This window comes from Dama dama, chromosome 21, assembly GCF_033118175.1.
Source record: "Dama dama isolate Ldn47 chromosome 21, ASM3311817v1, whole genome shotgun sequence".
Taxonomy (NCBI): Eukaryota; Metazoa; Chordata; class Mammalia; order Artiodactyla; family Cervidae; genus Dama; species Dama dama.
This window is the reverse complement of record NC_083701.1, coordinates 8,573,621-8,645,709: the sequence shown is the minus strand read 5'-3', so window position 1 is coordinate 8,645,709 and position 72,089 is coordinate 8,573,621. Positions and strand designations below refer to the sequence as shown.

General features: G+C 45.2%; 1 long non-coding RNA gene across 1 annotated transcript; it reads left to right on the top strand.

The window, feature by feature from the left end:
- Positions 1 to 35,011: 35,011 nt before the first annotated feature.
- Positions 35,012 to 51,127, top strand: LOC133042256 (uncharacterized). The gene is made up of 4 exons (XR_009689456.1): positions 35,012 to 35,311; positions 38,753 to 39,027; positions 46,057 to 46,229; positions 50,743 to 51,127. It is a non-coding gene; the product is annotated as an uncharacterized LOC133042256 (long non-coding RNA).
- Positions 51,128 to 72,089: the final 20,962 nt, after the last annotated feature.

Below are 72,089 nucleotides of genomic sequence, written 5' to 3'. Positions count from 1 at the left end.
CTGAGTTTGTGCTGACATGGAAGGGCAGGTCCAGGCCTCCTGGTTCCCAGATCAAATTTTTTTTTTTTTTCAAATGCCGCACTCATTGTGAGTTTAAATAAATGGTTATTGGAGTGGAAATCTTCCAGGGTATAAAATGACAAAACAGATTCTCAGCAGGGAGAAAGGCTTTCTTCCAATTTCTAAAGCAAATAGTTATTTTTCAAGTTTTGAAAGAGAGTTGATTTTCTTTCCTCTTTTTAGTTTTGAAAAAGAACAAGTTAAAAGGTAGCACTTTATTTTCTTTTTTAAATTTTTTTAATTGAAGGATAATTGCTTTACAAAATTTTGTTACTTTCTGTCAAACCTCAACATGAAACAGCTATCGGTATACATATATCCCCACCCTTTTGAACCTCCCTCCCATCTTTCTCCCCATCCCACCCCTCCAGGTTGATACAGAACCCCTGTTTGAGTTTCCTGAACCATACAGCAAATTCCCATTGGCTATCTGTTTTACATATGGTAATATAATTCTTTCTCAATGTGGTTCTTTCCATACATCTCACCCTCTCCTCCCCTCTCCCCATGTCCATATGTCTGTTCTCTTTGTTTCTCCATTGCTGCCCTGTAAATGAATTCTTCAGTTGATTTTCTGAGTTTAAAAACATTGATGACAAATTAAGCCAGTAAACCATCAGAGCTTTTAGGGAGTTTAGCAAACAGCCTGTTAGCCAGAGGGATTGATTTGGTTCCTGGGATGGGTCTGCTGTCCTGCTACACCAGGCACCGTGGAGGAGGTGGGAAAGCAAACTCCTAAGAGCCTGCATCCAGCACACACAAAGAAGAGTGTCAGGAAGAGAGGGGCTCCATGGGGGTGGCGCAAGATGACAGGGATTGGAAGTGAAGGGAGCAGGACAAGCTCCATGTGTTCCGGGAGGCTTCCAGCTGGTGAGAGCCAGGCCTAGAAAGGCCTAACTGAATTAGCAAATCAGACAACATACATACAGGTTGAGCAAGGCAGCTTCTGGGGTGGTACCAACACAGAACAAGTACATAAAGGAACAAGGGTGAACTTCATCAGACGCTGTCTTTTTTTTTTTTTTAATATTTATTTATTTGGCTGTGCCGGGTCTTAGTTACAGCATTTGAACTCTTAGTTGAAGCACGCACATTCTTAGCTGCACCATATGGGATGTGTTTCCCTGACCAGGAATCAAACCCAGGCCCCCTGTATTGAGAGATCACAGTCTTTGCCACTGGACCACCAAGCAAGTCCATGACCTCTTTTCCTGATGTGAATGAATTCCCTTGTTATTGGGAAAATTCCATTTTATAAACACAACCATTAGGTTGGGTAGCTGTGTTGATCAGGGTGACTAATGTCAGTTGTTATAACAAACAACCCCATAATTTCAGTGGCTTAACACAATTAAAATTTGTTTCCTCCAACAGAAAGTTCAATGGGGTTGGATGGCTGAATTTCCTAAGTCCAGATGACTCAGTAATCCAGGTTCCATTCGGTCAAGGCCCCAGATGTCTGCAGAACATCAGAGTCCCTCTGCAGACTCGGAATTCCCTACTAGAACTTCTACCTTCAGCTAGCACATGATCAACAAGGAAAAGTAAAATAGTTCATAGTTCGGAACCAGTCCTAAGATTAGGATCACAGAGTCTGAGAAATACAGTTTGACTGTGTGTTCAGAAAGAGGAAGGTGGGTCTGGTGACCACTTGGCCAGATGCTGCCTTGATGTCAGAGGCAAGAGCAGCAGTTGGATGAACTGGGAGGGTAGGTTCACGTCACCCGTGTGTCCTTTCTTCAATCCAGAGTGCTTTGGTTTCTTCCTTCTTCTTAAATAACTCCAGCTCTTAAGGGAAGTGAATAGAATAGAAAGCTCCAGGTGTGTTTAAGGCTGGCTTCATCCTCTATTTGGTTTTGTGCCAGACCCAGGGGGCAAAGTGGAGAACAACAATGGGGTGCTGACGTCCACAGCTGAGAGGACCCAGGCTCTCGTTTCAGCATATGTGTTGAGTTGTCTCAGTCGTGTCCGACTCTTTGCCATCCTACGGACTGTAGCCCGCCAGGCTCCTCTGTCCATGGGATTCTCCAGGCAGGAACACTGGAATGGATTGCCTTGCCCTCCTGCAGGTGATCTTCCCAACCTAGGGAGCAAACCCTTGTCTCTTACTTCGCCTGCTCTGGCAGGCAGATTCTTTACCACTAGCCCCACCTGGGAATCCAGTTTCAGCAAAATCCAGGAAAGAATCCATCTACATATCAGACACTAAGACTGGTTTCCTTGTCTAGCTACTTGCTGGGTTGGTCCAGGCACAATTAGTCTGTTATTCCTGATAGTGTGAGTGAATCTTCAGGATCTTCAAACTTTTCTGGGGAAAAAAATGTGCCATACAAGACAAACTTTAGGAGGACAAGAGAGATAATTAGGGGTATGTGATGGAGGGTAAAGGTCTCTTATCAGTCAGTGGGAGAGGGAGGTTTGAAACTGAGCTTTATCCTTTTTCAGTTGAGCTCTGTTAGCCTAACTTAATTATTTCCTGTAGTTTATCTTCTCATTCACATGCTTATCTTAAAGTCCAATGGCTGTTTATTCAAATTCATTCTTTTATGCTTATGGGCTGTTTGGCTTTTGCAAAGCCCTTTAACCATTTTAAACTTGTATTTTCTTATTTCTAAGTTGGATTTGATGATTTCCAAAACCACTCTGGACTCTCGTCTTTTATGTCTCTGTGAAGGAAAATCCAAAAGGGAGGAAGTGGAGGTGAATGACTAAGAGTCCTGGTGTCCATCTTCATCGAGATCTCAGATTTCCTCTCTGAGATCCTGGTAGGCATTTCACAAACATTCTCACAACTTACAAGGGAGGTATAATTATTACCATTATGTAGTTGTAATCATTACAATTCTGTCGGGCTCAGTAACTAGACCAAGACTGAACTGTTTGTAAGTGGTGGAGCAGGGATTCAAATTCACTTCTGCTTACACCAAATGCCATGGGCTTGTCACTCTGACTCTCCTGTAGGGAGGAGCTGATTAAATACGAGGACAACAAAGAGGAGACTCAGACAATAGGGTTTGTTTAGATATCCACATTGTTGAACGGATTTACCATTAAAGATAGGATAACCAGGAAAGGGGTTATTGTTAGAGGAAAGTAAAAGATTGAGAGACAACAAACAAATAAAAACAACATGGCAACAAGAAAACAAGTGCAACTTGCAAACAGCACTTTTGCTGGATAGAAAACCTGAGAGTTAACTGGGTTTCCCAGGTAGTCCAGGGGTAAAGAATCTGCCTGCCAATGCAGGAGATGCAAGAGGTCTGTGTTTGATCCCTCACTCAGGAAGATCCCCTGGAGGGCAAAATGCAACCCACTCCAGTGTTCTTGCCTGAAACATTCCTTGGACAGAGGAGCCTGGCCAGCTATAAGCCATGGGTTCACAAAGAGCCAGACTGAGTGACTGAGTACACACACACACGAGTTAGCTAAGGTTTATTTTGTGCTTGGGTTTCTCTAGTGCATGTAATAGAAACAAACTGGAACTAATGTCTAAAGGGTATAGTCTTACAGAGCTCAAGGTCATGGATTTAGCTGAAGTTAAGAGAAGGTTTGGAAGTGGGGATCAGAATGATCTCAGGCTTCTAACTTTTGTCTCTACTTCTCTCTGCTGGTTAATTTAGCCTTTTCTTCCTCCTCACAGACAAGCTTCCCCTGATCTATATAGTCCATGGGGTAGGACCTGTCTGTCCCATGAGTTTCTGGTTGGTGTGCTTCACAGAGACCCAGCCACCCACAGAGGCTGACTTTCTGTCTCAACTCCCATTTACTGCCACATCCAAGTTCCCCCAAAGAGAGTGACTGGCCTGGTGGGTTAAGGAAGCCATCCGCTTGGTCCGGTCAATCCTGGCTCTCCGTTGGGTTGAAGCAGAGAGCAAGCAGTGACAGGCTGCAGAGGTTAGGAGCCTGGGAGGGCCCTGTGCTATCCTGCCCAGGTGTCTGACCAGGAGTTGAAAATCTATCAGTCCTCTTCTGACACTGCCTTGCCTGCCATCATGTCCATTTTATAGGAAGAATATAGGACCTCTCGAGCCGATGTGGTTTTCAAACTTGTCCCAGAGAGAGGGCATGTCCACCTCCCCCCATCTGGGACATGTCTGAAGACTCCTCTCAGCTCCTGAGGTCCTTTTGGGCTGGCGTTGGCCTGTTTGGGGCTTGAATCACAGCTTAACTTCCTCTTCTCTATTCTGTGTCCTTCACTTCTACCCTGCAAAGTTACCCTTCATTAAATTTTCTGTGTCCAAATTTCCATTTGCATCTGCTTCCTGGAGAACAGAACATGGCAGCTGGTTCCCTGAGGTGCCTAGGAAAGAAGATGCTAAGGTGAGATTCTGGAACTACTTATCGGTGATGAGGTCTCCATCCATGGGGTTCAGAGGAGCACAGAGGCTCACAGTACCAGGCAAGAGAAGATTCCCTGCTGGTAAGCTGGAACGGTTATTGCTGGGAGGGGAGGCATTCGTTGGTGTCATGTGTCAGATGTCTTGTAAATATGGAGCAAAGAGTAAATACAAGGGCAATGAAATAGAATGACCATTGCTAAGCTCAACTGATACTCTGGAAAACCTTAGTGAAGAGGAGAGAGTGACTAAATTGGCAAATAAGAGCTAAGTGTGAAAGCGGGGACCTCCTGATCAGCATTGCAAAGAGGCTTTCAAGTCCACAAGCAATAAAGCAGAGAAAGCTGAAGACATGTCAGAATTCTTGAAAGAAAAAGTAACAGATAGAGTATTTCAAAGCACACGTGTGGAATCTAGAAAAATGGTATAGGTGATCCTTTTTAACTTTTTATTTTGTATTGGGGTATAGCCAATTAATAAACAATATTGTGATAGTTTCAGGTGGACATCAAAGGGACTCAGCCACATATAGACATATATCTATTCTTCCCCAAATCCCTCTCCCATCCAGGCTGCCACATAACATTGAGCAGAGTTCCATGTGCTATCCAGTAGGTCCTCGTGATCCATTTTAAGTATAGCAGTGTGTTCATGTCCATCCCAAACTCCCTAAGTATCCCTCCTTCCCCTCGGTAAATCCACTCTCTAACTCTGTGAGTATCTTTCTGTTTTGTAAGTAAGTTCATTTGCATCATTTACTTTTAGATTCCACAGAAAAAAGATGTCATAACGATATTTCTCCTTCTCTGTTTCACTTACCTCACTTGGTAGGACAGTTTCTGGGTTCATCCATGACAAATGGCATGGTTTCATTCTTTTTAATGGCTGAGTAATATTCCATTGAATATATGTACCACATCTTTATCCATTCCTCTGTCGATGGGCATTTAGGTTGCTTTCATGTCCTGGCTATTGTGAACACTGCTGCAATGAACATTGTGGTGCATGGATCCTTTTGGATCATGTTTTTCTCCTGATAACACGCCCAGAAGTGGGGCTGCAGGTTATACGGTAGCTTTATTTTTAAGTTTTCTTTTTTTTTTTTAAAGGAACCTCCATACTGTTCTCAACAGTTGCTGCATTAGTGTACACTGGGTACCTTAATTTTTATTTCAAGGTCTCTTGCTAGGGTAACCGTCATGCTGCAGACCCCATCCTCCAGATGGATAGAAGACCCCAGAATATAGTTACTGGACATCTACTCCCTAGAGTCTCTCTATATATACAGCCTGTAAGAGCAAATGATTTGCCCAAACCATATTAACAGTGCCACCAATTTTCAGATGCAACTTCATCTATCTTCAAAGCCATTGTTCTTCCTTTTATATCCTGCTGTGTTTTCCTATTTAATGCATATTTTTAAATAATCAATCTGTTGGCAAAATGTCTAAATATACAGGCAGAGAAAAACCAAGTTGATAGACAATGACTGCAGCGTGTAGCTGGAAACAGCTGGAACACTGTGTGTAAGACAATGAGCTAAGTGTTTGTGATTTGTTCATTCATTCTTTGATTTATTATCTAACAAGCCTTTATTAAGCCCTTGCACCATGCCAGGCCCTAGGCTAGGTACTGCAGATACAGCAAGGATTAAAGTTTAGATTATGATTCCAAAAGTTTATGATCCAGCAGAACAAAATGGCTTGTAAACAAGTAAGTGCAATAAATCATTTAAAGGCAGATAAAGGAAGGTGAAAGCTTCCATTTATAACCTATGAGAATAACTGAGCACCGTTTTTTGAAGTCAGAAGCCTGCAGGACTACTGTGCCCACCAGAATCAGTTAAATGCTGGCATTATCTGGTATAGAACAGGCAATTAAACTGATAACCCTATCTTTCCCTTGTGCAGCTAATCCCGGTGTGAGCCCAAATACCAGGAGGCATCCTGTGTCCCATGCTATAGACAATCACAACCAGTGCTTTGTGTGGGATAGCTCAAGCAGGTGTGGCTCACTGACAACTTTTGAGCAACGCAGATTGTGTTGGCAACAGCACCACTTTAATGTCTCCATTTGATGATGATTTCCAGTGCCAAGCACCATTTTTTGAAGTCAGAAGCCTGCAGGACTGCTGTGCCCATCAGGATCAGTTAAATGCTGGCATTATCTGGTATCCTTCCACTGAAAGTTGGAAAGAGCGCTGTTGTGTTCGGTGCTAATCAAACACAAGGACATGGGCCACTTTTTTTTCTAGCACCGGTTTCTATATGTCCCGTGTTTCTATATGTCTCTATACATCCCACAAACATATATGTATGTTTCTATAGTCTACAGCCGCTCTCCTACTCGCTGGGCACCTATGAGAGCTTCCAATGGTAAAAGTTCAGGAAGGAAGAGCTCTTGGTTGGCTGGCAGGGTCCTTGTGGTGAAGAGTCAGAGCATCCCTATGCCCTCCCTCCCGTTCCACCTCCCCCACCCGTAGAGGTGGCTGGATGATGAGTTCAGGCTCCACTATGCACGGCTCCAGCACGCACCTCCCCTCCTTCCGCGTGCATCCTCCGTGCAGCCAGAGGTTGACAGACCCAAGCTTAGATTTCAGTCTGTGCAGGGGTCCTCTTGGCCTCGGGAGGCCCATTTATGCTATTACTGTAGCTTTCTGCATTCGTGACAGGGGCTCACTTCTAAGTCAAGTGATACTTGGCCTGTCATTCTGCTAATATGTCTTATGTTTTGAACTTTTTATTTTGTATTGGGGTATAGCTGATTAACTGGAGTAGGAAATGGCAAGCCACCCCAGTGTTCTGGCCTGGAAAATCCCATGGACAGAGGAGCCTGGTGGGCTGCAGTCCATGGGGTCGCAAAGAGTCGGGCATGACTGAGCAACTAACACACACACACACACACACACACACATTGCCGATTAAGAATCTTGTGATAGTTTCAGGTGAGCAGCGAGGAGACTCAGACATACATATACGTGCATCCCTTCTTGCCCGCACCCTGATCCCCCAGGCAGCCACATAATACTAAGCAGAGTTCCGTGTACAGTAGGTCCCCATTGCTTATCCATTTTAAATGTATCTGCTATTATGTGTTCTGTCTACAAATTTTTTAGGATCCAGGGGAGGAAGAGGGGTCATTGGCGGGGCAGAATCAGGTATTGATGCCTGAGTGCTCTTAGTACTACGGAAAGAGCAATTTCATTCTTGCAGCCAAGGCAAGAGCACGTGAGTTGAGGGGGGAAACAGGCATGCTTCATCAAAACTGCTCCACATGCCAAGACAGGCATGCCAAAGGCTCATATCCACCAGCAGGGGCTGGGCTCCATGCCGGCCTGGGCACACTCGTGAGGCTCTAGCCTGGATGGACTTGTCTTTGTTATAGCCAAGACTGCATGGGTCTTACTGCGGTGCTTGGCACAAATTCACTGCCAAATGGAAAAAGGGGGTGATGCTTAATGTGGTTTAAGAATGGATGCTCAGCAGACTGACCCAAGAAGGATGATCACATGTGTGACTCAGTTGGATCCTCTTTGCAAGTGTCTCTTATTCCCTGGGGGCTTCCCTCATAGCTCAGTTGGTAAAGAATCTGCCTGCAATGTAGGAGATCCCAGTTTGATTCCTGGGTCAGGAAGATCCCCTGGAGAAGGGATAGGCTGCCCACTTCAGTATTCTTGGACTTCCCTGGTGGCTCAGCTGGTAAAGAATCTGCCTGCAATGTGGGAGACCTCAGTTCGATCCCTGATTGGGAAGATCTGCTGGAGAAGGGAAAGGCTACCCACTCCAGTATTCTGGCCTGGAGAATTCCATGGACTATACAGTCCATGGGGTCACAAAGAGTCGGACACGACTGAGCGACTTTCACTTTCACTTATTCTCTCTGTGTGTGTTTTCACACTTGTGCATACACACACATGTATCTGAGGTTCCAGGAGGAGGGAATTACTCCTGCAGAGGAGGAGGCTGGCATTGGCATTTCTGTGAGTCCCGGGCTATCAAGAGAAGTACAAACTTGAAAAAAAGGTCTAGAAATATCCTCTAAGAACAAGCTAGAAGAAGTTCCACACAAAGAGGGGAATAAGGGTCCATCACCAGGAAAGCTGACCCCTGCTTCCCCTCCAGCCTCAGCCTCCAGGTACCCGGCCTCACCCACTGCAGCGGCTTTGCCCACGGACCTGTGTTTCTCCCACACCTGACTCCTCCATCTTTCCTTGGCTCCCACTGTCTCCCTTCCTGGAAAGCCATCGCATATCCTCACCTCCATTTGATGAGGGCCCCCTCCCCTGGGCTCCAGAGGCTGTGGGTGCCCCCCCGCCCTGCCTCATCTCAGCTCACTGCAGCAGCAATGAGCAGCCACACCTGCTTCCAGCCACCAGCCCCTACCGCCTGCTGCTTCGCTGCCCCAGGGCTTCCTTTGGCAGAAGCCGGGGCCACAGGGCACAGGGCAGGAGGGGAGACACTTGACACCCCCTTACCCCCACCCCAAGCAAACCCCAGTCAGCACGGGGCCCTTGAGATGACAGTTCTGGGATGAGTTTTACACAGTTGCCACTTGTGGGTCACAAGGTCGCCTGCCCATGAATGCCTCTTGAGTGGCTTTTGTTCCTCTGGAATCACCTTCCCCTGGATCTCACTTCCTGGGATCACAGAGATCATCTCAGGGTCAGCTGGGTTGGAGGAAGTCCTGAGACGCCAGTTAAGATCTTCAAACTCCTCACAGCCTTAGCTGGTGCCAGCACCTGACAACTGGTGAGGGTCCTCTCCTCCAGGTGCTTCTTAGGTGATGCTAGGGGTGAAGAGCTCGCCTGTCAATGCAGGAGGCATAAGGGATGTGAGTTTGAACCCTGGAGGAGGGCATGGCAACCCACTCCAGTATTCTTGCCTGGAGAATCCCATGGACAGAGGAGCCTGGAGGACTACAGTCCACAGGGTCACACAGAGTCAGACACGACTGAAGAGACTTAGCACACAGGTGTCTCAGAACACCGCCCATCACAACAGGTAGCTCCATGCACCACAATGGCCTGTTTCCTGCCCTGCCCTCCCCGCCTTCCCCAGAGCCTGCAATCCTGGAGGGAGGGAGGCAGCTGTGTCTTTGTCCCTTTAGACTCCCAGTGCTTGGCAGACAGGAGATTCTCAGTAAATATTTGTTTTTTAACTGAAGAATTCACCAACCACATGGCTCGGTTACTTCCTTTATAAACACGCCTATAATCCCCCTGACCTTTAAGAGTTCCCAAGAGGACACAGGGTCACATAAAGCTCCAGGGACAAGGGGCTGTCCTGATATATTATGACCACCTGTTACGGCCTGCACTGTGCCCACTCTCCAGATGTGTATGTTGAGGCCTAACTCCCAGCATCTCAGAATGTGACTGAATTTGTGGACAAGGCCTCGAAAGAGATGCATTTAAGGTAAAAGGACGTCATTAAGGTGGGCCCTAACCGAGTCTGACTGCTCTCTTCAGAAGAAAAGGAAATGAGAACACAGAGAGAGTGCCACTGGGCGCGGACACAGAGAGAAGACAGCCGTCTCTGCAAGCTGAGGCGAGCGGCCTCAGAAGAAACAGCCCTGACCGCATCTTAATCCCGGATTTCCAGTGTCCAGAGTGATGAGAAGACAAATCTGTTATTTAGGCCATCCACTCTGTGGTATATTCCTACCGCTGCCCTGGGAGACTAATATACTGTGGTTATCTGTGATTATAATCACAGATGTGGGGAGCGCATATCCCAGAACCAGAAGAGCTGGCTTACATTTCTTATATATTTGTAAGGGCTCTGATCTCATTCAGATTTTTTAATGATCTTTTCTGACCCAACCTTTTTTGGGGGGTATAAATGCTGCTTCTAAGGCAGGATTAAGATGCAATTAAAAACAATCTGGGTCATAATACATAAACACACACATGCTGGGTCTGCCTTCCTGATCCTGAAACCCTTTTCCCAGACTCATGGGCCAAGTAGTATAGCTCCAACCCAGCTGAGCGTTCCCACTGCCACTCAGGGGAGCGGCAACAAGGCCAAGATGCGGCCAGAGCAAAGCTTGAGGACAATCCAGGGCCGACAGGGACAGAGGGTACCTTGCCCAACCCAGCGCCCTCCTGTGATCCATTCAAACTGGGTCAGCAAGGAGCTCACCAGCACTGAGATGAGCCACTGGTCCACTCTGGATAGGCCCCGCCACCCCCAGCATCATAGTTCTCCCAGGAAGGAGCCTGGTTTCTGGCCCCGCGTTTGCCCTCGTCCAGGAGAGAAAGAGCAGTTTGATTCATCAACACCACCTCACAGATCTTTAATGTGTATCCAGGTTCAGGGCTAGTTATATTTTACAAATAGATTTCTTACAGCATTAAGTTGCATGCCACGACACCCATCCATTTTAAGAGCAGAGGTCAATGATTTTTCACAAGTATATTTACAAATCTGTGCAGCCATCACCTCATTATAATTTTTGAACATCTTCATCCCTCCAAGAAGAATCATCATGGTCCTTTATGGTCCCCTTCTATCCCTCTTCCATCCCTCCTTCCACTCGAGGTAAACACGAATTGACTTTCTGTCTCTGTAGATTTTCCTTCCCTGGACATTTCATATCAATGGAATCAAGCAGCATGTGGTCTTTTGCATTTGGCTTCTTTCACTGAGCATCATAGCTCTGAGGTTTATCCATGTTGGAGCGTGCATCAGTACTTTGTTCTTTTTAATTGCTAAACTGTATGTAATTAATTGCATACAGTAATCAGAGCTTACCGCTTTAAGTTATATTGTGTGTGTGTGTAGCGCTAATAGGAGTTGGAGACATGTGGGGTGGGTGGGGTGGCTTGCTCTATCTTAAGCTATTTTAGTGTCTGTCCATTCCTAAGACTTACGTGACCCGTTTATGGGGCTCTGAGCTGGGGCAGGACAGGGAATCTAGCTGGTGGCTACTTCTATTGCCAAGGCAAGGGCTGGCCAGAACAACCTGTTTTTTTCTCCTTCCCAAGCCTTCAGCACATTTCTCTGAAATCAGTAGAGATCCCCGATTGCTCAAGCCATAGGACCTTCTCTGTCCTAACTGAATTCTTTTCGTGCTTGACTTGCCTTATTTCAAAAGTTGATCTCCTCATTTTCTTCAAGACTAAGGTCAAGGTCATAATGAACTCATTATGCTCTGTCCTGTGAGGATAGGTCTGGGATTTGAGTTGATAGGGAGTTTGGCAAAATGCCACCTTGTGAAGCACCTGCCAAAGTTCGCCTGCCCCGTGGTTGGCCTCGTGGAAGGTGTTAAGTGGTACCCAGACCAGGCTCCGTGCCGACCTCAGCCAGAGGACCCAGGCACTGCCCAGAGGGATGCTGACAAGCTGGAGCTTATCCCAATGTTGTTGTTTAGTTGCTAATCCTGTCCAACTTTCTGCGACCCCATGGACTGTGGCCCACCAGGCTCCTCTGTCCATGGGATTTCCCAGGTAAGAATACTGGAGTGGGTTGTCATTTCCTTCTCCAGTGCATCTTCCTGACCCAGGGATCAAACCCAGGTCTCCTACTCTCCTGCACTGGCAGGCAGATTCTTTACTGCTGACCCACCAGGGAGGCCCTTATTCCAAAGAGGCCAGCCTAGTAGGCAGAGTATCTACCATAATCATGCAGCATGTTCATACTTGTGTTCAAGAAGGGCCGCCATACGGGAGAAGGGAGCTGCGAGCGCCTCTCTGAGTGTCCGGAAGGCTAGAAAAATGCGGAGGGTGTGAGTCACGGTGTGCGGACGAAAGGGGGTGACCCTGCAGCAGGGGAGGAGTCCCGGGGGCAAGGGGCTTGAGGTCCAGCCAGAACACCAGTCCCAATAGATGATGTGGATCCCCATTTGGAGTTTAGACAGATTTCTGCTTGTGTCAGCTGGGAAACTCAGCTTGGGCTGGGAGGAGAAAGCTGCCCTTTGTGCCTCCGACTCACTTCTGCTGAAGGCATGGGGATGCCAGCATCCTGCCTGCCCCTGGCCAGGACTGTTGAGTTTCTGGGCATGGCTGACCCTTCTCAAGAAGAGCCTCTGGGTATTGCCGAGCAAGCCGAGGGCGAGGGGCAGGAGTAATTTCTTTTTTGTCGCCGTAGGCATTTTCCTGTTTTCTTGAGCTCTGGGCTTTGGGGTTAAACTGCTGGGGTTAAGTAATGAGAAAGAAGAAAATCCATGAGGGATTCCCATGTCTCCTGATGTCCACAACTTGATCGTCCCCAGTAAGTCCTTCTTAATATTCCCAGAGTTACTGAAGCAGTTTAATGGCTCCTGTATTTAAGAGGGACAGCGAACTCTCCCAGCAGACATTTTTATAAAATCCTTTATGAATCGTAGCAATGTCCACATTACCATTTTACATTCAGCTTTAATAAGGATCGAATTGCCATGGGCGATTTTGAATGAGATGGTCTTGTCTTCTAACTGCAGTAGTTCTTCTGGCAACAGGCCTGATTTACTACCTGGCTCTGCACCAGATTAAATTAACTTTCTCCACAGTTCATCTCTGAACCCTCTTTGGGCAGCAACCTACATGGACAGATCAAATTTTACAGAATTTCTGGCTCTCAGGGGGTCTTAGAAGCTTCTCAATGAAGTGTAGGCATCCTGGAAACAGCAGGACAGATTTGTGGAGGGTCCAATCTCTGCAGGATAATGTCAAGGCTGGGCTTTCCTGTTATAGCATCGGGCAGTTCTTGTGCTCAGTGATTCCACAGAAATTCCTGCTGAGCCCAGACGCGTACACCAGGCAAAGTGGTCTTCGAGGCAAAAAGACCTGGGTTCTGTCTGAATGCAATGGTTAATTTTATATTACTTGACTGGGCTGAGAGATGCCCAGATTAACAGGTAAAATATTATTCCGGGTGAGCTGATGGGTGTTCATTGGAAGGACTGATGTTGAAGCTGAAACTCTAATACTTTGGCCACCTGATGCCAAGAGCTGAGTCATTGGAAAAGACCCTGATGCTGGGAAAGATTGAGGGCAGGAGGAGAAGCGGACAACGGAGGAGGAGATGGTTGGATGGCATCACCAACACAATGGACATGGGTTTGGGTGGACTCCGGGAGTTGGTGATGGACAGGGAGGCCTGGTGTGCTGTAGTCCATGGGGTCACAAAGAGTTGGACATGACTGAGCGACTGAACTGAACTGAGCTGATAAGAATGCTTCTGGAAGAGATTAACACTTGAATTGGTAGCTAGTAAAGAAGATTGCCCTCCCAATATGGATGAACATTGACCTGCTGGGGGGCCTGCATAGAACAATAGGGTGGAGGAAACATGAATTTACTCTCTGCTTGAGATGGGACAGTCATTTTTTCTTGCCTTTGAACAACAGTGCTCCTGGTTCTTGGGCCTTTGGACTTGGACTTATACCTTTGGCCCTCTGGGTCCTTTTATCCACAAACCATACTTCATGGATAGATATGCTGGTTGTTGCTTGTGTGTGTGTATGTGTGTATGTGTGTGTGTATGCTCAGTTGTGTCTGACTCTTTGGGACCCCCACAGACTGTAGCCCACCAGGCTCCTCTGTCCATGTGTTTTCCTGGGTTAGAATACTGGAATGGGTTGCCATTTCCTTCTCCAGGGCATCTTCCCAACCCAGGGATCAAATTGGCATCTTCTGCATCTCCTGCACTGGCAGGATATTCTTCACCACTGAGCCACTTGGGAAACCCCAGTTCTCACTTACTATGTGCATAAACCAAGGCTAAGAGAGGTTGGCCAACTTCCCCAAGGCCCCACAGCTAAGACATGATATATCCAAAACACAAATCCAGATTTGCTGAATTCTAATTTGTATTTTCTCCATGCATTAGTACACTCTGCACCTTCTGTTCTTCAGCAGATGCTGAGTTAAAATTATTACAGGTATGTGTATATCTTATAAAGATCCAAAACCAGTAAATAGAAAATTACTTTGAAATTATTTTTAAAAATATTTCTCAGCTAAAGAATAAAATTCCTGCCTTGAAAATTGAAGTCATAGAGTAATTACAGGGGCGCTCATAAAGCCCTTCAGTATTTGGTCCTGAACTTGAATGGGAGAATCTATTGAGAGCTGGTGTAAATGCCTGAAAAGTTGACCTGGGGTCTGAGATTAGCCCAAAACAGATAAGGATAAATGTTTTCTTCAAAGCTATTAGTGTTGGTGGGCTACGTAGGTGTCACTAGTGGTAAAGAATCCAACTGCCAATGCAGAAGACGCAAGAGACATGGGTTCTATCCCTGGGTTGGGAAGATCTCCTGCCATAGGAAGTGACAACCCACTCCAGTATTCTTGCCTGGGAAATCTCATGGACAGAGGAGCCTAGTGGGCTACAGTCCATGGATTTGCAAAGAGTTGGACCTGACTGGGCAACTGAGGACACACCACACCACACACACACACACACACACACACACACACACAAAGCAGTGTGTATCGGTCAATCCCAATCTTCCAATTTATCCCTTCCCCCTGCCTTATCCCCTACTAACCATAAGTTTGTTTCCCCATCTGTGACTCTATTTCTGTTCTTATCATCTTACCTGAACATCTTTAGCAAGAAATGCAATATTCTTGCTTAAAGAAGAGGGGTCTCAATTTTTTCATTTATCAAAGTAAGAGTAAGGACATCTATTTATTTAGAAGGATAATTTGGTGAGATCAGTTGCATCAATGTCTGGCACCTGGTAGACAATAAATGCTTATTATAAATAACTGAGAGGCTTCCCCAGAGCCTCAACACTAAAGAATCTGCCTGCAATGCAGGAGATGCCAGTTTGATCCCTGCGTCATGAAGATCCCCTGGAGGAGGGCACAGCCACCCACTCCAGTATTCTTGCCTGGAGAATCCCATGCAGGAGCCTGGTGGGCTACTGTCCATGGGGTTGCAAAGAGTCGGACATAACTGAAGCGACTTAGCACATATGCCTCAGTAACTAAACTAACTTTGTAATGCAAGTCTCCAAGAATTTACAAAGGAAAAGAAAGAAGAAAGGAAGACAGCATCAAGAAGTCCCAGATCCTTACACACACACACACACACACACACACACACCCCCCTGACATCTAATCCTTTCCCCACATTTCCCATTGCTTTCTGCAGCCTGTCACATCCAGGAGAGATAGGTTTTCTTGCAGTGGACAGTTCCCAGGTATTTTCAAGAGATGCTGAGCTTGTGAAGCTGCGTGTGTATCCAGCTGTGCTGTCTCTCAACAAACACTAAGCAAGTCCCTGCTTCCTGCCTCTGCCGTGGACCTGGTACCCTCAGCTCCACCACGCGTAGCCCAGAGTAGGCACTCCGTGCCGGTCTGAGCTCGGGAGCAAGAAAGAGAAGAAGCGAAGGGAGAAAGCGATAGAGGAAGGGGAGAGAGGTCGGTGTACGTGTCCATAAACATCCAGACAGATCCGTGCCATCAAGCATGGGTGGCAGGAGAGTGTGGTTCCTGGGTAGATGTCAGAGCACTCGCTAGTTTGAAAGCACCGTCACGCTTCTAATTTACCATGAATACCGTGGCATGCCCCCAAATGTTGGCTCGGGTTGGTTCCATGTGGCCTGCTCTGCTGAAATATTGATCCTGCAGCTGTTGCTGAAGTACCAGGGGATTCTGGTCACTGGGAAGTTCAACACTGGCCAGATTCTGTTAATAGATGCAGGAATTCGATGGTCTTCTAACATATGGTGATCTAACAAAGGGTAAGAAGTATTTGCAGGTGGCATTGATGGTAAAGAATTTTGCTAATGCAGAAGACATGAGTTCGATCCCTGGGTCGGGAAGATTCCTTGGAGAAGGAAATGGCACCCCACTGCCTGGAAAATCCCATGGACAGAGGAGCCCGGAAGGCTACCACTCCCTGGGATTGCAAAGAGTCGGACATGACTGAGCCGTGTGCACACAAACACAGTGACAGCTTTTGCCTTTACACAGCCCTCTGGAGTTAAACGTTTTCTCTGCATACCACTACCCTCTCCCTCCCACCTCCCGGACATCTCAGCGCGTGTAAAAGGGATTAGATCACACTATCCCCCAGGTCTCTGTCTTGCCCTTCCTCCTGTACCATCCAGCTTGTCAACTGATAAAGCTGCTGGCCCCTGGAATTTAGAAGTCATTCCAGAGCAGTTGGTTTCAGGCTGACCTGGATTCAGATCCCAGCTCTGCCCCTTGTCAGCTGTGTGACCTTGAGCGAATGACCTAACCTTTCTGAGTCTCATGTTTTCCCACATGCAAAATGGGAAAGAATGGACTGTACTCATTCATAGTTGTTGCAAGAATGGTAAAGGGGCATGCTTGCAAAAGGTCCAGTCTCGTAGATATGAGATGATCCACGAGTCTTCTCCCTCTCCTTCTCATCCATGGATATGTCCCAGAAATTTGTAAAACATTCCAGGGTGGCCATTTTTCTTTATGTTTCTCTCAGGATCTTAGCACATAGTAGGGAAGCTGGTCTCAAACCTCTGTCCATCAGTGCGACCTGGGGCCTGTTATAGACACAGGTTCTCAGGTCTGCGTGTAATGATTCTAATGTTGCAAGGTTGCAGAGCCTAGGAGTCTGCTTCTAAAGAGGAGCCTTGGGGGTTATAGGAATCTCCCCTTGAGAAAATCTCATGTTCCATAAAGACCCAGGGTTTCATTGAAGCTCGCCTGACAGGCTGTGGGTCTGTGGGGCAGAGGAAAAAGGAAAAGGGGAATTGAATTATCACCTGACACCCATCAGAATGACTGTTATCAAAGAATGTTCAAACAGTAAGTGCTGGAGAGGGTGTGGAGAAAAGGGAACCCTCTGGACTATTGGTGGGAAGACCAATTGATACAGCCATTAAGGAGAATAGTCTGGAGAGTGCTTAAAAAACCAGGAATAAAACTACCATATGACCCAACTATCCCACTATTGCGCACATACCCTGAGGAAACTGCAGTTGAAAAAGGTACCTGTACCCCAGTGTTCATTGCATCACTATTTACAACAGCTAGGAAATGGAAGCAACCTAGAGGCTCATTGACAGATGAATGGATAAGGAAGTTGTGGTGCATATACACAATGGAATGTTAGCCATAAAAAAGAAATGCATTTGAGTCTGTTCTAATGAGGTGGATGAACCTAGAGCCTATTATACAGAGTGAAGTAAGTCAGCAAGAGAAAAATAAATCTGGTATATTAACACATATATGTGGAATCTAGAAAGACGGTACTGATGAACCTATTTGCAGAGCGACAGTGGAGACGCACACAGAGAACAGACATGTGGGCCTGGGGGAGTACAGAGAGGATGGGACGAATTGAGAGAAATGCTGAAACGTACACATTACCATATGTAAAAATGGATTCTCAGTGGAAATTAGCTGTATGACGCAGGGAACTCAAAGCTGGTGCTCTGTGACAACCTAGGAGGTGTGATGGGGTGGGAGGGAAGGTCAAGAGGACATGTGTTTACCTACGGCTCATTCATGCTGAGGTGTGACAGAAGCCAACACAGTACTGTAAAGCAATTGTCCTCCAATTAAAAACAACTAAATTTTAAAAAGAGAGAATGCATTTCTGTTGCTTTAAGCCAAAAAAAAAGGGGGAATTTTCAAAGATTGAGGAGGACAGAGAGGGAGGGACCCTTCACAGCCATCTTTCTCTAGATGGGGAAGGTTTACAAAGCTCTGTCTCTTGTTGCCCATAAAACAGCTATTGTGCTTAAATTGGCGATGTTTAGCAAAAGAGGAATGCCACCTTGGCTCCAAGTGACTGTAATCACAGAACTTAATTAAAGGCTGCCGGCGGGAAGGCCTTCTTGGCATCAGAAAACTCCTCTGGGGCAGCCGCCCAAATGCCAGCAGGTGGTAGCTGCATCTCTGGGAGGATGGCTCCCTGGGGTTCCTGGGGAACTTGGTTCTGGAAGATTCTTTGCACCTCCTGATGAGCATCAAAGAACCGTAGTGGGGGAGACCAAGGGTTTCTCAGCATCAAGATCCACCTGGCCTTCAAGGACTTGTGATGCCGAGAGAATAAATCACCCCCATTTCTCATCCTATCTCCTGTTTTCACCTGAAGACAGTTTCCAGGAGGGGAATAAAGTGGTCCGGGGGGGTGAATCAGAGACGAGGGCTGCGAACACCAGTTCCCAAGCCCAGGGTTCAGTTTGGTTTCTGCCCTTGTTTTAGCAATTTTGTTCTTTCATGAGCCTGATGAAAGTGACCGCAAAGTCCGACAAGCGATTTCATTGGCTGCCTGTTTCAAAGTCATTTCACAGAAGGCTTCCAGAGAGGGTAAAGTTTTAAAATGAGAAACTAAGCCAGCCTCATTGAAACCTCAGAAAAAACAATCTAGTAAAATATATACATATGCAGAGAAATATATTTACCTGTAGAAGAAATGGTTTTCTTGAGTCCATGTGTAATTTGCAACAATTCAATTCAAAGGCAAAAGGAAAAATGAGGTTTAGGGAATATTCAAGAAGGGAATAAGCCACTTCTCCTGAGCTAGATTGCAGTGGAATATAAAAGCTAATCTGAGAACTTAACTTTGATGAAAACAATCTAATTAAAATACCAGTTGTTTTGTACACATCAGAAGAGTTCTGACTCCTCAGTTAAAGAGCAAATGGACATTCTATTTCTCAATGGCCAGAATGGCCACATTCTCTGGATGTGTGGCCAGAGAGTAAAACGGAGGCGTTTGACTATCTAATCCCTCAAAACATCCCATCTGTGGAAATAAAATGGATTGCAGTACATGCACTGGCTAAACATTTGTCATTTATGTTATTGTATGTTGGACCTGTTAAAGAAATGAGCCAAGAGGTTGGTTTAGAGTACTTTTAAAATTTTCTCATTGCTATCACGTTTTTGTAATCAGCATGTTTTTGAGAAAATAAATGTAACGTACAAGGTGCCAGGCTTTGAAGAAAGATAGGTTTGGGAGTGGGAGAGCTGGGCTTGTGGCCCAAGGCTGCACACGCCTTTCCTAGGCTGCTGTAGGCGCGGTCCATGGCCACCACCCCTTCGTTCAGACTATCCCCGCCTGTAACACGGCACTACCCTCTCCTGGAGTTTGGGTAGAAATGAACCATCCTTCCTCTCTTCCAGCAGAACAAGTCCAGCCATAACAAGTGATCACTGAGAAACATAAAATAAAGCAGAAGAATATGCATGTCTGATTCTTTTCCATCTAGGCCTCAGTTGCTGTGTAGAGAGGTCTTGTGTACATTTGTGATTCCATCTCCTGAATGGTCCCACACCTGAATAGCAGGATGGGAGGCCTACTTTCAAGATTTCTAACTCTACCTTGAACACCTCCCTAAGTAGTAAGACTCACAAAGGCTTTTTAAAAAATCATTTATTTTGTCATTTATTTTTAAAATTAAGATATAACTGACATATAAGTTGGTATTAGTTTTAGGTGTACAATATAATGCTTTGTTATATGTATATATTACGACATGAATACCATGACCAGTCTAGTTATTATCTCTCATGCATGATTACAAATTTTTTTCCTCATAAGGAGAACTTTTAAGATCTACTCTCTTGGCAACTTTTAAATATGCAATACTGTGTCGTCAGCTATAGTTACCCTGCTGTACATTATGTCCCCAGGACTTGTTTATTGTGTGACAGGAAGTCTATGTCTTTTGATTACTTTCACCCATTCATTATAAATGCTTTTTAGTTTCATTTATTATATAATTTTATCTTAAGTGTTAGTCACTCAGTCGTGTCTGACTCTTTGAGATCCCATGGACTGTAGCCCACTAGGCTCCTCTGTCCATGGAATTCTCCAAGCAAGAACACTGGAGTGGGTAGGCATTCCCTTTCTCCAGGGGAACTTCACAACCTAGGGGTTGAACCCAGGTCTCCTGCATTACAGGCAGATTCTTTATGGTCTGAGCCATCAGGGAAGCTCCCTTGATCCTAAGGCTCAATGTAAATATACACATGTACATGTATACATGTATATACATGTGTAAGCCCATACATACATACTTATGTGCATATTCTAATAAACAGATATAAACACATGGATATATATTTTATATACATATATACATATACACACAGGCACTTATACCTATATACACATACTCATAGACACGCATATAACATTCACCCCCTACGTGTACACATATGCACACACACACATACACGTGCACACACATATCTACACATATAATTGGTATGTGATGGGGAGTCCAGCTGTTCCTCAGGTGTCTAGAGGGGTCAGCAGGGCTCCCGGGCTCTCTGAATTCTAGGCCATCACCTAGTGAACCTCTGAGGTGTCCCTGTCCCCCCTGGCCTCCTGGCTTCTCCCCGGCCCCCTAGTCCCTCCGCCTCACCTGCAGCTGCTCCCCTCAGGCCCACAGGGCTTGGAGGGAGACAAGCACGGCCCCGTCTCAGTTGCTCCTGACCTTGGTGAGACCTCACAGCAGAGCTGCCTGGGCTCCAGGAGACTCTAGCTTTTCTCCCAGCCTGTCAGGGGCAGGCAATGTGAGCTGATGTGCGCCTCTGTCCCCGCCAGGCCCTTCTGAAACCCTCACCGCAGGGCACCTTGGCTTCCTGCTGCATCCTCTCCCCTGTCCCCCAAACAAGCAGCATCACAGGTCCACACAGGCCTGGAGGTGTCTGGATCCCGACTTACCATCTGTTGTTGGTTCTTTTCCTGGGCGTTCTCTTGGCCTCCATGTCCATAGTACAGGGATGTGGTACCTGGCAGAGATACAGGGGGGGTGGAAACCAAGGATGCAGGGGCCAGGCAGAGGGTGCAGCACATAAAGTGGGGATGGTCCTGTCCCGAGGGAGCTACTGGTGGTGGGGAATCATCGGGAGTGATGTGTCACACGTCACCCTGCTGAGGGAGTGGGACCCGGAGCATCCAGGTGCAAGCCTGCCTCGGAGGCCTGTGGTCTCCTCGGCTTGGCCCCACAGCACAGGGGCAGGGCCGGGGACTCACCGATTCCTGTGGCTCCAGGCCCAGTGGTCTCTGCGATTCAGAGTTGAAACCAGAGATCAGAAGTGCAAAGCCTGCGGGGCCCAGGAAGCCGATGGCATCTGGGGCCCAAGAGACCACAAGTGAGGAACAGGCGCTGAGACCAGCTCCGGGGAGTGGACGGAGCCTGGCCGGCTGCAGACACACACCCCACCTAAAGGGAGAGCTTCCCCTCAACCCCCGGCCCATGGATCCGCTAGAAAGAAGTCCCAGAGTTGCCAGATCTGCTGAAGCCTTTAAATATAGGGGATTTTAGGAAAATCTCCCAAGGGTCAGCAGCTAATTCACATAAGTGGCTCAAAATAGCATATATGTTAACAGAACCTTGCCGGCAAGCTACCCCTTCGCCTATGCTATCAATCATTTTACAATTTAATGAAGGCATTTTGTTTAAGTTTTTTTCTCATGCAGATGACTCTAACAAACCTATTCCAGCTTCTGCAGACCTCTTCTGATCAGCCTCAAGCTTCCAGTCAGGTGTACCGAGGCCAAAGCCTCCTGGGTTATTATTGAGAAAGATCGGGGTAAGGAACTGGGGTCTGGGGGACACTTCATCGGCCGCACCTCATCTGTGCAGACTGAGCTCATAGATGGAGCGAGTTAGAAGCTCAGTTTCCTCCTCCGTAACCTGGAGAGCCCCAGACTTGGGAGACCAAAGAGACATCCTCTGCTGGGTTGGTGTTTGTGAAGTCCCTAGGTGGCTCAAGAGATAGAGGGTACTTGATTGATGGTAGTCACAGGACCAGCATAGTTTGTGGGACCCTGTGCAAAATAAAGATGTGAGATCAGATTTCGAAAAAGTTATTCAGAGTTTCAATATAGTGACAATAGAATAGGAAGGGCTTCCTTGGTGGCTCAGTGGGAAAGAACCCACCTGCCAATGCAGAAGACACAGGAGAAACAGGTTTGATCCCTGGGTCAGGGAGGTCCACTAGAGAAGAAATGGCAACCCGTTCCAGTGTTCTTGCCTGGAAAATCCCACGCACAGAGGAGCCTGTTGGGTTACATTCCACAGGGTTGCAAAGAGCTGGACTCGACCTAGTGAATAAAAAACAGCAAGGATATGAAATCAAGCCAGGGCTCTGCTAAGTGCTCAGCCCTACGAGGCCATACAGCTCCTAGACCCATGCCGTCATTAGACCTAACACTTGTTGAGAAAGTACTGGATACTGGGTACCATTCTAAGTGCTTGCCATGTTTATATGGAATCCTCAAAGTGGATTAGCTACGTTCCCATTTAACAGGTAAAGAAAATGAGGCACAGAGGGGCTAAGCCACTTGTTCACAATATGTGTTGTTCATATACTGACCTGGAGAGAGGCAGAGCTGGAGTTGGCTGTCTGGTCCTGAAACCATCTTATTTTCATCCTCCTTCTTCTGGACTTGAACTGGGAGCTCTGTCCAACCGGGATGGGGTATACAGAACTCCCCAGGTCCATGCACAGAGGCCAGGACCAGAATCTTCTCCCACAGCTGGACAGAGGTGGCAGGACAGGTCCTCCCAGACACACTGCCAGCACCATGCTATGCTGAGAGGCCTGGGACCCAGAGGGGAAGGGATGGGAGTTCACATGAGGACACTCAGAGCCGAGGCCTCCGCAGGACTGAGAGCACTGGGCTTTATTCTTTGATCCAAACTGTGGCTCACAGGGCTGATCAGCCTCAGGGTCATTACTCACATTACAGCTGTGGGCCGACTCAGCACTTTCTGAACCCACCCTGAAAACAGATCCTCCCCATCCAATGCCACTTAGAGTTTCCGGGGAATGGGGCTGGGGCAGCTCAGGTGACTTGAGGCTGCAGCAGATTCTCCGGTCTGCCTCTGAGTCACGATGGTGCTTTTCTCTGGCTTCTCCTCCTGCCAGGGGGCAGTGCCTGAGTGGTCCCGCTTGTCCAAGTCATCTCAAGAATTCAGGATTTTACGCTGTAAGACAAAGGATGACATGTCAGTAACATTTGTGAAAACGAGAAAAATGGAGCAAAGGTAAGTCCCACTGTGAACGATTCTCCCAGAGTCGTGGTTTCATTTTTGGTCCGTGAAATAAAAATGATGACAATAATAGTAATAACTAACATATTGTTGTTATTGCTGTTTAGTCGTTAGGTTTTGTCCGACTCTTTGCGACCCTGTGGACTGTAGCCAGCCAGGATCCTCTGTCCATGGGATTTCCCAGGCAGGAATACTCGAGTTGGGTTGCCGTTTTCTTTTCCAGGGGATCTACCCAACCCAGAGATCGAACCTATGTCTCCTGCATTGGCAGATGGATTCTTTACTACTGAGCCACCAAGGAAGCCAATAACTGACATATATTGAGCCTTTAAAATGTCCCAGGCACTGTGCTAAATGCTTTATTCGAATTATCTCACCCACACATACCTACTTGACAAAGGTGTGATTCTGCTGTCCAAACCGCTTATGATCTTTTTTTCCAGTCACAGTAAATTATAGCTTAGGAAATTTACATGCAATTAATCTCCTTAATTGAACCTTTATGGTTGGATAATATAACCATGGCGTAGATGAGGAGTAATTCATCCAGTTCCTCTGCTCAAGTTGGAGCTTGTCTGTTCTAAGGGGAATGTGTGCGAGGATGTGGAAGGGAAGGAGGAAGAGGGGGCATGGCCGGGATGTTGACCAACTAATAGGACCATCCGTCCACCCTGCTCCATCCACACTGTCCTCTTTTGTCCCTCTTGGCTCCTTAAAGTCCCTGGGCTCTTCAGGGTCTTGCAAATGCTGTTTCCTTTGCCAAATACTGTTCTCTTCCCTTTTTCTGTATTTAATTTTTAAAATGCATTTAGTTTTTATTGCACTGGGTCTTGGTTGTTGCAGGAGGCTTTCTCTATTTATAGCAGAAATAGAAAGCTCACTATTGTCTCATTTCAGTGAGCAGGGGCTACTCTCCAGTTGTGATTTCTCATTTTTCTGACTTGCAGTGACTTCTCTTGCTGCAGAGCATGGGATGGAGGGACCTCGAGCTTATTGAGGTGCTTGGGTTTAGTTGCCCCGTGGCATGTGGGATGCTCCTGGACCAGGGATCAGATCCATGCCCCCTGCATTGGCAGGTGGATTCTTAACCATTTGACCACCAGGGAAGTCCTGTTCTAGTACCCTTGTGGAGGCAACACCCACTCATCCTTCAGACCCTCAGCTTGCCTCTCATGCACCCGGGGTCCTCGCTCCTCTATGCAGTTTTCCTTCGGCATCCTTGCTGAAGCTACAGATGGACATGTACTTGGGGTCTTATCTGGTGATGCTTCTCATGCATTAGGGCCTTCCCAGGTGTCTCTAGTGGTAAAGAACCTGCTTGCCACTGCAGGAGACATAAGAGACTCAGGTTCGATCCCTGGAGGAGGGCATGGCAACCCACTCCAGTATTCGTCCTGGGAAATCCCATGGACAGAGGAGGCTGGCAGGCAACAGTCCGTAGGGTCACAGAGAGTCAGACACGACTGAAGCGACTGAGCATGCAGGCAGGCGGATGCATTCGACTCTTCACACCATTAGGACAGAGACCACTCCTGTCTTTTTCATTGTTCATTAGGACATCCTTCCCACCTAACACAGTATGGATTCGACAAAGGCTTGTTCAAAACCAGGAATGAATAGACAGGGTGTTTCGTTCAGATCGTAGGTGGATGCGTGTTCAGCTCCGAGGATGTGGGTGGTAACTTCATTCTGAGTTGGACCCTACATCTTACTTAGGATGCGGGCTAGAGTGCGGTGATCTGGAAGGGAAGAGAAGCTTCCAGAATGTGGGGTGTCAGGCTTCCCCCGCCAGCAGGCACTCCCCCACTCACCCCAGGTTCTCTCCTACCTGAGGCAGAATCACAGAGCCCTCCAGGTCTGTACTAGGGACCGGCAAACATCCTCCGTAAATGCCATTACCTTTGTGGGCCTCAGGGTCTCTGCTGCAGCTGCTCATCTTGGCCATCATCTCACGGAAACCACCGCAAACATCGCAGGAATGAACAGGTGTGACATTTTCTGACAACATTTTACTTAGGATCACTGAAAAGGGAATTTCACACCCTTTCATGTGTCACACCTACTTTCCTTCTTTTGATTTTTTTTATTTTCTCCGGCCATTAAAGAAAGTAAAAACCATTCATAGGCTGTGCAAAAACAGGCTGCCAGTTGGATTTGATTCCTGGGCTGTGGTTTGCCAACCCCTAGGCTATACTCTTGTTTCAGATCCCATGGTGTTTTCTCTGCTGCTTTCCTAGAAGGTGTTTCCTGCTGGCTGGGCTCAAGTCTCCACTCTGTCCTTTATACCTTATGTGGCATACAGGGTGTCACTCATCTCTTGGGGTCCAGACTCCTCACTGGTTGGGCAAAGTTAAAGCTAGGGGGTCACTGCCCATGGCCCTGCAGGCAGTAGGGGCTGCCCAGGAAGCTTCATTTGGGTTTGAAGAAGACTCTGAGGGTCAGAGTACATCATTATATGCAGAGTACATCATGAGAAATGCTGGCTGGATGAAGCACAAGCTGGAATCAAGATTGCCAGGAGAAATATCAACAACCTCAGATATGCAGATGACACCACCCTTATGGCAGAAAGCAAAGAACTAAAGAGCCTCTTGATGAAAGTGAAGAGGAAAGTGAAAAAGTTGGCTTAAAGCTCAACTTTCAGAAAACTAAGATCATGGCATCTGGTCCCATCACTTCATGGTAAATAGATGGGAAACAGTGAGAGATTTTATTTTGGGGGGCTCTAAAATCACTGCAGATGGTGACTGCAGCCTTGAAATTAAAAGATGCTTACTCCTTGGAAGGAAAGTTATGACCAATCTAGATAGCATATTAAAAAGCAGAGACATTACTTTGCCAACAAAGGTCTGTCTAGTTAGGGCTATGGTTTTTTCAGTAGTCATGTATGGATGTGAGAGTTGTACTATAAAGAAAGCTGAGCACCAAAGTATTGATGCTTCTGAACTGTGGTGTTGGAGAAGACTCTTGAGAGTCCCTTGGACTGCAAGGAGATCCAACCAGTCCATCCTAAAGGAGATCCAACCAGTCCATCCTAAAGGAGATCAGTCCTGAATATTCATTGGAAGGACTGATGTTGAAGCTGAAACTCCAATACTTTGGCCACCTGATGAGAAGAGCTGACTCATTTGAAAAGACCTTGATGCTGGGAAAGATTGAGGTCAAGAAGAGAAGGGGACAACAGAGGATGAGATGGTTAGATGGCATCACCGACTCAATGAATATGAATTTGAGTAAACTCCAGGAGTTGGTGATGGACAGGGAGGCTTGGCGTGCTGCAGTCCATGGGGTCTCAAAGAGTCGGACACAACTGAGGGACTGAACTGAACTGAGGGTCAGAGTAGAACCAGAGGCATAGGGAGCCATCAATGCTGTGGAAGCAGATACTAACTCCCGGGGCTCTGGGTACCACCTGGAGTCTGGCTGTCCTCTCGTTCATCCGGAGAGCCTCATAGTCATGATTACAATTAAGTCTGAAGCACACACTCATTCATTTTTCCCTTGTGTAAAAACTAAGCAAGATCACGGGGGATCCATTCTTTCCTTCACACACTTGATTATCACAAAATAGGCTTTGACAGCCCTCAAGGCTTTGGAGATAAAACTCTGGACAAGATAAGGGGTACAGTTGCCTCATGTGGTGTGGGGATAAGCATCACAGATCACAGCTAATTTAAAAAAGCAGAAAAAAAAAAAAAAAAAAAAAAACCTAACCAACCTGTTCTTTTCTCTTATAACCTGTTCTCATAAATGAGCCTGGAATGTATTCAACTCAGAAACCTGTGTGACCTTGGAGTCCATCCTCCCTCCCGTAAAATTAATCATGGATGTCTGTGCACTTTTCCCAGGACCAAATACCCTGGCTATCTGTGATCTCTCTTGTACTTCCTCCCCTACTTCCTCCATTCCTCCAACTCTCCTTCACCCAGACTGCAATTTGACCTTTTAGAATAATCTCCCTGCCTTTAGATATTCCCTGGTTTCTTTTTTTTTTTTTTTCCATAAAAGACAAATTCAATCATATCACTTACCTGACAGAATGTTTTGCTCACTTTTAAAAAATCTTATTATTGGAATATAATTCCTTTCCAAGGTTGAGTTAGTTTCTGCTGTAAAACAAAGTGAGTCAGCTTTATGCATACATACGTGCCCTCCCTCTTGAGTCTACGTCCCACCAGCCCCATCCCACCCCTCTGGGCCATCACAGAACACTGGGTTGAACTCCCTGAGTTATAGAGCAGCTTCCCACTAGCTATCTCTTTTACACATTGTCTGTTCTAAGTCGCTTCAGTTGTGTCTGACTTTTTGCGACCTTATGGGCTGTAGCCTGCCAGGCTTTTCTGTCCATGGAATTTTGCAGGCAAGAATACTGGAGTGGGTTGCCAAGCCCTTCTCTGGGGGATTTTCCGACCCAGGGATCAATGTCTCCTGCGTTGTCAGGCGGGTTCTTTACCAGCAGCACCACCTGAGAAGCATGGTAATGTATTTATGAGGATTCTCCAGGTGGCTCAGTGGTAAGGAATCTGCAACGCAGGAAACACAGGATTCAATGCAGGGCTCGATCCCTGGGTCAGGAGAATCCCCTGCAGGAGGAAATGCCAACCCACTCCGTGTTCTTACCTGGAGAATCCCGTGGACAGAGGAGCCTGGTGGGCTCCAGGCCATGAGGCCTCGCAGAGTTAGACTGAGCACAGTCAAGTCACAGAGGCACACAGTGTACATATGTCAGCGCTCCTCTCCCAGTTATCCCCACCCTATCCTTCCCAACCCCTGTCCACAAGTCTGTTCTCTGTCTGCAGCTCTGTGCCTGCCTTCAAATAGGTTCATCTGTACCATTTTCTAGATTCCATATATATGCCTTAATGTACAATGTTTCTTTCTTTTTTCTGACTTACTTCACTCTATGTGACAGACTCTAGATTCATTCTCATCAATATAAATGACCCAGTTTCATTCCCTTTTATGGCTAAGTAATACTCCACTGTGTATATGTACCACATCTTCTTTATCCATTCACCTTGACAAAAAAATTTTAATGGCATAGGATGATGAAAAAGTTCTGGACGTAACAGTGATGATCACCCAACAATATGAACATGTTTAGTGTCACCAAAATAGATGCTTAAAAATGGTTAAAACAGTAAATTTTAGATTATGTCTCTGTTGCTGTAACACAGAATTCTTTCACGAATCCCCATGAATCTCAGAGTACCCTGCTCAGATTTGCAGGAATCTCAGAGAACCTCATGATCCCTACCATGCAAGTTTCATTCTCTACCCACTGATCTTAACCTGCACCAACTTACCATCCCCACAGGCATCTTTTTGTCTCTGTTTCATCTGCCTGAAGCATATTTTATTTCTTCCTTCTTCCTGAGCAAACTCAATCTTTAAGATCTAAGTCAATAGGGAACAGAATCATCTGTTTCATCAGTCTTTCCCATTGACTTTATTCCTTTCATGCAGGTAGAACTAAATGGTTCGTTGTTTAATGATAATATCAAGTATATACTACCCATAAGCCAAGTGTCGGGTAGAAAGAACCATAGTAAACTAAACACCTGTGTGCACACAGTTCAATCTTGTCAGTTTTACCATCACCTTTGCAATCTTCTGCAGGTTCCTCCACTTTCAGAAATGACTCCTACCAGGCATTCTGTATTTGTCATTCCATTTCCTTTCTTTGTAGTTTCATCATGCTCATTTATTTCCTTGAATGATGTAATATCTAGTCACAGCTGATTTTGAACTTTATATAGACAGAATCATACTGCCTATTCTCTGTGAGCTGCCTTTTTCCCCTCAAAATTACAGTTGAGAGATGAATCCACTCTTTTGCCCTTTTCTGTGATCTGTTCATTTTCACTGCTATATACTTTTCCCTTGGCTGAAAAGAGCACATTTAAAAAAAAAAATCCATTACTGCTAGGGATGGACATTTCAGTTATTTCCAGTTTTTGCTATTAGAAATTGTGAGTGCACACTGCTGTATTTAAAATGGGTAACCAACAAGGACCTGCTGAATAGTACAGGGAACTCTGCTCAGTGTTAAGTGGCAGTTGGGATGGGAGGAGAGTTTGGGTGAGAGTGAATACACATATGTATATGGCTAAGTGTCTTTGCTTTCCATCTGAAATGATCACAACATTAATAGGCTACACCTCAATACAGAATAATTTTTTTTAAAAAGAAGTAAAAGAACTGAACTTGGACACAATAAAGTGACCACCAACTGGATTTATCACTCTATTAAGCTCAATGATCATTACTTTGTTGACCTAAAAAAAAAAAATAAAGAAATTGTGTTGATGTGGCCAACTCTGTACAGGTTTCTCGGAGCAATTGCAAGACCCCACAGAGTATCTACCCAGAGAGGAATTGCTGGGGCAGACTCATGCAATTCCTCAATGCTTTTCCATGATGCCAAATTGCCATCTACAGTGATTTTATCAAATGACACTCCCATCCAGCATTGGTTGGGGGCGGGGGCTGATTGGCCCACTTCCTGGCATCATTTGATTGTCAGACTTTAATTTTTGCTAATTTGGCAGATGTGAAATGACATCTCATTGTGGTTTTATTTTATGTTTCCCTGATGACTAGAGAGGTTGGGTGTCTTTTTGTATGTTGATGGCTCATTCATTTTCCCTCTTCTATTGAATAGAATCTGTTTTGCCCATTATTCTACTGAGTTGTTGGTTCTTATTGATTTGTAGTTTATTGCACATTCTGAAAAGTAATTCGTTGTCAATTTTCTATGTGCAAATATGTCTTCCTAATTCTGGCTTATCTTCGTACTCTTTATGGTCTCTCTTGATAAATTGAAGCTCTTAAATTTAATGTAGACAATTTTGTTGTTTTTTTCCCCTTTATTGTATGTGGTTGTTGTGCCTTGTTTAATAAATTGTTTTCTAGCTTGAGTCCATAAAACCATTCTTCTATGTCATCTTCTAAAATTGCTGTAGTTTTACCTTTAACCTTTATATTTCTAAGTTTAAGGTTAGTTGTTGGTCAGAACCAACAACTCAGTAGAATAATGGGCAAAGCAGATCCCATTCAATAGAAGAGGAAAAGTGAATGAGCTATCAACATACAAAAAGTCACCCAACCTCTATAGTTTTATCTTTAACCCTGAAGTCTCTAGGTCTTCTGGCTTTAATTTTTGTGTATAAGGTGACAAAGGGGTGCTAGTTAAAGTATTTTTCTATATGAATGGCCATGATCTTATATCACTCACTGAACATCTATCTACCTTTTCCCTGCTGAGGAGTTGTCAGGTTTTCATAGATGGCAGTGCCCTCCCTAAACTCTCCCTTTAGCCCTAGTGTCCATCCCTGTATCCACACCCGGCTATCTTCATTCCTAGAGCTTGAGATCAAGTCTAGATATCTGGTAAGTTATGTCACCAATTCATCTTTTGGAAAGTCTTGGCTATTTCTGTTTCTTTGCTTTTTCATTTACATTTTGTGACCAGCTTGTCAAGTTCCAGCAAAAAAATAAAAAATAAAACTATCATGATTTGAATCCTATAGTTCTCATCATTGTTCTCCTGAAATCTATGCACACGTATTTATTCACAGAATCCACATCTTACCATTAAAGCTTTTCACAGATACATAGCAGATTTCTTGAATGAGTGAATGATTGACGTCCTTCCTTCAGTTGAGGTTCACTTTTATATAAAGCCCCAAATTTATAGCACAATTCAGTTGTTCATCTTTTGAAAGGATCTTTCACTCCACAGAAGATGGGAGAGAACAGTCCCTGTCATTATTTCAGTGCTTACTATGTGCCACGTATGGTGCCAAGGAGAAGGACATAGCCATTCTGGACTCTTATGAAAAGTCAAGAACCCTAAGTGCTTTGAAAATAGGGCACTATTTTCCAAAACACAGGATTTGTAATCATCTTCTCAGGGCCATGTGGCTTGTGGAAGTCTCTTCCCCAGGCTTCTGTATGTGTGGGTTTCATGAGTAACTCCCCGAGCTGACCTACCTGACACCTTGTGTTTGAGAACAAGACACTGTTTTGTATTTGAGAACAAGACGTTCCAAAGGTAGAAGTTTCATTAAATGAAGGCTTACAATAGACCAAACACTTAGGCCCTTTTTAAACAACCACAAGTTAAAGAGGTATTCCCTTTCAGGAAGCTGGTGCTTGTTTTTGCCTACATAATCTTAGGAGAAAGCACACATGCAAACAATGTAAAGAAAGGGGGGTAACATTTATTTTTCTTAATTTACTCATAGAGGGATTTGAAAGGCAGGCTTATCCTTGAGCTGAAGGTACCAGAGCTTCACTTCTCCAGCTTGAATGCCCATCACATTTCTCCTTTGAGAACCATAGATTTGTTCTCAAACCTGTAGCCGAAACTCCAATATTTTGGCCACCTGATGGGAAGAGTTGACTCATTTTAAAAGACCCTGATGTTGGGAAAGATTAAAGGCAGGAGGAGAAGGGGACGACAGAGGATGAGATGGTTAGATGGCATCACCGACTCAGTGGACATGAGTTTGGGTAAACTCCAGGAGTTGATGATGGATAGGGAGGCCTGGTGTGCTGCAGTTCATGGGGTCGCAAAGAGTTGGACACGACTGAGTGACTGAACTGAACTGAAACCTGTATTACAAATAAGTTCATTTAGATAATTTTTTTAGACTTCACCTAAAATCTCTGATTTATCTCTGATCTACCTGATGCATCTGCATTTCCTGTTGAGATACAAAAGCATGTGTGCTATGTGTGCTAGATCGCTTCAGTCATGTCCGACTCTTTGCGACCCTATGGACTGTAACCCTCCAGGCTCCTCTCTCTGTGGGATTTTCCAGACAAGAATAGTGGAGTGGGTTGCCATGCCCACCTCCAGGGCATCTTCCTGATCCAGGGATCTACCCCACATCTCTTACATCTCTTGCTTTGGCAGGTGTTCTTTACCACTAGTGCCATCTGGGAAGACCATATTATAGTATGTTTATTCTCATCTCTAAAAAGGGTCATTGGTAGCAATATACACAAGGGTAAATTCATTCATTCTTTCATTTAGCCACCTATTATTTTTTAAGCTTCATCTATGTGTCAGGTTCTGCATCAAGCACGTGTGTGTTAGATGCTCACTTATGTCCAATTCTTTGCGACTGCGTGGACTGTAGCCCACCAGGCTCCTCCGTCCATGGAATTTTGCAGACAGAATACTAGACGGGGTTGCCATTTCCTCCTCCAGGGGATCTTACCGACTCAGGGATTGAACCTGGGTCTCTCGCGTTGTAGGCAGTCTCTTCACCATCTGAGCCACCAGGGAAGCACTTACATTCAATAGCTTACTTGTTAGAGTGAAGGGCTGTAGGTGAAGGTCCTTGGCCATCCTGCGGTTGCTGGTTTGATTCTGGCTCAAAGGAGAGGGGCTTCTTTTTGGGTTTTCCTGGTTGCTCAGACAGTAAAGAATCTGTCTGCAATGCAGGACACCTGGAGTCGGGAAGATCCCCTGGAAAAGGGAATGGCTACCCACTCTAGTATTCTTGCATGGAGAATTCAATGGACAGAAGACACTTTCATTTTTCACACTGAGTTGTGTGAATAGGCCTCATAAAGATAAACATTAAACATACGGAGAATTAAACTTGGAGTAAGACATGGCCTCTCAAGGAAGACTGTACAAACAGAAATTAAACTGATATGAAACAACTCTAGTGATTCATAGAAGCTGTAAGGGCCTAGAGGGGGAAATGTTTGCTTGCCCAGAGAAGGGTCTTCTTAGGTGGGGCATTGCCTTTGGGTCATGCAAGATCGGGAGTAGTTCACCAGATGAACAGGGTTTTTAGCTCAGGCTTCCCCTCTCCAAACAAGCTAAGAAAATGCAGGATAAAAAAGCAAGACAAGCAGCCTGGAGAGTCCTGTTTCTTTACTTCTGCATGAATTTTCCATGATGCTTATCAGACTAGGGCTCTACAGATGCTGATGCAGAGTAAACAAAATCTCCCACTGGAGTCTCCAAGGATCTTGTCTGTGGGGAGAAGGAGGGAGGAGGAAGGAGGATGACAGAGATGGGAGAAGGTGCTCAAGCCAAGGGCTGTCTAAAAAGTCATTATCAGCTTTTAAGTAAATTCTCAATTATAATTATCCTAATGACTTTAATAAGTCTGCAATTTGGAGCAGTGATGTTCTAATGTGTCAGCTGTCTTACACCTCAGTGAGAACCTCTGTTTCTTTTTTCCTTTGAAAGTCAACATTAGGAGGTAAATTCTACCAATTTCTCACTTCACAAGGGTTGGGACCTCGTATTGTATTTAATCCCAACTCAGTCACCGAGGTGCAGCTCACAGCCCATGATACCCAGAGCTTTCTCCCTGGACTCCACCAAATGTGGGCCTTAAATGACAGGAGCAGAGAATGTTCCAGTGGGAATAAATTATTGTGTTAGAGGTGGCTCTGGATTCAAATCCTGCCCCTGCCTCATAGCAGCTAGGTCACATTAGGAGAGTCAGTTCTTTTCATCGTGCCTCAGTTTTCTCATTGGCAAAATGGGGATGATTGCAATGCCCAGCTCACAGTATTGCAGGAATAAACCATCCTGTGTGCATAAAAATCCCTGTTTGCTATATAAGAGACTTTTCCCATTTTTGCTAAACTCCATTTTTTTTTTTCAGATGAGGAGAAAAAGATAAATTAGTTGTTCCATGTCACTTAGCAACAAAACTGGTCCACTGGTGAGCCAGCAGGATGTGGCCACAGGACCCCAGGAAGAGCTCTTTTGGGAGTCAGAAAGAGCTGGATCGAATCTTGGCTTGGCCCCCTGTCCTGTGTGACTTTCGGGTCACAGGGCTCTTTCACGTGCTTTCCCAGGACCTGAGAGCTCTTCCCCGTAGAATCTCATTTTTTCAAGACAGTTCTTCAAGCCTCTGCTCATCGTGCCTGTGCCATCTGATGTAGCTTATTGTCTGTCTTCTCCTGTCAGTACCTGCTTCCCTGGTGGCTCAGATGGTAAAGAATCTGCCTGTAGTGTGGGAGACCCAGCTTCAATCCCTGGGTTGGGAAGACTCCCTGGAGAAGGAAATGGCTACCCACTCCAGTATTCATGCCTGGAGAATCCCATGGACAGAGGAGCCTGGCAGGCTATAGCCCATGGGGCCGCAAAGGGCTGGACACAACTGAGTGACTAACAGTTCCTCCAGTTGGAAGGGAAGCTCTCCGGGAACAGAGAATTAGAGAATTATCTCTAATTCACTGCTGTGCTTCCACATCCTGGGTCAGCACATGGCATAGACAGGGTACATAACACTATTTGCTGCATAGAGGTTGAGCAAACATGTATTAATTTCTCTAAGCTTTCTGCCTCTTCCCAGGAAGAGAAACCGCACCCTCCTAGGGCTACATGCGGACAGCTTATGTTAAGCACCTAGCCTGGGACACAGTGTGTGGGAGAATGTCAGTCAACAGCTGTGATCATAATGATCCATCCCATTTGGATCCCCACGGCTGGGGCAAGACTTCAGAGCTGACCTTGCTGCTACAGCTCTTTGCCAACAGAGGACGATTTGAGTCAATGTTTCCCAAATCTGGCTGCGGATCAGAATCACCCGGGGAGCTTTGAAAAAACACAGCTGTCCAGGCAGTGCTGTGGTTGTTCTAAGCCAGATTTCTGGACTGGGTTGAGGAATCTGTGCATTTGAAATGTTGGAGTGGCCACTGCATTTCCGTTCAGGAGTTAGAAAGGATGTGGCTTTGGAGAGAGATGCTGTTATGCCAGCACTCCGTGGAGGGGTCATTTCATGATCATAAAAGCTTCTTGAACAGAGTAAGGACTCCATAGAAAAGTGAGGGAAGGGGAGTGAACTACTGAACAGAGGGAACTTGCTAGCAAGAAGCTGGCACCGCCTGCAGCCCCATTCCTGCCTGGGGGGAACGTTTCTGCAGGTGAAGCCCACGAAGATGATGTGATAATCGCATTTCTGCCTTTCAACATTGACAACGTTGTGTAGCAGGTAGGTAGGGAATGCTGGTGATACTGCGTTTCTGAGTGTTTAATCTTTTAATTACGACTCTTGGAGTTTTTACAGTGCAGTGCTAATAAGCCAATACATGGCCTCTTTCTTGAACTTAATTTTCGTGCGCGGAGTGTTTTCATAACTGTGACTCCCTGCAGTGCAAAATACTGGGGCCGAGAGTTAAACCCGTTGTGTAAACAAACTGAAGTCCTTCCACATTTACAATAAAACAAGTGTATGCCTAAGTCACTGGGCGGATATTTTCTTAGTAATTACCTAGGTTTGTGTTGTCCAGTCCTGTTGCCATTAGTCACATGGGGCTATATAAATTTAATTAAAAATTCCATTCCTCGGTTGCGCTAGCCAGATTTCAAGTGCATATTAGCCTTGGAGGGCCGGGGCTATGGTATTGAACAGCACAGACAGAGATCATTTCCACCATTTCAGAAGCTTCTAGAGAATAGGCCTGATGTACTTTTTCTAAGAGTATGTGTTTCAAGCAAATGACAGATAGCATTTGGAAATCTACCAGATCAAGTCTGTGCCCAATGAGTATTAATGACCTGAAAAGGGGTAGAATCAAAAAAGTGTGTCACTGAGCCTCCTTCCAAGTTTATTTTTAACTTTAAAAATTATCTTGGATATTTAAGAATAAGCTATAAATTATTGATAGGAAAGCATCAACAATTTGTTGAGCAAATAATTAAAGGAAAAGCAACTTTGGACAGATTTGGGAAGTTTTCTCCCCCAAGATGACTTGCCTTTTGCAGGAAGAGGGAAGCTGAGACCCTGAATCTCCATCACCTCCCACGTGAAGACGGTTGTTCTGCTCACAGCCCCTACTGGGGTGCCGGCAGAATGGGGAGCACACAGTTTTGGATTCTTATCTGCGCTGCTCTTCCCTAAGAATAACAGCCATACTGAAGTTGAGAACAATGATTTCCTGTACTCACACTTTCTCTCCACTTCCCCCATGAAAGATAAGCTGGGGTCTTCCAAGGAGAACAGCGCATAAGTGTGTGTTATGTGGCTTCAGTCACGTCTGACTCTTTGCAGCCCTGTAGAATATAGCCTGCCAGTCTCCTCTGTCCATGAGATTCTCCAGGCAGGAATACTGGAGTGGGTTGCCATTTCCTTCTCCAAGGGATCTTCCTGACCCAGGGATCAAACCTGCATCTCATTATATTTTCTGCATTAGCAGATGGGTGGCTCAGAAGTTAAAGCATCTGCCTGCAATGCAGGAGACCTGGGTTCAATCCCTGGGTTGGGAAGATCTCCTGGAGAAGGAAATGGCAACCCACTCCAGTATTCTTGCCTGGATAATCCCATGGAAGGAGGAGCCTGGTGGGCTACAGTCCATGGGGTCGCAGAGTCGGACACGACTGAGCGATTTCACTTTCACTTTCTTTACCACTAGTGCCATCTGGAAAACCAAGGAGGACAGTACACTGTGTATTTAAACCTCAGAACCTGGCACCAGTAAGACCTTGCTGTGTGACGTCAATGGAGTTATCTCACATCTCTGAGCTTCAGTTTTCTCATAAAATAGGGAAAATAATATGTTTATCTAATAGAGTTGTTTTAAGAGGAAAATGAGACAATACATGCCAAGCACTGAATACACCTCCCACCTCATAAAGCACACATAATGAATCGTTTGTTGTAATGTGCATATGTGCATTTGTGGGTCAGGCAGTCCTAGGCACCAGTCCCAGCTTTGCTATTCATCAACTGCTTGCTTCGCTACATCTATTAATGTGCTTTGTGTTGATTTCCTCATCCGTAAATTATGAATGCTGCTGTTTCTATGTCAGTTTGTTAGGAGGCGTAAATGGAACAAAAACAGGGAGGAGCAGTGACATGGCCTGACCCATCTTTAGGGCTCCATCAATGCTGTTGCTTCTCTTCATCCAAGAGGCATCCTTGGGTGCAGAACCTTTCTGCTTCCCAAGCTATTTCAGTTTCCTTGTTAAGGTCAAGACCTAGCTGGGCCGTATTCTAATGCAAGTGAATTTCCCTTCCACCAAGAACTGTGTTTTGTCCAAGCACCCTTTCTACCCCTTGGAGGATGCGGCAGAGGGGTAGATGCTGTATCAGAGGGTCCCTGGGTGGCTAAGAATACCTGTGTACTGCAGGCAGTTCTGTGGGAAGGAACAGAATATGTAAGTGGGTCTGGTTGCTTGATTCTTAACTTACTGTAAAAGACTCTGGCTTAGCATGAGGCTGGCTCCCTGCAGAGCTGGGCTTGCAGGCAGGTGGGAGGTACAACGGCAGGACAGCCCATAGCATGGCTGTTTTTCCTTTCACCCCTAGAAGACCAGCCCTCATGGGATTTTCATGATCCATTTGATGTCCTAACATCCCAGGCAAGCAGGCAAGCAGGCAGGGCATCTCCTAGCTCCACAGACCAGGGTGGGACACTGACCCTAGAAAGGAGGAAAACATTTCAGAAAGACATAGTTGCTCAGTGGTCAGGCTAGGATGAGGGCCCATGGCATTGGAATTCTGGTTTTGCTTTGCTTTTTTTTTTTCCTCCCATTTTAACTTCCTTTACACTGTTTTAGAGTTCTCTATTCTCTTCCATCTCTCCCACCCCCAACCCAGTCCAACCCAAGCTTTATTCACAGCACCTCTTTCTCCTCGAATGATTTTCATCTTCACAATGTAACTGAAAGAAATGTAATTGGATCAAAACAATTCTCTCTAAAAGCTTAATGACTAATATTTACCAGGTTTTAAAAGAAAAGTTTGGTTTATTCTACTAATCAGATCCCTGTATGGTGAATTTCAGATGAGACATTTAAAAGCACAGATCCTGTGTCTACGAGCATATCAGGAGGCATTGGTTTGCCACCTCTTGGCTGTGTCCTTGAGTTGGTGTCTTAAACCTGAGCCTCAGTCTTCTTGGGTATGAAATGGGGTCATTAAACCCTGTGTCTCCAGACAATCTTCCCAGCTCTAAGCTTCTGAGCCCCTTTGCAATGAAGGGATGCATTTGAAACTTACAGGAGGAGATTATCTTGGTCCATCCTCTTCCCTTCACTTGGCATACAATACTTCTGCATTTGGTCTTGGAGGCAGTTACAGATGCAGCGTGATCAGCATGATCAGTTGTTACACATTTTGTAACAACTCTGTCTGGGGAGTTCTGGGTGAGCAGATCCCAAGAGTCTTCCCTTATTAGAAATTCCTAAGAATTCTCCCTCTTTCTTTAGTCTCCTAGGGATCAACCTTTTATGGACCAGTTCCAGAGATTTTTCAGGAGACACAGGCGATGCAAGTTCCATCCCTGGGTTGGGAAGATTCCCCTGGAGAAGGAAATGGCAACCCACTCCACTATTCTTGCCTGGAGCATCCCACAAACAAGCAGCCTGGAGGGCTACAGTCCACAGGTTTACGGTCGACTGAGCGACTAACACTTTCCCTTTCTTTCCAAAGATTTTCTACTGTGAAATCGTGAACATTTGTCTCCAGACACCGTCCTTCTGCAAAGAGCCTGTGTGATTCCCCTCAAAGTCAGAAGACCTAGTGACTTTTGTGTCCAGAATTTCTTCAGGTTTTGCCCCCACCACAAATGAAAGCTTGAGGCATAGAAATCAGACTGTAATGGAAGACCAAACTACCTGTAATGGAGAGGAAGAAATACACATGAATTCTTCAGTCCTGCCATCCACCTGCATATGGATATGTCAGCCAGGGGCTAACGATCACAGGTCAGCACACTTCAAACATTCATTGAGTACTTCCCATGCTCAATGCATATTTGTAAATTGTTCCATGGTTTACAAAATACAGTTCATGCACTGAATTAGTCACAGTTCTGTGGCTGGCAAAAATGTAAGACCAGGTTGGTTAACTCAGTTTTCAGAAAAAGTGTGTGTATATGCACACACATGAGGGAGAGAGAGACAGAGATGGGGTGGGGGGGAGGGGTTGGTGCAGGGTGGGTAGAAGCCCGGAGTCCTTTGATTTAGTCAGGATCAATAAGCTGGGTAAGCAGAAATCGTCTCTAAGTCTTTCAAAGGGAGGGTATCTGTGACATTTAAGAAACATATATTTGGTCTCTGTCTCTGGTGCCTGACACAAAGCTCTGAATCCCTAGGATTTCCTGGGGTTTTGTTCTAATGAAGTATCTCTGGGTAGCTTCCTGGACAACTTCAGGATGGAGGCTGATCACAGAAAGACCAAGCCATGGGTAGTAGCTTGGAACTTTCAACCCCTTCCCCCTTCCTCTGGGAAGAGGGGAGGGAGTGTAGACTGAGTTAATAATTGATACGCCTGTGTGATGAAGCCTCTGTATACATCCCTAAACTATGGGACCCAGAGAGCATCTGGGCTGGTGAACATATCTGTGTGCTGGGAGACTGGTGTTTCTCAGCTCCATGGGCACAGAAGCTGCTGTCCTCAGGGCCCTCCCAGACCTCACAGTGTGTGCCTCTGTGTCTGGCTAGTTATCTGTATCCTTTAACGTGCATGCGGTGTTCAGCCGCTTCGGTTGTGTCGGACTCTCTGTGACCCACTGGACTGTAGCCTGTCAGGTTCCTGGGCCTTTGGGATTCTTCAGGCATGAGTACTCGAGTGGGTTGGCATGTCCTCCTCCAGGGGATCTTCCAGACCCAGGGATTGAACCCACATCTCCTGCATTGCAGGCGTATTCTATACTGCTAAGCCACCGGGGAAGCCTATATCCTTTAATATGTCCTTTATAATAAACCTTTCCATAAGTATTTCCTTACATTTTGTAAGCTGTTATAACAAATGACCAAATCTGGGGGAGTTGTGGAGCCCCTGATTTGTAGCTTAAGTTGGACAGAAATGATGGAAAACCTATGATTGGCATCTGGAGGGGGTGACAGTCTTGTGGGAATAAACCCTTCACCTATAGGGTCTGCACTCACTCTAAGCAGTGAGCATCAGAGTTGAGTTAACTTGTAGCACACTTAGTTGGTGTCCCCAGAGAACTGGAGAATCAGCTGGTGTGGAGGAACAGTTCAGTTCAGCTCAGTCCCGCAGTCGTGTCCAGCTATTTGTGACCCCATGGACTGCAGCATGCCAGGCTTCCCCGTCCATCACCAACTCCCAGATCTTACTCAAACTCATGTCCATTGAGTTGGTGATGCCATCCAGCCATCTCATCCTCTGTCGTCCCCTTCTCCTCCCGCCTTCAATCTTTCCCAGCATCAGGGTCTTTCCAAATGAATCAGTTCTTCACATCATGTGACCAAAGTATTGGAGCTTCAACTTCAACATCAGTCCTTCCAATGAATATTCAGGACTGATTTCCTTTAGGATGGACTAGTTGGATCTCCTTTCAGTCCAAGGGACTCTCAAGAGTCTTCTTCAACACCACAGTTCAAAAACATCAATTCTTCGGTGTTCAGCTTTCTTCATAGTCCAACTCTCACATCCACACATGATTACTGGAAAAACCATAGCCTTGACTAGACGGACCTTTGTTGGCAAAGTAATGTCTCTGCTTTTTAATAGCTGTCGAAGTTGGCCATACCTTTTCTTCCAAGGGGCAAGAGTCTTTTAATTTCATGGCTGCAGTCACCATCTGCAGTAATTTTGGAGCCCCCCCACCAAAAAATAAAGTCTCTCACTGCTTCCATTGTTTCCCCATCTATGCTATGAAATAATGGGAACAGATGCCATGATTTTAGTTTTCTGAATGTTGAGTTTTAAGCCAAATTTTTCACTCTCCTCTTCCAGTTTCCTCAAGAAAGGAGTGAATAGTGGCTTCTGGAATTTTTCACTCTCCTCTTTCACTTTCATCAAGAAAGGAGGAACATTGGCTTCTGATTAATTCTATGACCCAATTAGTTTGTGGGAGGATTCAGCTTGGTCAGTGAGAACTACCCCATCTCATTGAATAAGATTGTTCTGATATAAAAGATCATCAAGAACAACCAGTGCTATGTGGTAAAATGAGATCAAGATCTAATCTGTGAAATCTCAGCATGGAATGGGGGCCAGGGGAAAACTGTTTCTTGGGGGAAAAAGTTTTACCTTTTTGTGGATAAAGCATAGATATTCATACAGCAGCATATAAACAGCAAGGGTATAACTTTGGCATTAAAATCTCATGATGAGGAGGTAGAGACTAGGAACAAAATACATCTATATCTAAAAGGCTCATTAGAAGGCAATAGTGAAATGTCCCCTGGTCTCCCTGGAAAGCCTTCTGTTGCTCAGCAGACACACCCCTAAGGGATTGGGGGAGGAGCTGGGGTGACAGGACCTTAGTTAGCCTCTGGAGCCTGGCAGGCTACAGTCCACGGGGTCCCAAAGAGTTGGACACGATTTAGCAATAAACAACTGAGGGACGCACCAGGTCTGTTGGGCCTGGCTTGGGTTTTGGAATTAGATTGAAGCGGCTTAGCATCCGAGCTCTATTATCTCCTAAGCACATGACCTTGGGACACTGCTTTACTTCTCTGGACCTCAGTTTCTTTAACTCCACCTTGAGGGAGGTGATTTCTCTTAGAAGATGCACTCTCTCGGAAGAGTTCAGAGCAGTAAAGCCTACAGGCCGCAGTAACTGGCCCACCTTCGCTGCTCCATGACTGGAGCTCACACCAGCCCTATTTCATTCGAGACTTGGGTCTTGGAGTCTTTTTCTCCAACCCTGATTTTCACTTCATGTCCTCGCCCATCCCCTGACCCTTCCTCGTCTCCCTGCTCAGGTGCTGTCCCTGGATTGGACTGTCCTTCAGTGATTGAGACCCCCCTCCCGGTACTCACCGAGTGTGCCACCCGCTCTGGATGCCTTCTGAGGGCGGACCGGCCCGTCTTGTCTGTCTCTGGGCCTGTCCGCTCGTCACCTGCCTTAGCGTCAAGGCCATCAGCAGCCAGTACCAAGCCCCGCTCATGTGAAGGGTCATCCTGGGTGCTCGGGGATGGACCTTCCTGCCTGGGCAGCCTCAGAGCCTGAGGCTGCAGAGCTGACATCTGGCTCCTAACCCACGGGGAATGACACTCCTGTCTCCCTCCTCTGCCCTGGGGCCGACCTCCCTCGTGGTTATGAATGGGTGGCTGAGAAAGGATGCCCTGGCATCACGCTCGGCAAACACTCAAGAGTAGCCTCCTTTTCAGATGCCGGCTTTGTCTCCGTTCACCCCCAGCCCTGCTTCTCAGCCCCTTGGGGTTTGTTCTTATCCATTCACTCATTCATTCATCCACTCACTCATCTAGTCACTCAGCAAACATTTGTTTTCTGACTTTTAAAGGAGTTTTATTCATTTTTTCAAACTTTTTATTTCATGTGGGTATAGCCAATTAACAGGGTTGCGACAGTTTCTGGTGAACAGCAAAGGGACACAGAGAGTGCATTGGACACAGATTGTGCCCAATCTCCCTAAAGTCCCTCCCATCTAGGCTTGCACATGACACTGAGCAGTGACCCTGTGCTTGCAGTAGGTCCTTGTTGGTTATCCATTTTAAATATAGCAGTGTGTACATGTTCATCCCAGACTCCTTAACTCTCCTTTTCCTCCATTCTCCCCTCCCCCAATTCTGGCAAACATAAACTCGGAATATAAAAAGAAATGATACAAATGAACTTGCAAAACAGAAAGACTCACAGATTTTGCGAATGAGTAAACATTTATTAACTTCCTACTATATTGGTTTTCTGGGGCTGTCGAAACCAAACACCACAAAAATAAGTGGCTTATAATAACAAAAAGGTATTCTCTCACAGTTCTGGAGGCTGGAAGTCCAAAATCAAGGTGTGGGCAGGGCTGTGGTCCCTCTGAAGGCTCCGGGCAAGAATTGTTCCTTGACCCTTGGTTGCTGGTAATCCCTAGGACCTTTGACCTGTCAATGCATCCCATGGATGTCTGCCTCCACCCTCACACAGCTGTCTTCCCTGTGTGTCCCTCTGTCTCTTAAAACCAATTGTTTCTCTCTGTGTGTCTGTGTTCAATGCTTTTCATTTTATGAGGACACAAGCTGTTAAATTGGGGTCCCCTCTAAGCCAGTATGACCCCATCTCAACATGATTATATCTAGCAAGATCCTATTTTTAAGTAAGGGCATCTTCATGTACACAGGCAGAGGAATCAGGAAGTTCAGATAACTTTATAGGAACACAAGTCAACCCAACTCTGTGCTAAGCACCACTGCCCGATTCTTGGTGTTGGCTTGATGAGTCCACACCTTCAAGGAGCTTTCAGGACCTCAGGGGTCATCAAACGAATTCTTTGATTTCCCTGGTTATAATTCTCAGGCATAGCCGCATGGAACTTGAACTTTCTCTTTTCTCTAGAGCTAAATTTCCCGGGGCATTTTATTTTACTTTATATTTTCAATCACCACAATATCTGTGTCTAATCCCTAGGAAACAGAAAGTTTAGCTCAGTAGGATGTCTGTGCAAATATCTGCCTGGTGAGATGGAGCTACTTGCTCAGGGTTAAATAAGAAAAAATGGGGAAAGGAATTGAATTAAAGGGAGCAAGAATAATCACCTGTCTCAGGTTCTCTTAGGGGGAAAAAAAACAATTTCAATCATTTTCAGGGGAATCTCTCTCCCAACTCAACAACTCTACTCATTTTCCCTCTTGACTCTGGCAGATTCAGCAGCTTTTCAGAAAAATGAGTTACAGGAATGAGTGGCAAACTTTCTTTTACTGAAAGGGCCAGAGAGTTAATATTTTCAGCTTTGGGGCCACAGAGGTTTGGTCACCACCGCAGAACTAAGCATTAATTCTGCTGGGGTGAGTGAGAAAGCAGCCCCAGGCTGCTTCTAGGGCATCACCCTAGAGGGGCCCAGCCCAGCCATCCTAGGGCTGGACTTTTTCTCTTCCAGGCTCAAGGTTTACTTCTTCTCCCTTTTCAGGTCACCCTCATCGTGTGGGATATTGACTTCAGATAGGAAAAGCAGAATGAGAGAGTGTGGTTCACCTTCTACCTTGGAAACTCACCGGGAGGGAAATGTGATTGGCTTCTGGGGGACATGAGCTTCTGTGGAACAGGGGAGATTGCATGTTGCCCTCATGGGCTTGCTGTCAATGGGAAATAGAAGCTATTTGCCCCCATGGTGCCTGGCCCTCGGCTGGTCCTGCAGCATCCCTCATACTGGTGCAGGCCTGAGGCATCCTAGTGCAATAGGTGTGTGAGGCACCTGCAGTGCCCGCTGATGCTGCACCCACCTGGTCTGGGGTGGTCCACCACTTCTGTCTCATGACAGATGCCTGCTCACCTTTTCCAGCCTGATGACTTTCTGGTTGTGACCCAGCTTGTGATGGGTGGTTCCAGCCAGACAATCACGTGATGTCTCCTGGCCATCATTCAGTCTTGACTGGACACCAGCAATACCCAGGGCTTATTTTCAACAGATATAAGGCTCTCCTGTAAATGACATGACCTTGGGCTAAACATCAGTGTCCTTCTGGGACCCATCCCTGGAGCACATCACACACTCCAAAGGGCATCTCTTCTCATCACTGATACCTCCAGCAGCGTCAGGTTTGTTGAGTCGCCTGGTCCATCAGGCAGCTTCTGGCCCTGCAGCCTGAACCTACCACAGACCCCTCTGAGCTCTGGTGCCCAGTCAAAGCTGGCAGCTTGTCATGTCATTCCATCTACATGTCTAAGTATTATCCTGCATGTGCCAAGTGCTCCTATAAAAACCTGGAGAGGCCAATCAGACGCTGTGCATCCCTGTTTGGGGAGGGAGATGGAAAACGAAATAATTTCCCTTTTACTTTGAAGATGACGTCCAGGCATGCCCCTAGCCACCACTGAAGCCCTGAACAGTCTCTGTATGTGACAGAGCTTGAATCTCCTAGGGTTTCTCTGTCACCCTCTGATAATTGTGTGGATGGAGGAGCCTGGCAGGGTGCAGTCCATGGGGTCACAAAGAGTCGGACATGACTGAGGGACACTTTCGCTTTCACTGAGGTCTCCATTGTGCCAGCCACCTCTTGCTCACTGGCCCGACCAGCCAACATAATATGTCGAAGTGAAGTTCTGTGTCCTGTCTGACTCTTCCTGGTCTTTTCTGACAATATTGTGAAAACAGACAGGAGAGTCGAAGTGTGTACTGTTGCCCATTTCAAGAGAATGCTAACTGTTTCAGATCGTTTATTCTTCCTGGATGCAACAGACATATTTGCCAAATCAGTGTCAGGGTACTGAGCCCTGACGCTGTTTTAATTGTTAAATACGACAACTGGGGTGTGGGCTGCCATCCTGGCTTCCATTTGGTGAGCTTGTGATAGCTGAGAGTTGTCCTCCGTGATCGGTCTGGTTTCCGCAGGGGTGACAGAGTGAATTGAATAGAAATATGGCTACTATCCAGGCTCCCCGAATCCTTAGATCCTTAAGAAAGGGTGCTTTTCTCCTTCATCCCCATTAATGGGGGTGGGAATTCTAGAAATTTGTACTTGGTCTCCCCCACTATGATAGCTCTTACCTCCCAAGCCAATGTGGAGCTTGGGATACATAACCATACACTGACTACTCCTTTAGAACATGTGTTTCCAATCTTCCCCTCTTTGACCTGTAGGTGTTACACAATTTTGGTATTTATCCCATGGGTAGATCCAAGATTTTACAAAAGGATGTGTGTGAGTCTTACCGATGGCCTTGGCACCCAGGTGTCAAGAAGGCTCTGGAGAAGGTTTTGATGTCACAAGGGATCAATACTCATGAGATTGTCCAAAAGGTCCTCAGATGGCCCACATCTCCCACAGAGCTCCTGTATCCATCCTGATGATGCTCACTCTTCTTTTCCTAGGATGTCGGTTGCTATGGTGACAAAGAATGAACTGCGAGGGTCCATGAAAATAGGTTAATTGGGAAGAAGGCATTTTAACCAATATAAACTGTTTTCCAAGTGATTCCTTTCAATAAATCTGAAGAGTTACATCACATCACCAATAAAGGTCGTCATGGAGTCACCAGAGGCAGGTGAACAACAAAGGACTGGGTGAGGGGAGGGATAACTTGAGAGACTGGGATTGATATATACACATACTACTATATATATAATGGGACCTCCCGGGGGGGGGGCGGGGAATAAAGAATATGCCTGCAATGCAGGAGACCTGGATTTGATCCCTGGGTCGGGAAGATCCCTTGGAGAAAGAAATGGCAATCCACTCCAGGATCTTGCCTAGGAAATCCCATGGACTTTAGAAGAATCTGGTGGACTACTGTGAATGGGGTCTCAAAGTTTCGGACATGACTGAGAGACTAACACTTTGCTATAAAATAGATAATCAACAAGGACCTACTGTTTAACACAGGGAACTCTACTCAATCCTCTGTAGTGACCTATATGGGTAAAGAATCTTAAAAAGTAGTGAATATATGTGTATGTGTAACAGATGCGCCTTGTTGTACACCTGAAACTGACACAGCATTGTAAATCAAAGTGAAAGGCTCTCAGTCGTGTCCAACTCTTTGCGACCCCATGGACTATACAGCCCATGGAATTCTCCAGGCCAGAATACTGGAATGGGTAGCCCTTCCCTTCTCCAGGGGATCTTCCCAAACCAGGGATCAAACCCAGGTCTCCCACACTGCATTCAGATTCTTTACCAGCTGAGCCACCAGGCTATACGCCAATAATTTTTTTTTGTTGTTGAATCATTAAAAAAAGACTGTGGGGGATACTTTCGCCTCTGTCTTCGCTTGGCTATCCTGGTTAAACCCTTGGATCCTGGGCCAGGAGGAGATTCTAGGTAGAGGAGAGAAGAACTGGCAACAGTTAACTCCTTTAAGAGTAAGCAGTCTTTTGAAAATTGTTAAGTAAATTAGTGCCTACTAATCCCTTTATCCCCAAAGTGAAACTGATGCGAGGCTGTCTCACAGGTAGAAGAACAGAGGCTCAGAGAAACACAGTGAGTTGCCCAAGGCCATGTGGTGGGGGTGGGGGATCGGGGGGCATGATGCTGGGGCCAGTCCCCAGGTCCCCAGGCTTGTGGGCACCTGTCTGACCAGCAGAGCATCTCACAGGCAGCTTCGGGCCAGAGTCAGGACCAGAAGCCTTTCACCTTGGCATTGCTCTTTTCCCTGCAATGTGAAAGCAGTGAGGGCAGCACCTGATGCTCTCCTTAGCAGAATCCTGAGCTGAGGAGGAAAGAGCGAGCCAGCGCCAGCCCACTCTGGCTTCAGAGAGCATAGTGTGCTGTCTGTCTCAGGGCTCAGGAGGGAGCCTGCCCAAGAGCAGGAAGCCTACGGGAGCAGCGTGGGGGGTCCCCGGGCAAGGTGAGCTAGGGATGGTCCAGCTGGGCTGACCTGGCTGCTGGGTCACTAAGCCCACCTGGGCCACTCAGTCTCCTCCTAGACGCCACTCTGGCGAGGATGAAAGATGGAAGGGATGGCTGATCCAGAAAATGGCAGAGGCCCAGAGAGAGGAGTGGCCGGGCCAAGGCCACAGAATATGTTAGCCACTTAAGTGGGGTTAGAAGCCTGTCTCCAGGTTCCCAGCTCAAGTGCATTCCCACTGCAGCCCTGCGCCACTCAGAGAGCCTCGGTTGTCCTCTCATCCCACCCTCCCCTCCCTTTGCTGGGGCAGCAGCCAACTGTGGGCACTGTGCCAGCCTCCATCGGCCTCTTCCCCATCATCCCCCCGGCCCTGTCCTCCTCCTGCGGGAGGTTCTGCTGACAGTTGCCCGGGAGGGAACCAATGCTCACCCCTCACTCCTCTCCTGCGTTCTATCCAGTTGTAATCAAACCCTGGCAGCTTGCATGCAGAGACGTCCTGCGTGGTTACAGGTTCACACCTCATCCTCTGTCCCCCACAGTGACCTCAGTCCACCTCACCTGGCTGGCTTCCTCCCTCCATTCTCACCCTCCTTTCAGCTGCCAGACACCAGCCTTTCATCTACACACACACTCATTCGTTTAATGTGGTAGCCTGAGGATCTGCTATGTGTTGGGCGCTTTGTGAGGCTTCGTAGATGAGGCTGTGAATAACATGGACAAACCTTGTCCTTCTGAAGCTTATATCCCAAAGGTAAGGGGACAGACAATGAACAAATAAACAAGCAAAGGAATATAGTAGGACATAATGATAAAAACAGGCTTCCCAGGTGGTGCTAGTGGTAAAGAACCCACCTGCCAATGAGGGAGATATAAGAGATGTGGGTTCCATCCCTGGATCGGGAAGACCCCCCTGGAGGAGGGCATGGTAACCTACTCCATTATTCTTGCCTGGAGAATTCCATGGACAGAGAAGCCTGGCGGGCTACAGTCCATGGGGTCACAAATAGTTGGACATGACTGAGCTACTAAACAACAATGAAAATAATGCATATTCATGAAGAATTTGCTCATTTCATATGATCTTTCATTGGATTTTTTTCCTTACAGCAGTCTTGTAAAATAAGCAGGAACACACACACACACACACACACACACACACACACACACACACATTTCTAAATATACCAGGATACTTTCAGAAAGGGGGCAGAGACACTGCAGAGAGGGCAGTTGCCATGTCAGTTGCAAAATTATAAAAGTTCATCTGTCTCTTAAATAACAGTGCAGAGCTAAGTGTTCTCAGGCAGTCTACTGTCCTGGAGAGCTGGCGCTTGTCTCTGTCTAGAACAGCTGCTCCACTTTTACCTGGAGGAGAAGGAGGAGGGCAGATTGTACCCCTTCCTTTTAGAGGTTCAGCCTATGGATTTCATGGCACCGCTGCTCACACCCCACTGGCCGGAGAATAACCACACGGCCTTTCCTGCTGGCTACTTGTTGGGGAAAAAGGGTGTTTGTAGCTGAGTGGCCATGTTCCTGTTGCAGGAAGGGGGACCCCTTCCGGGGCCTGAAACTGGGCTCTTGTCTAACACTCAGAAATGAATTGTCCGAGGAGACACATGTGCTGACAAGGCAAGAGATTTTATTGGGAAGGGTGCCCGGGTGGAGAGCAGTAGGTAAGGGAACCCAGGAGAACAGCTCTGCCTCATGGCTCACAGTCTTGGGTTTTGTGGGGATGGGATTAGTTTCCGGGTGGTCTTTGGCCAATCATTCTAATTCAGAGTCTTTCCTGGTGGCGCACGCATCGCTCAGCCAAGATGGATGCTAGCGAGAGGGATTCTGGGAAGTGAACGGACACGCGGTGTCTCCTTTCACCTTTCCTGAACTCTTCTGGTTGGTGGTGGCTTATTAATTCTGTATTCCTTATCAGGACCTCCTGTCATAAAACAACTCATGCAAATGGTTACTATGGTGCCTGGCCAGGGTGGGTGGTTTCAGTCAGTGTGCTTCCCCTAACATTCCTAGCTACAACTCGGAGCTGCCTGCTACTAAAATAAAATGGGGATGGATGTCAGGGAGTGGTTAGTCTCTGCCACACTCATTGTCCCTGTGCCCGCATTTAACTTAGAACTTGACCTCAGCATGATGCCGAATCTCCCAAATTGCCAGTCTGACTGCCAGCGTCCCAAAGGGTGAAGAGTGTAAAAAGTATTAATCGCTCGGTCATGTCTGACCCTATGGACTGTAGCCTGCCAGGCTCCTCTGTCCATGGAATTCTCCAGGTAAGAATGCTGGAGTGGGTAATCATTCCCTTCTCCAGGGGATCTTCCTGACCCAGGGATCGAACCCAGGTGTCCTACATCGCAGGCAGATTCTTTACTGTCTGAGCCACCGGGGAAGCCCCAGAATGAAACCTGGACACCCTAAGTGCTAACGGCCCATGTGACACCCCAAGAAAGCCCTGGAACTCCAATGATTTCAGGCACAGTGACTCCACAGGAAAAAGCTCTGCCATTCACAGGCAGTATGTGTCCAGATCAGGGACCCTCACAATAACTTAACGGTTATGATGGATCAGGGAAAAAAAAGAAACACTCAACTTCCAAGGTGTCAAAGTTGAATTTAGGAAAGCTTTCCAAAATTTGCTCTGACACTCTCTGAAACTGCGGCTCATCCAACAAGAAAATGGTAACACTTTGCCACAGTATCCACTGAGCCTCCTAGTCTAGGCAAAAATAGCTACCCCCTCATTCTGTTTTATACATTTGTGTATCCAAATATTCTTTTTTATTTATTTTTTATTTTATTTTTTTTGGCTATGTAGCATGTGGGATCTTAGTTCCTCGATCAGGGATCAAATCCGTGCCCCTTCTATTGGAAGTTCGGAGTCTTAATCACTGAGCCACCAGGGAAGTCCCCAACAATATTCTTTATGAAAAAACAAATATTCAGAAAGAATTCTCACCACCCTCCCCATTCCCTTCATTCATATATTTAATCTGTGATTTGTTTGAAGATTGTTGTACATTCCTACAGGAATTGCCTGCATGTTTATTAAGAACTTCTTTTAAAATTGAATACAATTTGTCAAATACAAGTTTTACTATTTTTCTTGCAAAAAAAGCCAGAAAATGACTCTCTTCTAGAAATCCCATACCTCACCCATGTTTTTGTTTTAAACTTGTATCTTACCCTCTCTTTTCTGTGGCTGCAGATCCAGTGTGAGACCCTCACAGTGTCCTGGCCTTGGAGTATTTTGGGGGAAAGAAGAGATGTCTGAATAGCCTGTCCGTATCCATCAACAAAGACTGCAAACAATTTTTGACGAGAACACTTTCCAAGCTGTTCATGTACATACAAACTCTGTACTAAGATGACAGGTCAGGTGCAATGGAAAGCGAATCTGGAAACAATGGAAACACTGGATTTGTAGAATACAGAAGAAAAAGAGGGGGAGAAGGAATAAATTTTACCTAACTGTCCTCTGCACATTTTCCCAGATGAGCCTCCGAGGAGTCAGGGATCAGGACACCTCGGACTTAAACCATTAAGCCGCATGGTAGCACCAAACCAGGATGCCTCCCTCTTCCACATTCCTCCGGATGTGCCTCCAGGGATGTTATTTAGGAAATCAGTGGATTCGTAGAAGAGAGACTTGGCACACAGACTTAAGAAATTCTTCCTAGGGGAATGTGATTCTTTTGATTATACAGGGAGATGCAAAAATGCATATGAATAGAAGATTTTATTGCTTGATTTGAGCATTATATTTCATTAACCTAGTAGGTATGTTTTTTCATACCCATTACCCCTGGTTAAAAGAGAGGGTCAGAATGTATTTCGACTTTGCCAGGGGAGGAGATTCAGAATGGTGTGCTACAAACACCTGCATCTCACTGGCTCTCTGAAAGTTCCAGGCTCCCACGTGGTGGTCACTTTTTGCCATGTCCGCAGATCTTGCAGGACACAGTGGAGTGCTTGAGTGCAGAAACCACCTCTGATGTGACTCTTTGTCCAGCACATTGTCAAGCATAAGATCCGTGCTCAGCAACCATCCTTAAAAAAAAAGAAAAAGATTAATTAATTAATTTGGTTGTGCAGAATCTTAGTTGCAGCATATGGGTCTTCTAGCTGAGGCATCCAGGTTCTTTAGTTGTAACATGCAAACCCTTAGTTGTAGTGTGTGGGCTCCTAGTTCCCCAACCAGCAATTGAACCCAGGCTTCCTGCTTTGGGAGTGTAGAGTCTTAACTACTGGACCACTGGGGAAGTCCTGCTCAATAACTGTCTTGACTTATATTTTCTGCTTTTGATTCTGGTTGCTGTGTTCGCCCCCTGCCCTGCGCTATCCCTAGAGAAGAAACAGGCTTTTTGTCCTTCCTTGTAAAGTTCATACCTCCTCATTCACCAAAACCCATTCCCGGTGTCCAGAGTAATTGCTTTGTCTCTGAGGATGGCCTGTGACCTTGCAGAGGCAGGATTCCCTGCAGAGGCCCAGCTCCTGTCTGCCACCTGTGAGAAGGGCCATGAGCTGGTTGAGTTCCATCCTGACCTAATAGGTTTCTGTGTGATCGGCCCATGAAATGGATGGACAGACAGGTTGGAAAATGCTGCAGAATGAATGGTCCTTGATAACTCAAACTGGAGCCGGAGCCAGAGTCTGCAGAAAAATGTATCACCAAAAACAACAGCACCAGGACTTGGGGAGAGGTTCAGGTGCTGGCTTTTGGGCTGAGAGCTCTGTGTTAAGCTCTCCCATCCCTGCAGAAAGATGCCTGCAGTCATAGAAGATACGGGAAGTGATCCTGAGTTACGATGGAGACAAGCCCTGGAGCCGGGGTAACTCGGGCTCAGCTCTGACCGCTCCACTTACCTGATGGACTTTAAGAAAGCTGCCTGAAGATGAATGGATAAGGAAGTTGTGGTACATACCCACAATGGAATATTACTCAGCTATAGAAAGGAATGCATTTGAGTCAGTTCTAATGAGGTGGATGAACCTAAAACCTATTATACAGAGTGAAGTAAGTCAGAAAGAAAAAGACAAATACCATATAATAACACATATATATGGAATCTAGAAAGATGGTACTGATGATCCTATGTGCAGGGCGCAAAGGTGACACGTGTGTAAAATAGACAGCCAGTGTGAGCTTGATACATGATGCAGGGTACCCAAAGCCAATGCTCTGGGACAACCTGGAGGGTTAGGGTGGGGAGGGAGGTGGGAGGGGGATTTAGGATGCAGGGGACATATGTATACCTATGGCTGATTCATATTGATATATGGCAAGAACCATCACAATATTGTGAAGTAATTATCCTCAAATTAAAATAAATACATTAAAAAAAGAAAAAAGAATAAAATAACATACCTGTCCTTCAAGAAAGGAAAGGTGTCTGGGGTCTCCAAGCCACAGTTTCCTCATCTGTACAATGAGTAGAGTCATTTTGTGAGGGGTACATGAATTAGTAGAGATACACATGGAGTTGGTACTTGGTAAATAATCTGTTGAATGAGTCCCTGAATATAAATTGACTTTCCTATTGTTCGGCCCATTATTTATGCTTTTAAAGAATGAAGAAGTGAGTGAATGAATATACACTTCTTACCATGGTGCAAGGCACATTGCTGTTCTTAAAAATCAAGTTAGTACTTTTGATGAAAAGAAATTCATAAAAGAATGACTTTTAATTTCCCTATTAATATCCAAGTTAGATGAAGCTGCCCACATGTAAATCCAGTCAACGGGAAAGTCAGTATCAGGGGCAAAAATGGGGCCATTGGTCTACCACTGCTCCAAAGCTATAGTAGTTTAGATTACCCAACTAACTCCCCTCACTCCAAAGCAATGTAGGCAGCAGTTGTCCAATTAGTAATATGGGGTTTGATGCAGTTTTGTCTCCAGAGAGATTTTACCCAACAAATACACATACTCTGGTCTTCCTCATAGAACCTAGTCATAGTGACCTGATAGGTGAACATTCTGATTTAATACCATGTAGGAACCCAATCAATATCTGTTAAATAAGTGAACGAGTAGCAGTCTCCAGGGGATTTGGTAATTGTTAATTAATAATGAGAAACGTTCTAATTTTTGCTGCTGCTGCTGCTAAGTCGCTTCAGTCGTGTCCGACTTTGTGCGACCCCATAGACGGCAGCCCACCAGGCTCCCCCATCCCTGGGATTCTCCAGGCAAGATAGTTCTTGAAATACTAGTCAAGCAGGATTCTGAGTTGAAGATTAAATCACAAAGAAGACTTCACCTTTGTGTTTGCAAAGGAAGTACACACAGCCCCTTTTTCTTATCCCTCAGTATATTACAAACAATTCAATTCTTAATTGTACACCTTTAAAAAGTCATATTGCAATTGTTACCAGTAAAATTATACATTTCAAACTAGAATGTGGACTCTTTAAATTTAATTTTTATTTTATATTGAAGTATAGTTGATTTACAATGTTGTGTTAATTTCAAGGGTATAGCAAAGTGATTCAGTTATACATATACATACATCTATTATTTTTCAGATTCTTTTCCCATATAGATTATTACAGAATATCGAGTAGAGTACCCTGTGCTTTATGGTAGGTTCTTGGTCCCATCACTTCATGGCAAATAGATGGGGAAACAGTGGCTGACTTTATTTTTTTAGTCTCCAAAATCACTGCAGATGGTGATTGCAGCCATGAAATTAAAAGATGCTAAATCCTTGGAAGGAAAGTTATGACCAACCTAAACAGCATATTAAAAAGCAGAGACACTACTTTGTCGACAAAGGTCTGTCTAGTCAAGGCTATGGTTTTTCCAGTGGTCATGTGTGGATGTGAGAGTTGGACTAGAAAGAAAGCTGAGCACTGAAGAACTGATGCTTTTGACCTGTGGTTTTGGAGAAGACTCTTGAGAGTCCCTTGGACTGCAAGGAGATCCAACCAGTCCATCCTAAAGGAAATCAGTCCTGAATATCCATTGGAAGGACTGATGCTGAAGCTGAAACTCCAATACTTTGGCCATCTGATGCGAAGAGCTGACTCATTTGAAAAGATCCTGATGCTGGGAAAGATTGAAGGCGGGAGGAGAAGGGGACGACAGAGGATGAGATGGCTGGATGGCATCATCAACTCAATGGACATGAGTTTGGGTAAACTCCATGGTGATGGACAGGGAGGCCTGGTGTGCTGCAGTTCATGGGGTCACAAAGGGTCAGACACAACTGAGCGACTGAACTGAACTTGCTGATTGTCTATTTTATATATGTGCTGTGCCTATTCACTCGGTCATGTCTGACTTTTTGTGACCCCATGAACTGTAGCCTACACAGTTCTTTGTCCATGGGATTCTCCAGGCAAGAATACTGGAGTGGTTTGCCATGCCCTCCGCCAGGGGATCTTCCCAACCCAGGGATCAAACCCAGGTCTCCCACACTGCAGGTGAATTCTTTACCCTCTGAGCCACCAGGGAAGCCCGTTTTATATGTAGTAGTGTGTATATGTTAATCCCAAGGGCCTGCACGTGTGCTAAGTCACTTCAGTCATGTCTGACTCTTTGTGACTTGAGGGACTGTAGCCTGCCAGGCTCCTCTGTCCATGGGATTCTCCAGGCAAGAATACTTGAGTAGGTTGCTATGCTTTCCTTCAGGAGATCTTCCCACCCATGAATCGAACTCGAGAATGTTACGTCTCCTACATTGGCAGGCGGGTTCTTTACTTCTAGTGCTACCCAAGGACCTACAGATTATCATACTAAGTGAAATTAGTCAGACAGAAAAAGACAAATATCATATGAAATCTCTTATATGTGGAACCTAAAACAAAACTTACTTACAAAACAGACTCACAGACGTCAAAAACAAACTTTTGGTTACTAAAGGGAAAAGGTGCAAGGGAGGGATTATGGACTCCCCTGGAGAGCAAATCCTCAGGTCATTTTCTCAAGGCAAAACAGTGGGAACCATTGAATGAGTGATGCGAGGCAGCCTGAGGAAACTGATGTTGACATGCAGTGATTAATGAGATTAAACTCTAAGCGTTTGTGTGATGCAGGAAGTTCATTTACATGTACAGGCTGTTTGCCTTCAAAGTCCATGCCCTTTGGGGACAACCAGAGATTTCAGACAGGGGGAAATAATATGGTCAATGGGAATGGTATCTATGGGGACCTCCATAGAACCATCTTTGGAATGGCCCGTGCAAACCCTATGGTGAGGGGAGCTTAGAATTCTCCATGCAGAGACAAAAGCACATTAGTGATCACACCCATGGTCATCCCCTTTTTCTAAAGGAGTTTAATTCAAGTGCAGAGTTCCTCCTAGCCATCATCGACAGACCTCCCACGTGGTGGACTCAAGGAAAGAAATCGTGTTGAGAATTGTCCTGCGGATTTGCTGAGAATAAGTGAGAGAGAGAGAGAGAGAAGCATACAGCTGTGAAAGGTTAATTAGTATTTAAACACACAATTATGTTTTCTATTTGGTCTGACTGGGAAAATAAATTGTGTTTTTTCAAAGCAGAGACTTGCAGGCTATAATTGAAAATGGGCATTTTGAGGGCATCTCAGCCAATGCAGCAGAAGAAACAAAATAGAAATAAATGGAAGCAAGCAGAGGCGTCCTCCCCAGCCCCAGCTGGGGGCTGAGTGACAAGGGTGGGGGTGCAGGGGGACAGACAGCTGGCTGCTTACTTTACCCCTTTTCCGGATGCTTTCCCCATGGTCACTTTGGGATACTTTGCTTATCTGAACTCCTAGATTCACTTTGTAAAATAGAGTTAGTAGTACTTTTCCCACATGTTGCTAGGAGGTAGAGTTTAGGAAGAGAAACTGGCTTGATACCGGGCACAGAACAGTTCAATAAACACATGTCTCCCATAAATGCTTGGTGAACCTCCTTTAATCTCCCTCTTCTCTGAATTGCTATGATATTTCTCTAAAAGACAGGAAAACCAGCCCTTAATGAGGTGGCGTCTTCTATTGTGTCCTAACTGTATCATGTTTAGATTGCCAATACAATCCAATTTCATTTCATTTACTTCAATTAAGGAATATGTGTTGAGAAATGACCATGTTTCTCATGCAATACTAAGGAATCCAAACATGCAAAAGAACCAGCACATACCTTCCAAGGATTTAAACCATGCTGAGAGAAATACAAAACATACCTGAGGGCCCTCCCATCAGTATTTGGACACTTATTATTGATTCGCTGAGAGCTCCTACTAGGGAGTGATCATGTCCTTTACTACATGTGGTTTTCACAGTAAACTCAGGAGCTGGTGATTTTTGCATATGAGTACATTAAGGCTCAGAGAAGGTAGCAGGCTTGTTCAAAGCTGCTCAGAACAGAGGACAGACTGGAGCTTGATTCCATTACCTGCTCACCTGAGCCCACTCTGTTTCGGGTTTCTCCATGGTCTGCCCCTCTCCCCGGCCCCATACCTGCCTGGCCTGGCTCACCTCTCACCTTCTAGTGTTCAGTTGTGTCTGCGTGTTAAAGCTCAGCCACTGATAATCCTCATGTTAGACCCATGGGGAGAAGACATGTGTCCTGTAAACGCTAAGGACAGCGGAATTGAGAGTCTCACCGAGAAGACTTTCTTGGGACTTCCCTGATGGGCCAGTGATTAAGATTTGGTGCTTTCAGTGCAAGGGGCATGGTGTTCAATCTCTGGTCGGGGCACTAAGATCCTGCATGCCATGAAGTGCTGAAAAAAATGATGATAAAAAAAAAAAAAAAAAAAGACTTTCTTATTCTTCCTCCATGAGCTGCAGGCCCTATTTATGATTTATGTATACCTCCTATTTCTAGAAAGAAAATCTGAAGTAGGTGTCCCTGCATTGTCACACATAACCAGAGTTACTGTAAGAACACACTTTGATTTAAATGAATAAATCCACATGGCCAGAGACTTTTCTGTCTTGTTTTTTCTTACATAATCAATGTATAAAACAGGGCTTCCCCAGTGTAGGTGTACAATACATGTTCTCCATGTGATGATGAATATTTTTATCCTTTCTGGTGTTCATACGTATTTCCAATAGTCACATGCAGCTAATCATTTTTCTAACAAGTTCTAAATGTATTCTTCATCTCAGTCATTTTAAAGAGGCACAAATTTTCTCAGACACTTTCCATATTAAATGCTTGGTATCTTGTTGTCATTTTAAATTCCACCATTTTAAAAACACAAAACAGTCATTACCATTAATGTATAAATGGTTAAAAATATTTAGCCATTTATTTTATAAATTTCTGTGTTCACTTTCATTTTCTCCATCCCTACCACACTCCTGCAGATTTCGTTTTCCTCTGAAAGCCAGTGACTAGCAGACGCCTTGGCTCTCTGAACATCTGTATTTCTCTCTCACGAAATGATCGTACTGCTGAGTACAGACCTCCAGGACGCCATACTAAGTTCTCAAAAGTTGATAGCTATCATTTATTTGTCTTTTTATTAGATTTTCAGTCATTTTGCCTCAACGCTTTCAAGATGATACTTCCTCTTTCCTGGCGTCTATTGTGGGGAAGTAAAGTCTATTGTTAAGTCTAATTGCCATTCCTTTGTAGGTAAGCTATCTTTTTCTCTGATGACTTTTAATATTACCTAGTTTGAACTTTGCTGTGTCACCCAGAAAACCCAATGGTGTCAGTTCCTGCCTGAAAGCTGGCAGTCTTGAGACTCAGGATGGTTTTTATTCAATTCCAAAGACAGTCCCAGCTCAAAGTGGGACCTGTCACCACTGGCTTCTCTAGGTGACAACTTCAGATCTTGAGATTCCCCAGCCTCCAAGATCACGTGGGCCAGTTCCTTATAACAAACCTTCATATCTTACTCTCTCCAGCCTGTTGTTCCCGTTTCCCTGGAGAATCCTGACTAACATAGGTATCTTTTCTGCTTCTGTCTTGAACTGACTTTAAAGTGCCCCTCTGACCCCATCTCCCAGTTTTCATGTTCTTATATAATCCCTTCCCCAGCCAGGGCTTGTGATAACTTGTAACTGATAGAATATGGCAAAGGTGTTGCTATATTGCTCCCATGATAACAAGACATCATATGATCATATGAGGCTTTTTAATTGTTCACCTAGAACCTATTATCACTAGTGATCCTATGACAAGTGACACGGTAACTACTCATAAAGATTATTTTTTGAGAGAATAAATAAACTTTGAGTCTCCAATTTATCTCATCAGTCTATGATAGTATGTTATTCAACGCCTGTTCCTCTTTGTGTGTGTGCATGTGTGTGTGTATTTAAGAGCTACAATCCAGCCTAGAGCTCCATCTACACCATTTTCCTCCCAACAGATACCAGCTTCCCTCTGTGATTCTGGAAGAAGCATCAGGCACTCCAAACATGAGTAAAGATTCCACAGTCCAATCCTGCAGGGTATGGGCCTCTTTCAGGGGCAAAACTCCACTGCTCCTAGTCAACAGAAAGACTGTAGCCTCAGGAACTGTCCCTGGGGGACGTGAAAGTCCCCCAGCAGGAGTGAAAGTCAGATTGTAGCTGAACAAAGAAACAACAGTACATGATGCCTTCATGCCGGTTAACCCTGCACCTGCTGTGGAAGAAAAGAGCAAACCAGAAGCTTCTCTCTGCCTGTCTGGTCCAGATCCATCTCTAACCTCTGAGTCAGCTGTTCCAGTCCCATCCCAGCCAGCAGGGAATGGATGCCTATTATGCATGGAGATGACAGAAAGTATAAGGACTTCGGATTCTGATGGATGGGAGTTTAAATCCCAGTTTTGTCTCTCGCAAGCTGTGAATTCTTGGGCCATACATCTAACTCCTCTCTGCTTTGGGTTCTTTATCTGCTAACTTGGATGTCAATAGCCCCCTTTCTGGGCCAGCGTGAGGATGGAAGCACAGTGTCAAGCTCCATAACGTGGTTATTTATCTCACGACATCTGTCCCCTCATGGCGCTACTACTGCAAACCTGGATGAATGTTAACCATCAGTCTTTGTTCCCCTACTTCCTGTGCCTCCTCCCTCCAACTTGGTGCTACTAGATTCATCTTCTTAAGGTTTAGTTTTAACAATGTGGGTTCCCTGCTGAAAAATATGCTTTGGTCCCGTCTTGCCTCCTTGGTGGTGGTGGTTAGTCATTAAGTCTTGTCTGACACTTTGCAACCCCATGGACTGTAGCCCACCAGGCTCCTCTGTCCATGGGGTTTCCTAGGCAAGAGTACTGGAGTGGGTTGCCATTTCCCGATTCATGAGATCGTTCTAACCCAGGGATGGAACATGTGTCTTCTACATTTCAGGCCGTCTTCTGTATTGTAGGGTAATTCTTTACTGCTGAGCCACCAGTAAAGCCTTCTTGCCTCCTTAGTAATGTTCAAATTGTCCAGCATAACTCAGAAGCCCTTCTGTCTGGGAGATCTGTCTTTCCTGAGGCTCTCCCTAACCCCAACTCAGGAGAAAGAGCCTCTAAGCCCACAGTCTCTAGGCCCAGCTAGTGGGGTCTGTCTCTTAACTCTTGTACTTCCTAGCTCTGGGATTTGGACATGTTGTTTAATGATGATGCCACTTTAGAAAGAGCATTTTGAGAACTGAGTGAGTTAGCTTTAAGTAAAGCACTTTTAGAACAGTGCCTGGCCCACACTAAGTACTGGGCAATGTTGCTACATGCTTGTCTCCTTGCTTTGAAGTCTTTGGACACACTTTATAATAGACTTTTTTTTTAACTTTATGCCTGCCATTCTAGATAATTGTGTACGTTTTAACATCTTCTCTTCTTGACGCTAAACTCTTAGAGCAGTATCTTGTTTATCCTCTACAGCACCTGAAATAGAGGCTCAGACCAAGACAGTGTTCAGTGAAAGTCACTGAAATTCCATTATTATTGTATTAGTTTTCTAGGGTTGCCATAATAAAGTTCCACAGAATGGGTGGCTCAAACAGCAGAGATTTATCTTCTTACAGCTCTGGAAGCTGTTAAGTCTGAGATCAAGGTGTTGGCTAGGTTCATTTCTTCTTGGCTTGTAGGTGGCCACCTTCTCTTTGCATCTTCATGTGATTTTTCCTGTGTGTGTGTCCTAATCTCTTCTTATAACATGCCAGTCAGATTGGATTAGGGCCTATCCATATGACCTCATCTTAATTACCTCTTTAAAGACCCTATCTGCAAACAGTCACATTCTGAAGTACTGGGGGTTAAGGGGATTTTGGAGGGATGCAACTCAGTCCATAACACTTATCAAAAGACAATCTGAAAAGTATATGTTCAGTTCTATCAGGCTGTGCTAAAAGCCCATTTGGATTAGTCAGCCTTTTTTATTAGCTCAACTACTCTGCCCTTGGTTATACTGTTGGAGAAATCCATGTGCTCTTCATAGAAATATTAAGAATAACTGAGGGCTTGGAGTCAGAAAGTTCTAGAACACTGGGGCCCATGAATCTGCAGAGAGGTTTGAATCCACACCCCAGATGCAGCTAGGACACCAGAGCCCAGAAATTCCAATAGTTGATACAGGACTGTGTTTCTGCCCAAAGCAGAACACGGAGAAGTGAAGCAACAGTTTATCTGCCTACTGCAAGGATTCTAGAATATTACAAAAGGAAGTCACTCCATTTATACAAGACGTGGCTGTCATCCCCCTGAGTGGTTGGGCATTAGGTATCCATCCTGGCTGTATGACCCTGTATCATACCCTGAAAGATACCATGTATCTTTTCTTATCATGAGTCCTATTTTATTAACTCTTTTTTTTAAACTTTTATGAAGTTTAGGATTAAACAACCCTTTTATTTAGTGCAAATCAAAACCATATTGCCACCCATAACTAGCACAGTTCAGACGCTGACCTGAATATTGGTGGGCTGTGAATTTGAACAGCTGTTTTGGAAAGCAACTTGACAATATTTATCAGGAAGCTTCAAGATCTCAATTATTTTGTTCCAGTAACTTTACTCTGAGACATTTTCCCAAGGAAAAAAGAAAAAAATGTGGACAGGATATGTTTACACTTGAGCATATATGTGCACATGTGTTCAGGGGGATAAGTGATAACAGCAAAATTTGACAACAATCTACTTCATAAGTGTGCCATTAAAATAATGATAATATGTTCAAAAAGGAATATAACACAGTCACTGAAAATGACAATTGTAATGAACGTTTAATGACATGGAAAAATTATTGCAACGTGACATTAAGTGAAAAGGCAGAACACATCATTGTATATGCATTTGGATCTCATTTATGTTTTTGGATATGTGCATTTGTTTAAAATTTTTTTTTGCTGAAAGAACAGGAGTTAGAATACTATGGATTCAGGTCAGTGGTTTTCACTGGAGGTGATTTTTCTCCTTCCAGGGATATTTTGCAGCATCTGGAAATGTTTTTGATTACCTTGCTCTGGGGAAACGTTTTGATTACTGGCATTGATTGGGGAGGGGCCAGGGGTGCTGCCAAGTACCCTGCCAATCATAGAACATCTTCCCCACTGTCAAACTAATTATTATCCAGACCACATGTCAGCAGTCAGGTAAGATATCCAGCTCTAAGTTCTCATCTTGATTCTGCCTCTTTCTAACTTGAGCAAATTTCCTCCCTCCCTCGCTCTCTCTCTTCTTTTCTTTCTCTTTATAACGCTTACTGAAGCTTCAGTATATGTCAGAAACTGTTACAAGTATTTTTCTGTCTGTTGACTAATGTTGACACAGAATGATTCCACGAGGTAAGTATTGTTACTGTCACTCGAAGTGAAAAAAGTCTCTTCTGTTTTGAGGTTTCAAAAAATAGTTAACCAAAAGTGCTTCATACGGAGCCTAACATACAGATAGATGAAAAGAAGTTTAAACAGACAACAACGTGTATGCATATATACACACACAACACATGATTACTGCGTATGCTGTCTGTATATGTCACAGTGAAGTTGTTAGTCACCCAATTGTGTTGGGCTTCCCTGTTGGCTCAGCTGGTAAAGAATCTGCCTGCAATGCAGGAGACCTGGGTTCCATCTCTGGGCTGGGAAGATCCTCTGGAGAAGGGAAAGGCTACCCACTCCATTACTCTGGCCTAGAGAATTCCACGGACTATATAGTCCATGGGGTCACAAAGAATCGGACATGACTGAGCAACTTTCTCTTTCACTTTCATAGTCGTGTCTGACTCTTTTGTGACCCCAGGACTGTAGCCTGTCAGGCTCTTCTGTCCATGGAATTTTCCAGGCAAGAATACTGGAGTGGGTTGCCACGCCCTCCTCCAGGGGATCTTCCCCACCCAGGAATCAAACCTGAGTCTCCTGCATTGCAGGTGGACTCTTTCCTGCCTGAGCCAACTGAGAAGTACATGTATTACAGTAAACCTGTAAAAATGGCTAGCTTTATATGCTGGAATTAGAGGAAAGTTTCACACTTTTTCTTTATACTTTCCTTTATATTCTATATATATACTTATCTCTGTCTCTCTGTTTCTTTAATATGTATCAGTCACTTTTGTTACCAGAACAGCCCCTGGAGAACTGAAGGACTGGCTATGAACACAGTCCCTGTTACATGAGAAAGTCTACAGAAAATATTCCCATTTAGCGATGTGACACATTTTACTGAAACAGAGCACTGGATTTCCTTGCCAAAACCAAACTTCAGTTCTGATCCAGTACAGTCAAAATTAGTGCCTCAGACCCTGCATGCGCATTTTACTGTGGCTAGCTCCCTTGGGATTAATTATTTCCCATTGATCTTATTAGGAAATAGAAAGCCATTTCTTTTTCCCTTGGAATGACCCTTCTCACTTCCTCTTAGACCAGTGATACTGTTCTGGGGAAGACATTTTTAATCCAGTGGGTTTTGTATCAGATTTATCTGAGGAGCTCTTAGGAGATATTAGCAAATGACCCACTGCCATCCTGAGAAATTCCGATTTGTCTTGCCTGGAGCTGGTTATCATTTTTTAAAGTTCCCCAGAGTTTTAAACAGGGAGACAGATTTAAGAACCACTGCCCTAGGCAGAATCATATGCACTGTCCTTGAACTGGTTCAAGGAGGGAAGTTAGCCTTCTTCAGCTGTAGCCTGTGTCAGGGCAGCATGGCGACTGTGGAGCCCAAGTACCCGCAAATCCTCCACCTCCCACTAATGTTTGAATTATGTCAGAAGCATCCCATTTTCAGGCAGGCCTGACTGTTGAAGCTCTTCACCCAAGTGCAAGACTTGAGGCTTGGAGTGTCTTCCATGTACCAGCCCACCAGCTAACTGGAACACCTACCACTTTAGCATGCCAACAGCTTCCAATCAGGGCATCTCTGAAAGCCTTCCCTTTTTTCTTTTTCTTTCTTTCTTGTTTTTGCTATGAAGCTTTTCCTTGCCTCAGTCTGCCTTTGAGTCTCTGCTTATGTTTATTCTCATTTGCTTGGTGTTTGTTTCCATACAGCATATTGAAGACGTCTGATGGGGTGAGCACCGAAATGCGTTCCTGTGATAGCCGCACCAGAGAAGTGAAAATACCAATGTCCTGCTTTTCTTTCCAAGGCAAGATTTACATGACACCAATGCACCAGCCTCGTGCAAGTTCTAGAGCATCTTTAGGCCTGTCTCTCATGCCTTCAGCTCTGCCACCACGTGGTCAGAACCCCACCCTCCACTGACTGCCTCATTTCTATAGGACCCCTAAGAAATTTAAGACCAGTTTACTGCTTCGTTATTTTTCAGATTTAGGCCAAAGACTGCTGCCGACAATGCAGCTTTTGTCCTTTTAAATAACTTGGGAATAGAGCAGTTTTCACAGCTCAGTGAATATGAACCTTTGAAATACATAACATAAATAGAATGGAAACGTAGCCCATCAGATTTGGCAGCTTCACAAAACTGACCTAGACCTTCTTGTGACTCTTGGATTCTGGCTTTCAGCTTGAGGCGGGGAATGAGAGACACTCTGATGTACCTAATACTCATGAGAACTGCTGGAGGGTAGGAAAGGGAACCCAGAGGGAAAGGGCCAATGAAGAAAGCGGAGGTGAGGAGGGGACTCTTTCTGCCCTCTGGAATTTAATATTCGGACGAAGACTGATTTTCAGTTTAGAGCTATTTTGTATTTCTTCATAAGACATACTAAAGAAAGAGGTTTCAGTTGCAGGGTTCAGGATTCCCTGAAAGATAAGAGTGAAGCGCTCTCTTTCATTTGTTCCCTCTGTCAATCTGGCTGCTACCCACACCTCCCTCTGCAACCAAGGCAGCGGTCACAGGATCTCTCTGGGGTCCCTCAGGTGGCCATCACCTGGCCTTTACCTCTCTACCTGGAGCAAGTAAATCCCCTCTTTCATTCTCCAAGGCTGTGTGGAGATTTGTTCTCCAGGGAAGAACAAATCTGACTCTGTATTGGATCTGTTTCTTTTACTTTAACCTTTGTATTCTATTGTTTTTGCTAGAAGTTAAGCACTAAAGGAATGTTGCCCATAGCTTAAGGTATACTTAATGGCTCATCTCTGGGAATGCTGCCTCCCATGTCTGATCATTAATCTAAAATACCTTTGTTTAGTTCACAGGAGACATCCTGACCAGGCTCACCTATGGATGGCTGCAGGAAAGAAAAAATTAACACACCCCTTGTGGTGCTGGAGAAGACTCTTGAGAGTCCTTTGGACTGCAAGGAGATCAAACCAGGCAATCCTAAAGGAAATCAACCCTAAGTATTCACTGGAAGGACTGATGCTGAAGCTCAAATACTTGGGCCACCTGATGCAAACAGCCAACTCATAGAAAAGAACTTGATGCTGGGAAAGATTGAGGGCAGGAAGAGAAGGTGGGCAGCAGGGATGAGATGGTTAGATAGCATTGCCAACTCAGTGAACATGAATTTGAGCAAACTCCAGGAGATAGTGAAGGACATGGAAGCCTGGCATGCTACTGTCCGTGCGGTCACAAAGAGTCGGACACGACTTAGGGACTGAACAACAACTCCGGAGTCTGGCCAGAACTAGGAAATATGTGCAACAACTAATCACCTTTTCTACCTTATCTCCCCATCTCCTTCCCTCTTTGCTCCATAAAAGAAAATAACATCCAAACCTATCAAGACGGTTCTCTGGGGCTCTAGTTCACCATCTTCTCAGCCTGCTGACTTTCTGAATAAAGTCACTCTTCTTTGCCTCAACAATTGGTGTCTTGCTTTATTGCCCTGGCGTACAGCAAGCACTATGAGCTTAGACTCGGTAACATGTGGACCCAGTGAAATGAAGACTCCTTGACCTGGTACCAAGGTTTCCCAAACTGTGACATGCCCCCCCCCCCCATCTGACACCCCATCACAGCTCCAGGTTCTTGCTAACAGGCATTAGCAAATCAGCTTTCCTCTCAGCATCTGTGCTCTCTTAAGAATGGATACATAGAATTACTGTGAGAGTCAAAGGCTTATAACAGATATAAGCACGTGTAGATTGCCAAGTATTAAAACAAATTGCTGTGGTTACTATTATTATTACAAGAACTCAATGATACATGTGAAAATGAGTTTCTTGGTTGTATAGTTAAACATTGATATTATAAAAATTACTTAAGAGACACATGGAACCTCTTTGAATGGATCATAAAATCAACCACCCAGAAAAGACCCACAGTGGTAAGTACAAACTTCACCATGAACCTTGGCTCTATGGCGAGCATCAACACCTTGGTGTTAAGACTAGTGCTCATATTTATTCTATGGATGCATGGAACATAAAGGAAGCTAGAGATCCTTCAGCTTGATCCCAATGATTCATGGATGGAAAATAGAGCCCCTTGGCCTCCTAAGGCTGAATGGTTTGCCCAAGGTTGTTCAGCTAGAGAAAGCAGAAGTACAACTAATAATAATAGTACGAGGGTGTGCAGCTTACAGTGAAAATGTTGCTTGTACATAAACCTACCCAGTCTTCAGAACCATTCAGGAATGGACAATATGTACCTCCCCAGTGTTCATCAAGGACTAATTTTTCAAGCTGGGCTCTGAAGATAGGTTGCAGGGATTCTCAATAAAAAACAACTATTATAGTTATTTTCTCCCATCAAACAATGAATATTTAAATGCTCTAGGAACCCATTTATTGCTTTCATTCATTTTATAGGTTGAAGTCTTAGTAAAGATTTTCTTTGAAAAAAAAGCATTCTGCTACTGAAAATGCTTTTTAAAAAACCCATTGACCTAGAGGAAAAATAAAATGCTGAAAGAGCAAGGATAAAATTGAACATGGATGTGTTTGAGTGGATAAGTGGAGCTGTGGAGTGTATTAGGATGGGAGTAGAGGAAAAACAAATCCCTTCATCAAATTCTCTAATAACTCAATGTACAGAGATCACCCACGGGAAATGGGCTCTCTGATTCTCCCAGGGTCTACCAGGAGATCTTTACTATATCACTCTCCTTTACTAGAAATCTCTCTGAAGGCAAGGACCCCTGTCTTTCTAAAACAGCCATCTCCAGAATGCACATGGTTCTATTCATGGGTGTGTGTGCTCGGTTACTCAGCCATGTCCGACTCTTTGTGAGCAGCCTGTCAGGCTGCTGGGTCCATGGAATTTTTCAGGCAAGAATATTGGAGAGGGTTGCCATTTCCTCCTCCAGGGATCTTCCCAACCCAGGGATCAAACCAGCATCTCCTGCATTGGCAGGCAGATTCTTTACCTCTGAGCTAGCTGGGAAGCGATTCTATGGGGACAGATTACTCCAAACCTTGGGCGGGGGGCGGGGGTGGGTTGTGAACACAGGTTGATCTCTGTGTTCCCAAGGACAATACAACTGAGGTAGTCTTATGGGGAAACATAACACGGAGTCATTTTGTTTTATTTTATTTTACTTTATTTCATTATTTTAAGGGGCTTCATAGGAAGAGAAAAAGCAAAGAGTTTAGATAGTACTAGTCAGCTGGGCCTCAATGAGTTTGATAAAGAAGGGTTCAAGACAGTGCTTTTTAAACTATCCTATCCCATGACTTACCATAAAAGATATATTTGACATCATGCTCCAATATACACGCACATATGCAAATACAATAAAAATACATACAACTGTATAAATATATTACACAACACTTAGCCTGACTGCATGCAATGCACTCATTTTCTTTCCTATCCTAAACTATCATAAGGATGGATAAATTAACTATCAGAAGGCAAGATTAATGGGCCTTTTTTACTGGATATGACAGGTGAAGGAGAAGGACAGATGAAGATAACTCCCTGACTTCTGATCTGGGTACCAGCCTTGTGTGGCTTCTATTACCTGCATTAGGTGATAATGGACAATGGAAGAGATGCTGAGGGTAAGGAATGAAGAGTCCTGTGGGCAATATACAGAGTGTGAGATGCTAATAGGAATGCTTTTAGTCTGAGAAACCCAACAGGAAAGTCGATATGCAAGGGACTGAAGTCAGACAGGAGCTTTAGACTCAGCATTCACTGGCATGCCAGTGGTAAATAAAGTCAAAAAGGAGTCCCATCATTTGGAAAGGAGAGAGATAAGAAGAGGCTTCCCAAGTGGTGCTAGCGGCAAAGAACCTGCCTGCCAACGCAGGAGATATAAGAGACATGGGTTCAATCCCTGGGCTGGGAAGATCCCGTGGAGGAGAGCACAACAACCCGCTCCGGTATCCTTGCCTGGAGAATTCCATGGACAGAGGAACCTGGTGGGTTACAGTCCATGGGGTCGCAAAGAGTCGGACACGACTGAAGTGACTTAGTACGCCTGCAAGTGTAAGAAGTCCAAGAGTAGCATTCTGTGACTCATCACCCTTGGGCGGGTAAGCAGAGAAGCATGAGTGCAGTGAGAATGAGGAGAGAGAGTCCCAGGGCTACAAATCCAGCCTGGAGATCGCGGTCCCAAAAGCTGAGGGAATAGGGATTGAAAACATAAACTGGGGATCCATGAGATCTTAAGGGTCTTTTCTACCATCCACACTCATGTAGGTTGCGTTCCTGAAATTTTCGTGGTGGGAGAACTTGTGGATAAGAAAACATGTACAATTGAGCTGAAGAGGCAAAGTCGAGAGAGAAAGTTTGACATCACTAAAGATTTTATTTTAGCATCTACCAACTTGGTTTGGTGAAAGTCGCTCAGTCGTGTCTGACTCTTTGTGACCCCATGGACTATGAAGTTCATGGAATTCTCCAGGACAGAATACTGGAATGGGTAGCTATTCCCTTCTCCGGGGGATCTTCCTAACCCAGGGATTGAACCCAGGTCTTCTGCATTGCAGGCGGATTCTTTACTAGCTGAGCCACAGGGGAAGCCCAATGAAACAGCATTTTACTTAAAATAATTTGCATCTTGTATTAGCAACAATAATGTAAATTTGATCACTTTTTCCTGTTCCATGATAAAGATTATGTACTGTCATGTATTAAATGATATTAATGATCTCATTCAGTACTTAAAGTAACTCTGTGGGGCAAATATTATTTTATGTTTGCTTTCAAATGAAACACACATGCACACGTAGACACACACATGCCACCAGAGGCTTGAAATAGTTAAGTGCCCAAGGTCATGAGTAAGTAAGTTACAGAGCCAGAATTCTAATAAGGATTTGTCTACCATGAACTTGGGCTGGCAGCCACTGCCCTGGGCAGTATCAAATCCACTGTGCGTAAATATTTAGTTACAAATCCTTCTGTCACTAGGAAGTCTTCAGGATGTACACGTCTCTGAGTCATAATAAGATGCTTATGCATTCTATTCACTGCAGAGCATATGCAGACTAAGATCTAAGCTTTAGCTTTTGGTTTTCTGACTACTGAAAACCTTTTGAGCTTCACCACTCGTGGTTCTGTATTTTTCATCCTAAGAGACCTCAGGGAATGCCATGATATTTACATAAATTTAATCACAAATGCTTAAATAAACAGAAAGTCATCTATAAAAGCTACAATTACGTATGAGAGGTATTTGAGCACAAGGAGGGGTTGCAATATGTTCTTATTTTCAAGTATAATCATGAGTCTGTCTTGTGGGGAGGAAAAAACCCAGTTGCATCATCCTACAGTAAAGATAATTATATTTTGGAGCTATCATTTCCTAGAAGTGGAACACACAGATTACAGTCTTTCTCCTCTGTATGAACACTGTCAGAAAGCAGAAAAGACAGACCTATTCCTTGTGGTTGGCTTGTAGGTGTTCTCTCTGATCCCTCTTCAGGTTGATAAGAAATGGAGAAGCAGATCCCTTGACTTCATTTTTTAGAAAGAGGGAAAAGATTATATCCTTTTACGATGTCTGTCAGCTTGAAAGAGCCATGAATCACAGCAAAACAGCATTTTATATTTAGTAATTCGTTTCCCGTTCAGATCAAGGTGACAAATCTTGTGCAAAATAGCTCCCTGTGACCCACATCAGCTTTCTGAGGTTTCGGTAACAAAGTTTGACGCATCATTATCAATCCAGCTTCGAGGGTGTACACAATTCGTCTCGGTTATTAATAAGATATACAGTCTCCATCTGACTCAGAATGTAATGATTATTTCTTTCCCCTGGCATCCCTCTCACCCAAAGAGAGAAGATGTATTCCAGACTCGAGAGAGGGCTTTTGAGGCGTCCCAAAAGCAATGCTGCTAGATTCTGCCACATCTAGAAATCTCAGGATGGATTCAAGACAGATGACGAAGTTGAGACATGCAGGCAGAGTTTGTTAATATCAAAATTTATATAACAGGTGCAAAAGGTCAAAGAGCTGCTAGTCGTATAGATATCATATAGTTATCATACTCAACATGGCACTTTTATCGCTGTTTTCCCCACTAGAATAAAAAGGTCCATGAAGTTGAGAACTGTGTTTTATTCACTGTGGCATCCCTGATGTTATTTGAACACCTGACATAACATTTGACGAATAAATAATGGAATGCAATACAACATAATTTGACACAATATAATACAACATAAAATAAAAGAATGTATCATAAAGTGCTAATTTTTGTCTCTTCATCCAGCCTTTACTTCCCTAGAATAAAGGCCTTTTGTGTTGACCTCTGGATCCCTGTGTCTTGTACTGTTGCTGGACACAGTAAGTCGTCACACAACCCTTGATGAATGAATGAGAGAATGAATGAGAGACTGGAAGAAGGAGATTGTGTGAATTGGACCTTGAATCGTCCAATTCAAGGCGTGAATTGGACGAACAAGTGCAGGATGGTCCGCTGGCACCTCATTGGAGGTCCTGCGTAAGGAGCCTCCCCAGGCAGCTCTGAAAGCCTGCGTTGGGCTTGCTGTTATGGGTCCCCCTGCCCAGGATACCAAGCCGCCCAGCATTGCTGCCCGTAGGAGGGCAGCCCTCCTGTTAGACATCAGGGTGCTGGCTTAGATATGTGCAGTGATGTGTACAGCCCTGGCATTGCCAGTCCTCACCACTCAGCTGCTCATTACATCTTCATCAGGAGCTCAGCCTTTCTGGAACTTTCATCCCTACTTCTCAGAGGGTACTTTCCATGGATACCTGCGCACTTGTCCTCCATCCTTCCAGCTGAGGGATGCCGCCCCCAATCCCAGTTGACATGCATCACGCGCTCTGCTCTCCCAGCTGTTGAGAGCAAATGGGATCATTTTATGCAGCAAGAGATATCACAGTGCAGGTTGTGGGCATGGAAGGGGGGACCCTGGAACTGGGATTTTAAGGTCCAGCCGTGTGAGGGCAGAGGGAGGTGGAGAGAACACTCAGGCATGTGTTAGGGGGCAGATAGATGTCTGTGCATTGATTGTTCCTGGAAAATCATTACATCTACATTGGTGGTGTTTTCACCCTTATTTAGTGTGTGTGTTTCCCCAGCATCTTCTCCCACCAGATCCTTCAAGACAGACATTTGGATCCTGCCTGAAACATGAGCACACTGCCCAAAGGGGTTTGGGATGATTCCCCAGGTCGAGAAGACGCCTCTGTCCCCACCGCTTGTCCCTCAGTGGCTCAGGGTTCTTCTCAGCTCCCCTCTCTCCCCTCTTCTTTCCTGAGCTCTTCCCCTGGATCCTCTGCTTTCCCACAAGATTTCTAAATGTTCTCATCCCTTTCGTCTTCCTTGTCTCCGTCTTGGGCATGTCTCTGCTCTGACCCTCTCTGAGTCCTCTGTTCTCAGTGCTTATTCTTACCTTTTCCAGTTCCCTCACTGCCATATGCTTCTTTCCCTGTGCTATCTCTTCTCTTCTTTCCTGTTCCTGGACACTCCGCTTGGTCTCTGGCCACCCTTATTTCATTTGTTTGCTCATTAATGGATTCATGGACTAGATGTCCCTGTAGAGCCCATGACGGGTCATATACTCCAGCAGACCCTGGAACATAGCAGAACTTAACACATAACTGGAAAAATAGTTGCTGCTCTCTCATCAGCGCTCCTTCAGCACTCACTTATCAGCACTCCGTCTCCCCTCCTTCCAGCTTAGGAGAGGAGTTTCCTTTGGTCCACATGGAATAATGATCCTCAGTCACAAAGACCTGAATTTGAGTGCTGGCCTGATTGCTCAGCTGGTAAAGAATCTGCCTGGAATGCGGGAGACCCGGGTTCAATCCCTGGGTTGGGAAGATCCCCTGGAGAAGGGAAAGGCTACCCACTCCAGTGTTCTGGCCTGGAGAATTCCATGGGGTCGCAAAGTGTTGGACA